This window comes from Lipotes vexillifer, unplaced genomic scaffold, assembly GCF_000442215.2.
Source record: "Lipotes vexillifer unplaced genomic scaffold, Lipotes_vexillifer_v1.1 scaffold511, whole genome shotgun sequence".
NCBI classification, from domain to species: Eukaryota; Metazoa; Chordata; class Mammalia; order Artiodactyla; family Lipotidae; genus Lipotes; species Lipotes vexillifer.
In genome coordinates, this window is record NW_006784934.1 from 1,155,619 (window position 1) to 1,227,707 (window position 72,089).

Below are 72,089 nucleotides of genomic sequence, written 5' to 3' on the forward strand. Positions count from 1 at the left end.
GCAGAATATGGGAGAATGAAGGGAATCAAGAGAGAGACAGAGACAGAAAGCTAGCAGGAAGAGGTTTTAAAAATCAAAGGCTTAGGGCTTCCCTGGTGGCGCAGTGGTTGAGGGTCCACCTGCCGATGCAGGGGACACGGGTTCGTGCCCCGGTCCGGGAGGATCCCACATGCCGCTGAGCGGCTGGGCCCGTGAGCCGTGGCCGCTGGGCCTGCGCGTCCGGAGCCTGTGCTCCGCAACGGGAGAGGCCACAGCAGTGAGAGGCCCGCGTACCACAAAAAAAAAAAATAAAAATAAAAAATCAAGGGCTTAGAGAGGTTGAAGAAGATGAGGACTGGATAGGACCAAGGGTTTAGCAGGTAGGAAGTCCTGAGACCTCTGAGGTAGCAGGGTCAGTGCGATGGTCGGAGTGAAAGCCAGATTGCGCAAGGTGAAGAGGCAGCATGTGGTGAGGAAGCAAAGGAAGCAAAGGAAGTTAGCGTGTGTTCCTTTTAGAAGTATTATGATGAAGGAAAAGAGAAAGTCGGGGTGATAGCTAAAGTGAGAATTTCTTCTTTGATCATTTTTTATTTTAGACGGGTAATTTTTGAGCATTTTTCTAGGCTGGGGAGAAGGATCCAATGGAGAGCGATTGAAGACAGGATGAGAAAAGAGGACTGAGTCAGCTTTCAAGAGGCCTCATCCCCATGGATATTTAGCCTGCAACAGAAGGTGGCAGACTCTGGTGTCTTGATGGGGCCACGGACCTAAACAATGTGATTTCAGTCATAGAGATGGTTAAGCAAAACTCTGTAGAAAGCATTTCCATGTTTTCTTTCTTTTTTTTTTCTTTTATATTTTTTGCGGTACGCGGGCCTCTCACTGTTGTGGCCCCTCCTGTCGCGGAGCACAGGCTCCGGACGCACAGGCTCAGCGGCCATGGCTCACGGGCCCAGCCGCTCCGCAGCATGTGGGATCCTCCCGGACCGGGGCACGAACCCGTGTCCCCTACATCGGCAGGCGGACTCTCAACCACTGCGCCACCAGGGAAGCCCTCCATGTTTTCTTTAAATTAAAATTATAAATCAAAATAGTCATATTTTTAAATTTTGGATTTTAAGGCAATAGGCATTTAAAGTAAAATTTCAAGAAGCGTATATCCAGACACAATTAAGAATTAATTCCACTGACACTTTAGTGCTATTAATATCCCCCTTAATGTAATGTTTTTATTTTTTAATTTGGTAGAATTATTTCTTTGCAATTACCTGGATCATTTCCTTGGGTCAAAATCCTCCTAGGTCAGCCCCAGATTTCAGGTCAGTTTGGCATCAACAGCTGTTTTAAAATTTTTTAAGTCTTAATTTCCCAGTTGCTCATAATTTTTTTCCCCTGCCTCAACAGGAGATGAAAAGACGATGGCCTTGCTGGGTTGATAGACTCAAGAAACAAGTTTCACTTTACCTTCCCAGCTTCCTTCTCAGCTGGGAATGATGCACATTCTACATCTCACTTCCTCCCTTTTTCATATAGCAGAATAAAAAAGATAAATTACCAATTTTTATTATTTATATCAAAATTAAATATGCACATAGTTTAAAGAATTGAATAGTTCTACATTACTAAATAGCAGCCCCCCACTCCACATCCCCCCTTCTCACTCCTCAGAGGAAATCACTTCTAATGCTTTAACTAATCCTTTTTTTTGACTCACCATATCTCTAAATAGCTCCTTCATAATTTAATCAATTGACTTTCTAATGTGGGAAATGGGGATTTAGCTTTCACCCCTTCCATACCACACACACACACACATATTTCCTGGACTTATATAGCTATATCATTATTAGGTTGATACACAGTATTTACATTATTTTGACCAAATAAATACTACTCACACCTGTGTTGTATAATAAATTATAATCATTTTCCTGAAAACATTTTGCTTTCTCTGGAGTTAATAATTGCCTAGATTTCCTATGCATGCCACTAATTTAATCCCTACTGTCCTCCAGTTGTTTAAGTCTCCTCTCAATTCCACCTCTTCCTCTTTCTTGATTCACTCCACTGTTTGGGCGGAGCACATCCTCCAGTAGTTTCCTAAGAAACAGTGCAGGAAAGATAGAACAGCTGCCCTCAGTGCCTGCCCATGTTCTCTTGCTACCTACTAAATCCAGGCATTCTAAATTACCAGCACGATGTCCCTTTGCATGAGGGCTTTTTCTGGCCAGTGAAGGTTTGCTTAGGAAGTATTGGTGAATTAACCCCCTCCTCCCTAGGAGCAGCCCTTAATGAAAATTGGTACATAAATACCCCAGCTTCCTCAGCCCTGAGTGGGGGTAACATTGAGGTATGATTTCTACACTGGCCTCCCAGAGTTCCCCAAAGGAATCAAGTTACAGCTATTCACAGTAACTTGCTGGTTATATTGGTTTCCTTGTTTCACTTCCCTACTGCCCTTCAGGTGTTTGCTGGGATCATCTCCAAAATAAACTACTTTTGCTCTTTATCTTCCATTTCCCATATCTCATCTCTCTGCTTTATTTTCTACCTTCCAAAGCTTCTACTGAGCTTTTTTATTTCTGCAATCATATTTAAATTTCTAAGATCTCGCTTTTGTTCTCTAAATGTTTCTTTAAAAAATAGCCTTCCATTCTTATTTCGTGTGTGCACTGTCCCCTCTTATCTCTCTGAGGATATTAAAATTTTTTTGTTTTCTTGTCCTCTCAGAGATGCTGCTGTTTCCAAATGATCTTTAGGGCATTTCTCTCCAGTGTGTCAGGCTCCTAGAGAACGCTTTCCTATCTCCTGGCTGGATGCCAGGATTGTACAACCTATGTAAGGGAAGAAGGCAGGGGGTCTCTAGGCAATGTTTTCAGTATTTTGTCCTTTCACACAACTGTGCCTGGTCCTCCCTCTGTCTTGCTCTTCCATCAGAAGAAAAAAAACCCCTCTGTTCTTTGGCCACTGCAGGTAAGGGGCCGTCCACCTGACAGCAGCAAGGGGAAAAAGGGGTCTAGGGACCTCGCTGCTTCTTGAACTGAATTTCAACTCAGCCTACTGTTTTAACCACAATTTTTCTCACAAAAGTATCTGGTGTCTCCAATTGCTGGGTACGTGGAGGTTTCTGAAATGTAAAGCAAGGTGCTGTAGCTTTCTCTTCTGCTGGCTTAGAACTCAGCTTTCTCTTGATTCAGGTATCACTCATTTATCTACGTTCCAGCTATTAAAGTCATCCTGCTGTTGTCCCTTTCACATTCTCTTTGTCTTTGTAGGTTTATCCTTTTACCTAAGTTTTTATTGCCTTACATACGCTTAAAGAAACTCTGGAAACACACATGAGAGACTAGTAACAGCGCTTATGTATGAACAGGAAGGAGGTGGGTCCTGGGCCATTGGGAGACATGGATGAGGGAAACATTTTGGTCTGTGCCTTTTTACATTTTTTGGCTTTAGAACCACATGAATGTGTTACTTCATCAAACATTAACTTTTGGTTCCGTTCTAGGAGGGATCAGAACACAGTGCATGAGTTTAACCTGCTGTCTTCAACCAGAAGTCTCAAGTGTTGTTTTTCTAAATAAGCAGCTTTGATGTTGAGACCATAAGAAGCTTCCCAACCAAAAGGCCTTCTAAGCAAAAATATGGGCAAATTTTTTTTTTTTTTTTTTTTTTTTTTCAGTATGTGGGCCTCTCCCCGTTGTGGCCCCTCCCGTTGCGGAGCACAGGCTCCGGACGCGCAGGCTCAGCAGCCATGGCTCACGGGCCCAGCCACTCCGCGGCACGTGGGATCCTCCCGGACCAGGGCACGAACCCACGTCCCCTGCATCGGCAGGCGGATTCTCAACCACCACGCCACCAGGGAAGCCCAAGATGGGCAAATTTGACTCCATAAAAATTAAAGATTTCTGCGAGGCAAAAAAAAAAAAAAAAAAAAAAAAAAAAAAAAAAATTGGGTAAAGTGAGCAAGGTCAGAAGACCAAAAATAAATTGGGAAAAAATATTTGTAACAAATATGAAAAAAAAGATAGTTCCCTTAAAATATGGAGTTCTTACAAAATAATTGAAAACAGATAAAAATCCAATTTAAAAAAACAGGCAAAGGGCATGATTAGAATACATAGGTAAATAAATAGTACATATAAGAAAATGCTTTTTCTTTTTATATATAAGAAAAATACTCAACCTCACTTATGGTTTAAAGAATAAACATTAAGACAATGAGAAATCATTTTTCACCTATCAGAATGGCAACACTGTAAAAATCTAATAACACACATTCATTGGGTGAGAATATGGGGAGACGTGGAGTTTAAAGCATTTTAGCAGGATTAAAAATTGATGCAATCTCCTTGTAGTATAGTTTGGTGCTATCTGTCAAAATTAAAAAGTTATACCCTTTGACCCAGCAACTTCACTGTCAGAAATTTATCCTATGAATATGATTGCACTGAGCATTAAGACATATTTAAGACATATTTTCAGCTTCTATAAAGGGGGGTTGTCTCTGTAACCCATCAGGGCCCATAAAGTGGGGCGTGTCCCAAATACAGAAAGTTTAGATAACGGGTTGTAGCAAAGAAAAGAGGGGTAGGGGAGGAAGAGAGTTTTCCATCAATTTTCACTTTGGTTTGGAGGAAAGTAAGAACTTCTCTCCTGGCTCCCATCTGTCTGTGCTCACTTTCCTAGCTGGGTCTTTGCATGCACCGTATTCAGAACCGTAGGTCTTCAGAGTAGAAAGGTCCCTATAGGTTATTTGGTTTAACAGCCTTGTTTTATCATCGAGAAATCCGAACTCAAGTTAAGTTTGGGCAAATTCAAGTTGCCCAAGATGACTAAATGAGAGTTTTGATGATGTGATTAGGGCCTCCCAGTCTGGGCCTCTACCCTCTGTAGAATCTGTGCATACTCAGGACTTTAGCAAGGGCTCTAATGAAGTATAAAGATGCAGATTTGTTTCTAGCAGAGCCTCTTCTTGAATAGCAGGTGCCACTTATTACAACTATTGTTGAAACATTTGTATAGGACTTCTAAGCTTTATTTTAAAAACAATTTTATCTTTAATTATTAAAATAGTTTATTAAAAACAAGCTAACAATATAGAAGGATTTAAAGTAAATGATAAAATTTCTACCCTCATCTCCACTCTCCTACACCCTAGGAATAATCAATGTTAAAAGTATGGTGGGTATCTCTCAGTTTTTTTTCTGGGTATAAACACATATATTTATATTTATTTATAGATATATGCAACATAAAAAGTCTTTTATAACTTGCTGTCTCACTCTACATATATAATGGACATTGCTGAGACTAAATGAAAGTGGCTGCATGTCAGTAGTTACTGGTGGTTTGGTAAGCCCCTCATAGAAACACAGTGTCTGAGGTGGGGATGTCATGCACCATGGAAGGCTGGTGGTAAGGTGATGTTTTTTGGTCCAGTGGGCCTCACAGTGCCCCTCAAAGTGTAGTTGTCTCATGTAGAAAACCGCCAGCTTCATCTATATTCACAGCTGCTTCAGAGTGTGAAGGGACCTCCATAATCATGTAGTCCAACCTCATTTGTAGGTAAAGAGCTACTTTCCCGAGAGGAGAGGAGGAAAAAGTGGCTCACCCATGAGCACCCAGCCAGGGAGAGTGACAGAATTGAAACTTCTCCAAGATCCTTGCTCATTGTATTGTGTTGTGTTGTTTTCTGAAGCTTTAGGAGGAAGAGGGAAGGCAGTGCTCAGTTTGAAAACATTCAGATGCTCAGACCACACTTGATTTCTCAGACAGCAGAGCTGGTGCTCCATATCTGACTTTGTGCCCATGGTTCTTCCATGATGTTTTACTTTTGCCTGTTGTGTGCATTAAACTACCATTAAGTATCTTCTTTGGGACTTTCAGTCTTGTACTTTTAATTAATTAATTAATAATTTATAATTGAAGCATAGTTGATTTACAATGTTGTGTTAGTTTCTGTTGTACAGCCAAGTGATTCTGTTCTATATATACATTTATAACTGAATATGTATATATTTTCTTTTTCATATTCTTTTCCATTATAATTTGTTACAAGATATTGGATATAGTTCCCTGTGCTATACAGTAGAACCTTGTTGTTTATCTATTTTATATATAGTAGCTTGTATCTGCTAATCCTGAACTCCTAATTTATTCCCCTCCCCCTTTCCCCTTTTGTAACCATAAGTTTGTTTTCTATGTTCATGAGTCTCTTTCTGTTTTGTAAATAAGTTCATTTGTATCATTTTTTAGATTCCACATGTGATATCATATGATATTTGTCTTTCTGCGTCTGACTTACTTCACTTAGTATGATAATCTCTAGGTCCATCTATGTTGCTGCAAATGGCATTATTTCATTCTTTTTTATGGCTGAGTAATATTCCATTGTACATATGTACCACATATTCTTTATCCATTCATCTGTAGATGGAAATTTGGGTTGCTTCCATGTCTTGACTATTGTAAATAGTGCTTCAGTGAACATTGGGGTGCATGCATCTTTTTGAATTAGAGTTTTCATTTTTTCTGGGTATAGGCCCAGGAGTGGGATTGCAGGATCATATGGTAAGTCTATTTTTAGCTTTTTTTTTTTTTTTTTTGGCCATGCTGCACTTTACGTGGGATCTTAGTTCTCTGACCAGGGATAGTACCTGTGCCCCCTGCAATGGAAGCATGGAGCCTTAACCACTGGACTGCCAGGGAAGTCCCTATTTTTAGTTTTTATACTGTTTTCCATAGTGGCTGCACCAATTTACATTCCCACCAACAGTGTAGGAGGGTTCCCTTTTCTCCACACCCTCTCCAGCATTTATTATTTGTAGACTTTTTAATAATGACCATTCTGACCTGTGTGAGGCGGTACCTCATTGTAGTTTTGATTTGCATTTCTCTAATAGTTAGCGGTGTTAAGCATATTTTAATGTGTATTGTATGTCTGTATGCTATCTGTGTGTCTCCTTTGGAGAAATGTCTGTTTAGGTCTTCTGCCCAGTTTTTGATTGGGGTTGTTTGTTTTCTTGTTATTGAGTTGTATGAGCTGTTTGTATATTTTGGAATTTAATCACTTGTCAGTCACATCGTTTGAAAATATTTTCTCCCATTCTGTAGGCTTTTTGTTTTGGTTATGCTTTCTTTTGCAAAAGCTTATGTTTGATTAGGTTCCACTTGTTTATTTTTGCTTTTATTTCTATTTCAGTTTTGTACTTTTCAACCTTCTCATGGCACTTGTACTCCTTACTTCTCAAACACAGCTTTATTATTTGCTCAGGTCTTGGCAGAATATTGAACAAGACATGGGATTATATCAGATGGATGACAAAAGGAGGGGAAAAGGCAAAGAAAGACAACCAAGTTCATACAGATGCCAAATTCATTTGTTTGGGGAATGATTAAATGCTAGATACTGAGGATGAAGGTGGGATACAAATCAGAAATAAGCACATCTCTTGCCCTTGAGGGGCTTACATTCTAGAACAGTTATGTCCAAATTCTTTTCATCATTCCACTCCATCAAAAATATTGAGCATGCACTCCCAATAATTGCATATTTGTTATAAATTATATATGTTATACGGTACTAATCTTTAAATATTGGTAAAGCTTGATTTTCTTAGTATTTTAAAGAATAAATAGAAGCAAGTGTTCACATATTTCCTTCCCACATCTCACTGTATCAACTTAGGCAACTCACTTTGGAGCTCACTGTTCCAAGGGGAAATCAGATGGATACTCAATAATACTGTAACATGAGAGAGTGTGAAGAAGACTCTAATAGCAGGGTAAACAAAGTATTCTTAGAGCATCAAGAAAGCACTGCCAAAGGAAAGGAAAGTTGAGAATATTCGAGGACTTCTGACCTAACCCCCGAGCCCAACTTCCCTGGGCTTGGGCTAGGGATTAGTGCCAGGCTTCATTTCCTAGCTGGTGTCTGTGTAAAGACTGCTTGATAAAAAAGCTGCACGTGAAAGCCTACCTCACCCCTGAAGCATCCATTTCCCAGGACAAGAGCATGTGAAGGCTTAATAAATAACATGTCATTCTGTGATGCTAGGGACAGACAATTCTGACAAGTGGCCCAGAGCCACCTTCAACCATCTACACTCAGCAGTGGAGTGGCAAGTGCTCTGGAGGTGGTGTAAGGAGGCTGAGCTGAATCCTGACTCTCTTACTAACCAGTTGTAAGATTACAGCCCTTTAGCCTCCCTGAGCCTTAATTTCTTCATCCGTAAAAAGGGTACAATAAATGCCTCCTAGGGTATTAACAATTTCTACATTTGTTGGGTTTTTCACTGTGCATAACATGTACCATCCCGTGAAATCTTCATGAAAATATACGAAGTAGGGCTTCCCTGGTGGCGCAGTGGTTGAGAGTCCTCCTGCCGATGCAGGGGACATGGGTTCGTGCCCCTGTCCAGGAGGATCCCACATGCCGTGGAGCAGCTTGTCCCGTGAGCCATGGCTGCTGAGCCTGCGCATCCGGAGCCTGTGCTCCGCAATGGGAGAGGCCACAACAGTGAGAGGCCCGCGTACTGCAAAAAACAAAAACAAAAACAAAAAAAACAACCCAATCCAAAAATGGGCAGAAGACCTACATAGACATTTCTCCAAAGAAGAACACGTGTGGAAACTAAGTTGTGGAGAGAGTAGATAATTTGTCCAAGTTCACACAGCTACAATGTGCAGAGCCTGAGTTCTGAGGCTTGTTGGACTCTAAAGCCCATGCCCTGCCCACTCTGCTCAGCCACTGACCTCACAATGCTGCCTGGAGGGGCAGATGAGTAACATGAACTCTGAAGTACACACAAGGTGCACATAGGGTAAGATTTAGTTCTCGTCCTTAAGTCTAAATTCAAAATACGTTTTTTTGCATAGCCCTGAAGGTCAACAAAATAGAATTTGGTTAGAAAGAAAAGGTGGAGAAAGAGAACTTTAAAATTAACTTCTCTACTTTTGTAAGGACTTTTAGCCCCTTACAACAGTGTATGATAATCTGGAAAAAGCACTAGGTTAGGAACGAAGAGACCAGTTCTGCCCCAGGCTTAGACTCCACCTTTGGGCACATCATTTAAGCTGAGTTTACTCGTCGATTAGGGGTCCTAGTAAATGAGCTCTACAGAGTCGTCTTATTTGATGATACCCAAACTCCAATCTAAAAACACTCTGCAATGTGGACTCTCCCTGCTCTCCGGGGAGAGCACTGGAGAGAGGCCTGAGGACGGGAGGCGCTGGCCAGGTCAGCCAGGGCCTACCCAAACAAGGCCATGGGGGCAACAGAGAGGGTGAGTGGGCACTCTAGCCAGAGCTCTGGTGGGCCGGGCCAGTAATTTTAAGGAAACATTGCAGAGAAAGTTTCTGTTGTGGTTGTTCCCTCTGTTTACTTTGGGCAGTTCTGTCATTTTTTAACTGACCCTTCCCAGATGAGATCGTCAGTTTTCAGCTGAGTAAAGTCAGAGCCTTGAAACTGATGGAGTATTTGAATTCTCTGTGGCTCTGTTGTTAGAGGGAGGCCAGGGCAGCTGACCCCCCTGTCTCACCCCCCGGTTCAGGGAAGTGAAGCCAGGGCTTCAAACTTGCTGACAGTGGCCGGCAGCCTGCAAACCCAAACATCCTCCTCTCCTCTGCCTTGGTGTAGCAATGCGAAGAAAACAAAGCCACAGGCTTTCCAGAGCAGGGGAAGGCTCCAGCCATTCCCTTCCAGCCTTTCCCTCCTGGCTTCAGCTCACAGCCATGTGGGTACAAGGTTATAGTTACAGTTGAAAACTGCTGACATCTACTTTTCAGTCACTACTTTAAAACAAAACAAAACAAAACAAAACCACATACATACACTTTCCTTCATGGCTTAAAATTTCACATAGTTGATTCAAACCCAAAGGTGAATATTTATTTTGTTTTGCTTTTCATATTTTCTTAAGTTTGAACAATATGAATGTGACGGTTTAAGAGTCAAAGAGAAGGAAAGCTCATCTGCTTAGTACTTTTCCTAAACTTTCCAGTTTCTTTTGGCTTCTGAAAACCAAAGAATAGACTCTTTTATGTGCCTAAGATTAGAAACATCTGGCCATCACATTTGAGTAAGGCTGGGCTGAAGTGGGGCAAAGCCAGGTGGAATGGCTTGCCTATTTGAATTATGAAATTCTAAGCACTGATGGCACTAAAAGTCACTAAATTCAACCTCTTCATTTTACAGTTAAGGAAACAGGCCCAGAGAGGTTAGGATTTGCTTAATGTCACACACCTGGTAAGTGCCAGAAGTGAAACCAGACTCAGGAGGTAACTGGGAGAACCTTACCCCCAGCCTACCACTCTGTTCACATACCCATGCATAGGGAGGACTTGATTATTAAAAAAATAAAATGAGGGCTTCCCTGGTGGCACAGTGGTTGAGAGTCTGCCTGCCGATGCAGGGGACACGGGTTCGTGCCCCGGTCCGGGAAGATCCCACATGCCGCAGAGCGGCTGGGCCCGTGAGCCACGACCACTGAGCCTGCACGTCCAGAGCCTGTGCTCCACAACAGGAGAGGCCACAACAGCGAGAGGCCCGCGTACCGCAAAAAAAAAAAAAAAAATAGAATGAAATATTCTTAATCCCTCTATTTGACATACCCAACTATTTCTACTTTTGTATCCACCCAGTTCTTATGCACTGGATATACAGTCTTCCTCAGGAGAAGATAGGAATTTAATGTTCATAGAGCACCTACTATGTGCCAGGTGTTCACTTATAGTTTCTCATTGAATTTTTACAACAGTACACCGAGGGAGGCATTATCATACCTGGTTCACAGAGGGTGAAACCGAGAGGTTACATCCACTTGCCCAAGGTCACACAACTAGAAAGTGGCAGAGTCAGGATCTGAGTCCAGACCTCTCCAATTCTGCAGCTCCCAGACTACACTACTCCCAGGCCACACTGCCACTGCCACCATGCACCATGGTACATGCACCATGTCACCGTTTAGATCTTTATATTTTCCCACTTGCAAAATTACAAACTAGTTTTGATAATTACTACTTTTATGGAAGTATTCACTCATTCAACAACAATTTTTTAGACAGCTACTCTGTTCAAGGCAAGTCAAGACACTGACAATGTGGTAGCGAGCAACATACATAAATCCCTGCTCCCATACAGCACAGGTTCTATGGGAAGAATCGGATAGTAACCCAAATACATAAGTCAGATAAGTGCGATGGGAAAGAATAAAGCAAGAAAGGGAAATAGGAAATGCTGGGAGCTGGGCGTTGGGGGCAGAGAGCAATTTTAAATAGGATGGTCCAGGGAAAGCAAGTCTCACCTATGACATTTGAGCAGAGAGCTGAAGGTGGTGAGGGAACAAGCCAAATGGATTTCTGGGAGAAGAGGGAAGAGTGGGTTCAAAGTCACTGAGTCAGGAGAAGGCCTGGTGTGTTCAGGAAAGAGTAAGGAGGGCTGTATGGTCAGAGTAGGGCATGAAAGAGGAAAAGTAGCATCAGATGAGGTCAGAGAGTAATGGGGGCCAGAGGAGGTAGGGCCTGGGACCAACAAAATGCATCAGCTTTAAATGAGAGGGGAGCCAAAGTTTTTACATAGAGGATTGACATGTTTAAGTTTTTAAAGGGCTCCAATGACTATTGTGTTGAGAGTAGACAAGGGAGTGGGGTGAAAGCAGAAAAATGAGTTGGGAGGTCACTGAAATAATTCAGGTGAGAGATTATGTGACTTGAACCCAGGGTAGTAGAGAATGCAGTGCAAAGTGATGCCATTCAGGGTATATTTTGACCATGGAACTGGTATGATAATCTACCATATTTACATGCCATGATGTCATAAAACATTTATTTTAGAGATTTAGGTTGTCTCAGCTGGTGCTATTATAGATAACATCCTCATTAACATTGCCACTCACAGCTTTTTCATGTTTTATTTCCTTAGGATAAACTATCAGGAGTTGGATTCCTGAGGCAAAGAATGTGATCATCCTGACACCTCTTGTTACATATTGTCATATTCCATAGTGGGCTCCTCCCACGGTACCTTAAAGATCTTTTATTTTAAGTGCTCCAGAATTCCTCTCCCACTCCAGCATCTCCAACCCTCTCTCCCAGTATGGTTTTCTTCTTTTTCTCCCTCCCCTCCCTCTCCTTTTGGGGAACTTATAAAGGGGAAGGGGAACAAAGATGGACAAAGGTTAGGGCTGGCCACAGAGAGCGGTAAGAAAAGACGGGGAGGAATTTCTTCATTTTTTCTTATCTTACAGCCCTAAGAAAGGGCCAGCTGCTTCCCTTAGTTATATGAGAATCTTCTTCTGTAAGAATCAACAACCTAACAATACTGCTTACTTGGAGATCTTTTTTTCTTCTGGGGAGATCAATGGACTTAACAATTTCAATTATCTTTCACAATGTCCCCTGGTGCTAGATCAAACTGCCTCCTCTGAACAAACATTCCTCTCACTAGGGTGGGAAGTTCACCAAACTTTTTGGCTCCCTTATTCCCCTCCTCCATCAGTTTGGTCCCCCTTTCAAAGGACCACCCTGCTTTACACAACTCCAAAGTGTACTTTACTCAATCCTTCTTATCCAATTTCATCTTGAGTATGGAAGAAAATGTTTTAATAATTTAATAAAAGTGGGGACTGAATTTTAGGATCAGTTTGTCAATTTCAGCTGATCCTAAAATTCATATGGAAATGCAAGGAACTCAAAATAGTCAGATGATCTGGAAAAAGAAAAAAGTTGGTGGACTCACACTTCCTGATCTCAAAGCTTACTGAAAAAAACTACAATAATCAAGACAGTGTGGTACTAGAATAAGGACAGACATATAAATCAATGAAACAGAATAAAGAATCTACAAATAAACCCTAACAGTTCAACTGATTTTTTTTTTTTTTTTTTTTTTTTTTGGCAGTACGTGGGCCTCTCACTGCTGTGGCCTCTCCTGTTGCAGAGCACAGGCTCCGGATGCGCAGGCTCCGCGGCCATGGCTCACGGGCCCAGCCGCTTCACAGCATGTGGGATCCCCCCCACCCCCGGCCCGGGGCACGAACCCGTGTCCCCTGCATCGGCAGGCGGACTCTCAACCACTGCGCCTCCAGGAAAGCCCTCAACTGATTTTTGACAAAGAGGCCAAGACAATTCAATAGGGAAAAAATAGTCCTTTCAACAAATAGTGCTGGGACAAGTGAATATCTACGTGCAAAAGAATTATTTTGGACCTCTACCGAACAGCATACACAAAAATTAACTCAAAACGGATCACGGACCTAAATGTAGGAGCTAAAACTATTAGATTTGTAGTAGAAAACATGGGAGGGAGTCTTTGTGACTTTGAGTTAGGCAACAATTTCTTAGATATGACACCAAATGCACAAGCGATAAAAGAGAAGATTGATAAATTGAACTTGATCAAAATTTAAAACTTTTGTGTTTTAAAAGAGGACTGTATGAAGAAAGTGAAAAGACAACCCATAGAATGGGAGAAAATATTTGCAAATCATAAATCTGAGAAGGGACTTGTATCTAGAACTCTTACGATTCAATAATAAAAAGACAAATAATCCAGTTTAAAACTGGGTAATTACAATAGACATTTTCCCAAAGAAAATGCTTATACAAATAGTTAATAAGCACATAGAAAGTCATTCAGGAAATGCAAATGAAAATCACAATGAGATACCTCTTCTCACTCACTAGACTCGCTATAATAAAAAAAAGGCAGACATTAACAAATTTTGGGAGGATGTGGAGAAATTGGAACCCTCATACACTGCTTATGAGAAAGTAAATAGTATGATGCAGCCACTTCAGAAAACAATTTGGCAGTCCCTCTAAATGCTAAAAATAGAGTTACCTTATGACCTAGCAATTCCAATCCTAGGTTTCTATCCAAGAAAAATGAAAACTTATGTCCACACAAAAGCTTGTACATAAATGTTCACAGTAATTTTATTCATATAATAACCAAAAAATGAAAACAACCTAAAAGTTCATCAGCCAATGAATGCATAAACAGAAGGTGACATAACCATACAATAGAATATCATTTGGCAATAAAAAGGAATGAAGTACAGATGCCACATGCTACAATATAGTTGAACCTCGAAAACATTATGTAGGTGAAAGAAGCCAGTCACAAAAGACCATTAATGTGTGGATCTCATTTATGTAAAATGTTTAGAAAAGGCAGATCTATAAAAAGAGAAACTCGATCAGTGGTTGCCTAGAATTAGCGGGAGCAAAAGGGTGAGGAGGGGAGTGAAAATAGTGAGTGACTGTTAACTGGTATAAGGTTTCTTTGGGGGATAATGAAAATGTTCTAAAATTAATTAAGGTGATAGATGTACAACTCTCTCTACTTATATATCAATACTATAAACCACTGAATTGTACACCCTAAACATTTGAACTTTACAGTATATAAATTATATCTGAATATGGCTATTTTTCATTCATTATTGGAAAAAGACACCAGCTTGTTCCGTTCAATGCCCTCAAAAAATTTGTTCATGTAATGCATGAAGGAGCATGCTATGGATTGGCCTGAGGGGTTGCTAGTAATAAAAGCTGGAGGTGGATAGGGGCCAGGGGAAGAGGAGGATGGACTAAGGGATGGAGGAGGGACGATAAGGAATAGGTGAAGAGATGCGCCCAGAAATGAAGGCATAAATCATCTCAAGGTTGGAAAGCCACACGGGAAAGGGAGAGGAAATGTGGGAGTGGAATTTGTAGGATATCTTTACTGCAAACTGTGTAGGAATGGGGGTGGGATGGCTCAAAGCAAAGTTGCAAAGCAAATAATTACGAGGATGAAGACCGATTCGCTGAGTATATAAAGCTGTGTAGAGCTGATGAGAATTGTTCGATAAAAGGAATCATGATTGCTGTGGCCAAATTTGCTTCAAAGCAGAATTATAATGTGATCCTGTAAATAGCCAGAAAAGATAAGAGGTTAACCCTTCCTACAAAAGCTGTGGATTAACATTAGGTAACTTCTAGGAAACTGATCCTTTGTCTAAGCAGAAATTCATGTCTATATTATTTGTACATTCCCTTGCATTTCAAGAAGGGTATTTTTAGTTTCTAAAAATGTTTTCCCTAAATTAGAGCTTTTTGGAGAGATGTTGGATCTGAATGTGTCCACTTTTTAAAATAAGAATTTAAAATAATAGATAATAAGAAACAAAAATAGTGTTATTTAATATTATTATTATTAATAGTATTATTTGGTAACAAAGTATCTAGTAAGACACACACATGCACACACACACAGACACCATCCCCCAAGGTTCAAAGCATGACAAGATACAAATCATACCACTATTTATTAGCCTCTTCCTGTATGTCTTGGCCCTGCCTACTCAAGAGCCCATCTCATCCTCACACCTGTCATATAGGGTAGAAGACACAGAGACAGAACAGCTGTGACCAGGGCTTACTCATCTGTATAGTCACTAGATGATGATAGTTATAATAATCAACATGTTTAAAAGGGCTTTGCGGTGTTCAAGCTACTACTGTGGATTTGATTTTAATTTAACTGTAATCTTCATAGAAACTTCTTTTTTTCCCCAGATGAGAGAATCAAAGTTTAGAATGAAGTAACTTGCTTAAGATCTCTCACCACTTTCTCAAGTATGTGTACTTCCCTAAACCTCTCAATTAAAAAAAAAAATGAAATCCATTATTTTCTCCGTATGTCCTCTAGCCAACCTCTCTTCTTTCATAAGTAAGCTTTTTCGAAAAGTAGCTCACATTCCCTGTCTCCCCCTTTGCACTCATATTGTGAATTTTCCTTGTGTAAGGAATGGAACGTATTAAGGCAGGTCACCGGCTGAAAGATGGCACCTGGGGAGCAGAGTCACCCAGCTCCTGCAGCTTGGATCACACATAATTATTGAACACAACTTGAGGGTTTAACAAGAGGTATGTCCTTGAGCGCTGAAGAAAGTAGGCAACCTCTGGGCAGGCACTCAGTCTTGGGAAGCTTGCAGCATTCCTCTGAGCTTCAAGGAGCTTCCCATTCTATGGCTACCTTTCCCTCTCCTCCTTTCTGAGAGGAAGGGAGGAAAGAAGGAGGCAGGAAAGGAGGGAAGGAGGATAGTTTCAAAACAAAGTCATCTGACTACAATTCCATTCCCTTTTTCCTTGATTAGGATCCCTTCCAACTCACTGCTGTTGGTGTTGCTAAAACAGGCCACATTTTTATCACTTGTAGCTCTGGCCTTGTGAGAGAAGACGGTCCATCTACTCAAGAATTGTTTCCCTCACCTCCTATCAAAGTGCCCATACTCCTCCATTTAAATTTCATTGATGATCTAGATCTTGGAAGATTTTCGGGGTTGAAGAGAAGAAAGAAGCTGAACACGACCGGAGAGGTGAGACTGCTGCAAGGGAAGGGGGGACGCCTCAGGGCACGTTTCACCTGCTTCCCAGTGCTCCCCACACTCGGTCCCTGTCACTTACAAGATAGAAAAGTGTGATGCAGAAAGGTCAATGGGTAACTTAATGGTCTTGGGTACACAGTAAGTTCTCCCTCACCTCTCAGCTGCACTAACCATACTTCCTGTTCTGTTATCTGAAGTGTGAGTCTGGCACTCTGTGAAGACACAAGTGCCCACTTCCAGCCAAGCAAAGCAGACTTTCTTCCAGACCAAGATGGTCACCCCTGGTCTCTGTGCTCTCCCTCTTCAGCTGCAAAAGTGGGGCCCAGCTCTCGCCTCCCAAGATTCTGATGTAATGAGTAATGAGCTGCTGTGAGACTCTGCAATTCCAAGGAGTTCCCAACCTTACCAGTGACTAAAATCTAGACCTAGTTACTACACATTTTTCCATACTTTTCATCCCCTTCCCTATAATTCTGGCTGCTGAAGAATTAATATCTCCTTTGATAGCAAAGGTGACAAGCATAAATAGTCAGGGTAGGCATGGGCTAAATCATAAAGTAGGTGGAATACATCTTTGATGCTCTCACCTCCTTCCCTTCTCCTTTTCCCTCTACTGAAGTCAGGAAAGAGTCTAAAAATAGTCATTTATACCTTAATGTGAATTTAAAGCTCTCTAATTATATCTCATGAGGGCTTCATCTTCAGTTATAAAATAAAAAAGTTTTGGCCACTACTAAAGCAGCCTTTCAGCCAGGTAGCAAAGGTATTTTCAGGGAACATGGGAGCCTACATTTGGGAATCACCCCAGGTAGAGAGCTCCTTTGAATCACTCATATACCAGGGATCTTCCTGCTCACAGAGCTGGACCATGTGGGGAGTTTGAGATAAATGGTCCACAGTCATTCATTTTAGGGACTTTCCCCCAGCCTCTACCTCTCTGGTGGCTTTTCTGTCCTCACCCACCTTCTTAGGCCAGTACCTGGTGACATTCATGATGACCCAGGAAGGCTGGATCACGGGAAATGGAGAACCGGCTGTGCTGATGATTTATTAAGCTCTGTGGCTTCTTACTCCTCCACAAGACTCCTCATCAGAGGGTGCGGCTTGGGTCATGCTGGGCACTCAGCAGCTTTGTGGTGGGTATCGGTTTGTGCTTCCTCCCCCTTGCTTTCGATTCAATGCTTTCCTGTTGCAGTCTGAGCAGTTCTATCTAACCACAGCCCCACAGCAGCTACCGCTGCATGCAAACTGGATCCACTGAGGGGCAAGTGTAGGGTAACCAGAGGGGAAGCGTTGAGAGGTAAGAAAGGAGAGTAGTAGAAACCAACTGGAAATGAACAAAAAATTCCAAAGATAGAATGTCATGATGAATAATAATCAAGAAAACATTCCAGTAATTTAAAAAATATGTTCCAGTTCACATTCAGCTATGGAAAAACTCAATCCTGATCTAAGTTAATTAGTTCAAATACATTTTCATTAGAACACACCCTTGGATGTATTTTTCAGAGAAATAAGAAAAACATCAGATGAGATAAGGTTAATTTGGGTTTTAATTCAAGAACTGATTTTAAAATTAAGTATCCAAATTCAGTTCTGATTGAGGAATAAGATAAATGACAATTTGGGGGTAGAATTCAGACTGGATATGTTTGAGGTCCTATAATAGAGTGTTCCAGGCAAAGGAAAGAGCATTTGTGAAGGCCAAGAAGCAAGAGCAAGTACTGTGTATTTGAAACATTGGAATCCAGTGGGAGTGGAGCACAGACTGATGGCAGGTAGGCAGGCTGCCGATCATGAAGGGCTTATAAGCCATGCTAGGAAGTTTGGACTCTAGCCTAAGGACAGTGGGAAGCAACTAAATGATTTTAAACAAAGGAGGTGAATTTATCAGGATTACATTTATAAAAAGCTTTCTGGTGACTGGTGGAAAACAATCCAAGGGGAGCAAAGCTGGAGGCAGGAAACTAGCAAAGACTTGCAAAAATCCAGAGGTGATCACTTAGGTCAGATGGGGATGAGGGTAAGTGGGTAGATCCAAACAGATTTTACTGGACTTGGTTATTGATTGAATATGGAGGGTGAGCAAAAGAGTCATCGAGGATGAATCCTACGTTTCTGGCTAGAGTATCTGGATGGATGTTGTGGCATATATTTGGATAAGGAACATTAGAAGAGGAGTAGTTTGAAGGAGTGAGTTAATATGGTTTTAGGAGTTTCCAACTGGACAGATTCTAGAAGGCAGTTGATACATAAGTCTGGAGTTCAGTGGAAGTAGAGATTTGGAAGTCATTGGCATATAGATCTCAACTAAAGCCATGGAAGGGGATGTGACTTCTCAGAGAATGTGTAGAAGAAAGAGAGGCTGACATAAGATGGGGTCCTAAGGAACACCAACACTTAAAAGTTCCTAAAGAAAGAGGAGCTTGCAAAGGATACTGAAGATCCATGACTAAGGTAGGAAAATAACAGTGTGTGGAAACCAAAGGAAGATGGTGGGTCCATCAAGAAGGTCAAGAGCATCAGATGCTGTGCAGTCAAGTAAGATAGAGACTGATGTATCCACTGACTGGATTTAGTAATATGGGGGGGGGCATTACTGTCCTTAGTGAAAGCCCCTTCAACCCTTCAACACAGTGGGAGCCAATGCTGGATTAGACTGGGTTGAAAAGTGAGGGTGAAATGAAGAATTAGAAACAACAGGGTAGACAGCTCATTCAGAGAGGCACACATACTACTCCCTCTACCTCAAAAGCCCTCCCACACTGTTCCTACTTGGTAAAATCTTGCTCATTCCAAGGATATGGCCGAAGTGAAGGGGATTTATAAACAAAAATCTGAGATATATTTTTTTTCCAGAGGCAAATTCAGCCAGGGCTGGGAGTCAGGAAGTGAGTGACTTATTCTGTGATCACCAGACAAGAACTTTCAACCAATAAAGAAGAGGCATGTGCACTCCCTGGTGCCAGTGTGGGGGGTGCTGGTCTACCGTAAGCCCAGAATGTGATGCAATTCTTAGGAACAGGAAGAGGTTTAGCTGGAATGGAAAGAGGACTCTGACTTGGGGAAGGCAACAGAGGGGGCAGAGTGAGAAACAGAGGAATTTTTTCAAAGTGTAGAGCCAGAAATGAACCGACAAAAGCAGAATTAATTGAAAAACTGTCACTGAAAGCCTTTCTACCCCATCTCTGATTGTAGTAAAGCAGACAGAAAAAGCATCAGTTTCTGAATTGGCTCTTCTATCATTCATTAGGAAAGAGAAAACACCCACCCCTTGGGACTCTCTTAACATATGAGGCATCTCTCTGAACTTTCCTCTTTAAGCGGGAGAGCAGCTAGTCTGCTTACAGATGAGAAAATTTATCTGTAAAATGGGGAGCGTGGCTATCAACCTCACATGAAAACAAGTACGGGACTACCTTATATGCTATTAAGAACAGTTCGAAAAAAAAAAAAGATCAGTTCAAATGTTAGCTGCTGATGTTCTTAGAAGGTACAAAAGCAGAAGGATATTTTAAAACAAATTTAAATAATAAAAAATAAGAAAGATAGATACAGATGATACAGATAACATTTGCTCCAAATGACAGACACACTCTATAACAGACATTTAGACACCAGTGGAAATCATTCTTTGGACTTTTAGCCAGGCACCTTAAATGGAAAGAATCAGGCCTAAGAATCAGGCCTAAACATCTTACTTTCATCTTATTAAAAACATTTTTGTTTAAAAACCGGTGCAATGTGAGATCTAAAAATCTGGGGTTAAATGGAAAAACTGGCTGGAGGCCGGGGGTGGGGGGTGGGTTCTGGCTACACAGGTCAAATCATTAAAATGAGATTAAAGAAACAGCCCCGATTATTTTCTTCAGAGGTTACAGAAAAGGAAAATATTATTTGAAATGAGTGAATGTTTGTTGTGGTGTTTATAGTATCGGGATTTGCCTCATCTGTCACCTAAAGACCATCATTGTTTAAGGGCTGTTGTTCTCTTTACAGTACAGTTGTTTTCCTCTCAAGGAAACACTGCTTTACTTTGAGGAAGTGGCAGACTCCTCATATTGGAGGTTTGCTGCCCTCTTCTGGAAACACCAAGTCATGGCCTGAGAAATGGACTGTGCTAAAGGATCCTAAATACTGCAGTACAGCCAGACTGCAGTATCAAGAATAAAATAATTATGGAACCGGGTTGTTAGTTTTCAGAGGAACAGGCAGGGCTGCACTCATAACGAATGTTTTCCTTGATCAGTTAGAATAATAATAATAGTAATACAGTGCAGTATTTACAGGTCACTTCACAGTTCATAAAAACCTCAGAACTATTATTGCATTTTTACCTCCTTTTATACTCAAATAGTTCATGTGAAGTAGGCAGAGCAGATACCATTCCCATTTTTTCAACCATGGGAAATTTAGGTACATAGTGCCTAAATAACTTAGCCAAAGTCTTACAGCTGCAGAGTGTGAGATGATCTAGAAGCCAAGTCTCCTCACTCCCAACTCAGTATTTTCTACCCTTTCATATCCACAGACCACTGCTGCATGTGATGTCAGTAATTTGTCTCTGTTGCAGTTCATGTAAATCTCTATCCTTCTTCAGCAATGTCCATTTTACACTACAGTATTCACCTAATTGATGAAAATAAATATGTATATGATTCTAGCAAGGCTATGGTTATTGTACCAAAAACAATAACAACAACAAAAAAACCCCAAATGTATCTACATAAATACCACAAGCAAGTGGATGGGCTAAAGCAGAAATTCTTAAACTTTTGCTTGGAAGTTCTTTACAGTCTTTTTATTTTTAAAGAATCTTTAGCAAGCAGTGTTTTGTACTGTTAACTCCCAGCTCTACTACTAGGGAAAATCGAGTTTGAGAAAGATGGAAGAAAAAGCAGAGTGTAAAAATGAAAAAAAAAAAATCAAGAAAAACCAATTTGAAAGTCAAATTACTTTTATTCTAAAGTTCTAGGTGTGCAAATTAACACACTCTGAACATTTATGCAAATAGCCAAATAAAAGACATACAAATGATAAGCTCTTCCGTCCTCACTACCTCCCCCTGTGTACCCAGTTCAACATACCTCATTGCCTACCTACACTATTTGCAAGGGAATCCTTGAGAGAAGTCTGGCAGGTGCAAACTGCCATCGGTTGGTCAAAACTAAGTCTTAAACCAGTTTCTTATCTTTAGCATGGTAAAATATGTCTTACTTTGTATGGCATATGGGTCAAGGTATTTATAGCTGAACTGGAGTCACTTTTTCAGATGACAAATTGGTAAGGAGTTAAGTGACATGAAAAGCTCATTTAATATTATCCACACAACATACAAGCAACCATAGGCTCTGTAGTCAACTGGAAACATTTCCAGACTGAGATCTGCCAGTCTGACTTTTGTGCTTTCTCTTCAAGTCTAATTTGACTCCATGCCTTACTCTTTACCCTTTTACCTTTCAACTGTTTCTGTCCTAAAGAACCAATTTCATTTGCTATATTATCTTTCTTCCTCTTCCCCAATGTGTTTATATATATATAGACAGAATCTTCCTGTTGGTCCTCTTTTTTGTTCTGACTTCTTTTTAATGTGCCTCTCTCCTTTCCAATTCCCTTATTAGGCCTATACCATTTTACCCCACTTTGTTTTCCCCTTCCATTCAAATTATGTGCATATCCATGACTTAAAGCACAGCCCAGTTCCAGAAAACTTGTGCATAAATTTTTGTAATCCAATGTACTCATTCGGCAATTATTTGCTGAGTACCTCCAACATGTCACTGTACTGAGTGCCAAGCACTCAAAAGACATGAATATCAATTTGTCTCTACCTTAGGGACTTCACATGGTATACAGCCAAGGAGACAAACGAGTACACGTCAACCACTATTTTAAATTGGTAGGTTCTATGCTGGAAATATGAACACGTTGCTTTGGGAGGATGAAACCACAACTTCTCCCAGGTTGATAAGAAAGAGGATGTGAGAACGTTAGAAAGGCTTTACAAGGAGGTGTTAGAGCTGGGTCTTTGAGAGATGAGCAGAACTTTAGTAGGTTGAAAGTGAAAAGGAAAGGGGTAAAGTACACACACACAAAAATTCTGGAGAGAAGGTCCCAATGAGCCAAGGCACAAGGTAAAGTGGTAATCTGACTGATTAGAGAAAGCTAGAGAATTTGGTGTGGATGAAACAAAACAGGTGGTGGGGAGTGGCAGATGAGTCTGAAAAGATACGAGGTCACACTGTGGAAGGCAGACTGGAGTATGTGACCTTTTATTCTATAGGAAATGGGGGTGCGACTGGCTCTTTATGAAAGTTTTTGGTATTAACATTGTAGTAGTACTGGGTTGAAAGAGGGACGTGTATAAGGAAAGTAGTAAGAAGACTACTGCAAGAGTCCAACTTAAAGTTAATGAGAGCTTGAATCTAAGACCAAAAAGAAAGGAAGTGATGAATGAGAAATATCTTGGCCGTTAAGAAAAACAAGTTTTGGTTAACAGTTGAGAGATGGAAGGAGAAAACAGAGGAGTCAAATGCAATTCATGACTTGTAGCTCAGGTAAAGGGGTTGCAGGTGATGTCTGAAAATTAGAACTACATTAGGAAGCACAGGTGAGGTTTTAACTTTGAAGGTAATGGAATGAAGGTAATAAGATGTTTTAGGTGCACTTAAGTTTTATGGGATACTCACAGATATCCAATAAGCAGTAAAAAATTGGACCTAGATCTCAAGTTTAAGGATAGACAGGTATATTTGGAGCTATCAGTAATACAAGTGATAGTTGAAGCCCTAAATATAGAAGACAAACTAGAGGAGCTTCTTCTTGAATTCTTGCAGTGTTTGAAATATTTTAAATATTCCTTAAAGCAGGGGCATATCTGCATTGACTAATAAGAGAACACAGTATATTATGAAATCAATTAAAGATAAGATAAATTAAGATCTAAAAATAACGAGTAAGTATAACAGTTAATTTTAAAGCTCTTGCTTACAGAAGTAAAGTTGTAGTAAAATATTAACTGCTAAGTAAAAGCAGCATCTAGGGAAATGAAGTAAAATGGAGAGGAATAGAATAGGAGGAAAAAGTAGGGGGAAAAGAGAAGAGAATGGGCAAAAGGACATAAGAAAAAAAGGGGAGATTTATTTTAAAAAATCACTTTGCTAAACCTTAAGTGAATCAGATGTAGAAAAATGTTGAATTAACACTGAGATCAAATGTAAAAGTAAAGGAACAAATAAAATAAATTTATTACAGGAGATTAGCTCAAGATGGAGGAGTAGAAGGACGTGAGCTCACCCCCTTCTTAAAAAACACCAAAACCAAAACTAACTGCTGAACAACCATTGATAAAAAACGCTGGAACCTACCAAAAAAGGATACCCTACATCCAAAGACAAAAAGGAGGCCACAGCAAGATGGTAGGAGGGATGCAATCATGATAAACTCAAATCCCACACCTGCCGGGTGGGTGACCTACAAACTGGAAAACAATTATACCACAGAAGTTATCCCACAGGAGTGAAAGTTCTGAGCCCCACGTCAGGCTGCCCAGACTGGGAGTCCAGCAATGGGAGGAAGAGTCCCCAGAGAATCTAGCTTTGAAGGCAAGTGGGATTTGATCACAGGACTTCCACAGGACTGGGGGAAACAGAGACTCCACTCTCAGAGGGTGTGCACCAGGACCCAGGGGAAAAAAACAGTGACCCCATAAAAGACTGAACCAGACTTACCTGCTAGTACTGAAGGGTCTCCTGAGGAGGTGGGGGCAGCTGGGGCTCATTGTGGGGACAAGGACACTGCCAGCAGCAATTCTGGCAAGTACCCATTGGCATGAGCCCTCCTTGAGGCCATCATTAGCCCCACCAAACAGCCTGTAGGCTCCAGTGCTGGGTTGCCTCAGGCCAGACAACGAACAGGGTGGGAGCACAGCCCCATCCGTGAGTGGAAAAGCGGATTAAGGTTTTACTGAGCACAGCCCTGCCCACCAGAGGGACAAGATCCACCTCCACCCACGACCAGGCCCTCCCATCGCGAAGCTTGCACAAGACTCTTAGACAACCTCATCCACCAGCCTCACCCACTTCTGCAGACAGCAGAAGTGAGAACTACAATCCTGCAGCCTGTGGAATGGAATCCACAATCACAGAAAATTAAACAAAATGAAATGGCAAAGGTATATGTCCCAGATGAAGAAACAAGATAAAACCCCAGAAAGACTAAGTGAAGTGGAGATAGGCAAACTTCCAGAAAAATAATTCAGAATAATGATAGTGAAGATGATCCAGGATCTCGAAAAAGAATGGAGGCAAGGATTGAGAAGATGCAAGAAATGTTTAACAAAGACCTAGAAGAACTAAAGAACAAACAAACAGAGATGAACAGTATAAAAACTGCAATGAAAAATATACTAGAAGGAATCAATAGCAGAATAACTGAGGCAGAAGAACGAATAAGTGACCTGGAAGACAGAATGGTGGAATTCACTGCCACAGAACAGAATAAAGAAAAAAGAATAAAAAGAAATTAAGACAATCTAAGAGACATCTGGTACAACATCAACCATACCAACATTCACATTATAGGGGTCCCAGAAGGAGAAGAGAGAGCGAAAGGACCTGAGAAAATATCTGAAGAGGTAATTGCTGAAAACTTCCCTAACATGGGAAACAAAATAGTCACCCAAGTCCAGGAAGTGCAGAGTCCCAAGCAGGATAAAGCCAAGGAGGAACATGCTGAGACACATAGTAATCAAACTGACAAAAATTAAAGACAAAGAAAAACTATTAAAAGCAACAAGGGATAGGGAGGGTGGGAGGGAGATGCAAGAGGGAGGGGACATGGGGATATATGTATGCATATACCTGATTCACTCTTTTATACAGCTAACACAACACTGTAAAGCAATTATACTCCAATAAAGATGTTAAAAAACAAACAAAATAAAAAGCAAACAAACAAACATTAAGCAACAAGGGAAAAATGACAACATACAAGGGAACTCCCATAAGAATATCTGCTAATTTTTCAGCAGAAACTCTGCAGGCCAAAAGGGAGTGGCACGATATATTTAAAGTGATGAAAGGGAAGAACCTACAACCAAGAATACTCTACCCAGCAAGGCTCTCATTCAGACTTGACAGAGAAATCAAAAGCTTCACAGAAAAGCAAAAGCTAAGAGAGTTCAGCACCACCAGACCAGCTTTGCAACAACTGCTAAGGGAAACTTCTCTAGACGGGAAAGACACCAGCAACTGAAAACAACCTTGTACATATATAGACTGCTATATCAAAACCTATGGGATCAGCAAACCCAAAAACACGATACACACACACACACACACACACACACACACACACACGCACACACACGCACACACGAACAAAAAAAAAATGGAAAAAGAAAAGAAAAGGCAACTCAAACACAACACTAAACATGGTCATCAAATCCCAGGAGAAGAGAACAAGACAGGAAGGGAAGAAAAAAGACCTATAAAAACAAACCCAAAACAATTAAGAAAATGGCAATAGGAACTTGCATATCGATAATTACCTTAAATGTAAATGAATTAAATGCTCCAAGCAAAAGACACAGACTGGCTGAATGGATACAAAAACAAGACCAGTATATACGCTGTCTACTAGAGACCCACTTCAGACCTCAGGACACATACAGACTGAAAGTGAGGGGATGGAAAAATGTATTCCATGCAAATGTAGATCCAAAGAAAGCTGGAGTAGCAATACTCATATCAGACAAAATAGACTTCAAAATAAAGACTGTTATAAGAGACAAAGAAGGACACTACATAATGATCAAGGGATCAACCCAAGAAGAAGATATAACAATTATAAATACATATGCACCCAACATAGGAGCACCTCGATATATAAGGCAAATGCCAACAGCCACAGCAGGGGAAATCAAAAGTAACGCAATAATAGTGGGGGAGTTTAACACTCCACTTACACCAATGGATAGACCATATAGACAGAAAATTAATAATGAAATACAAGCCTTAAATGACACATTAGACCAGAGGGACATAACTGATATTTACAGAGCATTCCATCCAAAAGCAGCAAAATACACATTCTTCTCATGTGTACGTGGAACATCCTCCAGGATTGACCACATGCTGGGCCACAAAGTGAGACTCAGTAAATTTAAGAAAATTGAAATCATATCAGGCATCTTTTCCTACCACAACGCTATGAGATTAGAAATAAACTACAAGAAAAAAAAATTGTAAAAAACACAAACACGTGGAGGCTAAACAATATGCTACTAAACAACCAATGGATCACTGAAGAAATCAAAGAGGAAATCAAAAAATACCTAGAGACAAATGAAAATGAAAGCATAATGATCCAAAATGTATGGGATGCAGCAAAAGCAATTCTAAGAGGGAAGTTTATAGCAATACAATCTTACCTTAGGAAACAAAAATCTCAAATAAACAACCTAACCTTACACCAAAAGCAACTAGAGAAATAAGAACAAGCAAAACCTAAAGTTAGTAGGAGGAAAGAAAATCATAAAGACCAGAGCAGAAATAAATGAAATAGAGATGAAGAAAACAATAGCAAAGATCAATGAAACTAAAAGCTGGTTCTCTGAGAAGAATAACAAAATTTATAAACCTTTAGCCAGACTCATCAAGAAAAAAAAGGGAGAGGACTCAAATCAATAAAATTAGAAATGAAAAAGGAGAAGTTACTACTGACACCACAGAAATACAAAGGATCATAAGAGACTACTACAAGCAACTGTATGCCAATAAAATGGACAACCTGGAAGAAATGGACAAATTCTTAGAAAGGTACAATCTCCCAAGACTGAACCAGGAAGAAATAGAAAATATGAACAGACCAATCACAAGTAATGAAATTGAAACTGTGATTTAAAAACTCCAAGAAACAAAAGTCCAGGACCAGGTGGCTTCACAGGTGAATTGTATCAAACATTTAGAGAAGAGTTAACACCTATCCTTCTGAAACAGTTCCAAAAATTGCAGAGGAAGGAAACCTCCCAAACTCATTCTATGAGGCCACCATCACCCTGATACCAAAACCAGACAGACACCACAAAAAATAAAATTACAGGCCAATATCACTGATGAACATAGATGCAAAAATCCTCAACAAAATACTAGCAATCCGAATCCAACAATACAGTAAAAGGATCATACACCATGATCAAGTGGGATGTATCCCAGGGATGCAAGGATTTTTCAATATCTGCAAATCAATCACTGTGATACACCACATCAACAAATTGAAGAATAAAAACAATATGATCATCTCAATAGATGCAGAAAAAGCTTTTGACAAAATTCAACACCCATTTATGATAAAAACTCTCCAAAAAGTGGGTATAGAGGGAACATACCTCAACATAATAAAGGCCATATACAACAAACCTACAGCTAACATCATACTCAATGGTGAAAGGCTACAAGCATTTCCTCCAAGATCAGGAACAAGACAAGGATGTCTACTCTCAACACTTTTATTCAACATAGTTTTAGAAGTCCTAGCTACAGCAATCAGAGAAGAAAAAGAAATAAAAGGAATCCCAAATGGAAAAGAAGTTAAACTCACTGTTTTCAGATGACATGATACTATACATAGAAAATCCTAAAGGTGCAACCAGAAAACTACTAGAGCTCATCAATGAATTTGGTAAAGTTGCAGGTTACAAAATTAACAAACAGAAATTTGTTGCATTCTTATACATTAACAACAAAAGACCAGAAAGAGAAATTCAAGAAATAATGCCATTTATCATCACATCAAAAAGAATAAAATATCTAGGAATAAACCTACCTAAGGAGGTAAAAGACCTGTACTCCAAAAACTATAAAATGCTGCTGATGAAAGAAATCGAAGATGACACAAACAGATGCAAAGATATACCATGTTCTTGGATTGGAAGAATCAATATTGTCAAAATGACCATACTACCCAAGGCAATCTACAGATTCAATGCAATCCCTATCAAATTACCAATGGCATTTTTCAGAGAACTAGAACAAAAAAATCTTAAAATCTGTATGGAGACACAAGAGAACCCGAATAGCCAAAGCAATATTGAGAAAGAAAAGCGAACCTGGAGGAATCAGGCACCCTGACTTCAGACTACACTACAAAGCGATAGTCATAAAAACAGTATGATACTTGCTCTAAAACAGAAATATAGATCAATGGAACAGGATAGAGAGCCCAGAAATAAACCCACACACCTGTGGTCAATTAATCTATGACAAAGGAGGCAAGGATATGCAATGAAGGAAAGACAGTCTCTTCAATAAATGGTGCTGAGAAAAATGGACGGCTACATGTAAAAAAATGAAATCAGAACATTCTCTAACACCATACACAAATATAAATTCAAAATGGATTAAAAACCTAAATGTAAGACTGGACACTATAAAACTCCTGGAGGAAAACATAGGCAGAAGAACACTCTCTGACATAAATTGCAGCAATATCTTTTTCGATCTGTCTCCCAGAGTAATGGAAATAAAAACAAAAGTAAACAAATGGGACCTAATTAAACTCAAAATCTTTTGCACAGCAAAGGAAACCATAAACAAAACGAAGAGACAACCCACAGAATGGGAGAAAATATTTGCAAATGAAGCAACCAACAAGGGATTAGTCTCCAAAATTTACAAACAGCTCATGAGGCTTAATATCATCAAAACAAACAACCCAATCAAAAATGGGCAGAAGGGCTTCCCTGGTGGCACAGTGGTTAAGAATCCGCCTGCCAATGCAGGGGACATGGGTTCGAGCCCTGGTTCGGGAAGACCCCACATACCATGGAGCAACTAAACCCGTGCACCACAACTACTGAGCCTGTGCTCTAGAGCCCGCAAGCCACAACTACTGAAGCCTGTGCGCCTAGAGCCTGGGCTCTGCAACAAGAGAAGCCACCGCAATGAGAAGCCTACACACTGCCATGAAGAGTAGCCCCTGTTCTCTACAACTAGAGAAAGCCTGCACGCAACAACAAAGACCCAATGCAGCCAAAAATAATTAATTAAAAAAAAAAAATGGGCAGAAGACCTAAATAGACATTTCTCCGAAGAAGACATACAGATGGCCAAGAGGCACATGAAAAGATGTTCAACATCACTAATTATTAGAGAAATGCAAATCAAAACTACAATGAGATATCACCTCACACTAGTCAGAATGGCTATTATCAAAAAATCCACAAAAAATAAATGCTGGAGGGGGTGTGGAGAGAAGAGAACCCTCCTACACTGTTGGCGGGAATGTAAATTGGTGCAGCCACTATGGAGAACAGTATGGAGGTTCCTTAAGAAACTAAAAATAGAGCTACCATATGATCCTGCATTCCCACTCTTGGGCATATACCCAGAGAAAAACATGGTCTGAAAGGATACATGCGCCCCAATGTTCATTGCAGCACTGTTCACAATAGCCAAGACATGGAAGCAACCTAAATGTCCATCAACAGAAGAATGGATAAAGAAGATGTGGTACATATATACAATGGAATATTACTCAGCTATTAAAAAGAATGAAATAATGCCATTTGCAGCAACATGGATGGACCTAGAGATTGTCATACTGAGTGAAGTAAGTCAGAGAAAGAGAAATATCGTATGATATCACTTATATGCAGAATATTTAAAAAATGATAAAAGGAACTTATTTACAAAACAGAAACAGATTCACAGACTTAGAGAACATGGTTACTAGGGGAGAAGGGTGTGTGTGGGGGGAGGGATAGTTAGGGAGTTTGGGATTGCCATGCACACACTGTTATGTTTAAAATGGATGACCAATGGGGACCTACTGTATAGCACATGGAACTCTGCTCAATATTCTGTAACTACCTAATTGGTAAAAGAATTTGAAAAAGAATAGATACATGTATATGTATAACCAAATCACTTTGTTGTACACCTGAAACTAACACAACATTGTTAATCAAATGTACTCCAATAGAAAATAAAGTTTTTAAAAAATGTGTTACAAACCAAGGAGAAAAGGCAAACAAGAACCTGAGAGCAAAAAATATTAAAAAATAAAGGGAGAAATGACAGATAAGTAAATGAAAAAGAGATGGAAATAATAAAATGAAATTATATTTTTAAAAAGCCAACCTTTTCCAAAAAAAAGACAAAAACAAATAACTTGACAGGACAAAGTGAAATAGTGCTTAGGACAAACACTTCTACATCATAATTTAGGAATAAACAGTATATGTAGTGGTTGGGTGTCTAGCAGTCCTGGATTTGAACCCAAGTACTTCAACTTGCTATGTGACCTTGGGCAAGCTGGGAAAACGGTTATGAGGACTGTAATAATACATGTAAAATGACTAACACATATGCTCAGAAGGTTATGCTATAGAAGGTTAGTCCAGTTTTGATTAGTATACGGAAGTCAAATTTCCAAAAATTTTTCTAATCTAAGACATGGATTCAATTACAGCACTTGAAATAAACTTTATTAGAATGGAGTAATTAAATTGCTCAAGATAGTTTTATACTGTTGGGTCAACCCTGTCTGTAATGATTAATAGGATGTGAGACTCAATTTGCCCCTTCTACCTCAAACTATGTCACACATGCTACAAATTTTTCTTTAGGACTTTTAAAAAGTACAAGCTATTTATTTGGTCCAATTAGTTAATGTGCATTTACAGTAGTAACATCTTTACAACCACTGCTCTTTGCCTTTTTGCTGAGCTAAAAAGACAACCAGGTGGGGCTCAGTCAGTTCTGCTAAATACACTAACTAAAAGCCTTAATTGTGTGTCCACCAACATTCAAGCCCTTAGGTCATGAAAACTCCCAATAAGATGGGAATTTAAATTGACATGTTTTCTCATACATGTATTATTAAATACTATGTATGAAGAAATGATTATCCATTTGCCTTCTTAACTTGCTTTTGCAAGACTTCCTACTGATAAAAGTAGAAATAAAAAATTTAAGATCCTTGATTTTGATTTTGAGGAACTGGACCAAATATTTTTTTTCTGTAGAACAAGATCCAAAAATATTTGATAAAATTTTTTTTTTTTTTTTTTTTTTTTTTTAATTTCTGCGGTACGTGGGCCTCTCACTGTTGTGGCCTCTTCCGTTGCGGAGCACAGGCTCCGGACGCACAGGCTCCAGACGCACAGGCTCAGCGGCCATGGCTCACGGGCCCAGCCGCTCCGCGGCATGTGGGATCTTCCCGGACCGGGGCATGAACCCGTGTCCCCTGCATCGGCAGGCGGACTCTCAACCACTGCGCCACCAGGGAAGCCCTTGATAGAATTTTTTTGCGCAATTTTTTAAGAATGAATCTCATCCACAAAGTTAGCTCAAACTGTAGAATTTTTCTAGTTCACCTCAGCTGTACAGTTTTCAAGGTTTCTGGATTCTTTCCTTTGAGTTCCACATCCTCTATATTTGGAGTTCTTAGCTGGGGGATCATGGACCACCAGGTCATGAACAGGCTTTATAGAGTTCTTGAAAACCCTGACATAGTATGGGATACTTGGTATACATGTACACATGAACATTGTTCTGGGGTTCACCAGATTTTCAAAGGTTTTCCAAAAAGCTTAAGAACCAGTTAGACATTTAAATGAAGAGATGTACATACAATGTCCCAAATATTGCTATGTTAACACTTGTGAGATTTCTTAATTAAAACATGTTATGAAGTTCAGCGCCATAACCAAAAAAGCTACTTCTAAAGAGTAGTTCAATGTCTTTACCTCCTAGTGGTTCACACAATCCTCAACCCACTGCAATCTGACTTGTGTCTCTACTGCGCTGGAATTACTCTGCTTGTATGATTACGCTCCTAATTGTTAAATTCAAAATACATTTTGTGGTACTTGTTTGACTTGACCTCTTGGTGGTATAGTATGGTGGAGATAAGCACAGACTCTGGAGTCAAACTGTCTAGGTTCAAATCTTAGCTCTGTCACTTGCTAGCTCTGTATCTTTGGATAAATTACTCAACTCTTCTGTGCCTCAGTGCAGTAAAGTTTCTTCATTCACATGGTGTGAACAGTATTTACTTCAAAATGTCAACATGAGAATTAAAATAAGCTCCTAACAAAGAAAGCATTGTGTAAATATTTCAGTATGTGGGATTATTCCTTTCTTGAAAATAACTTGAAACCTCTCTATGTCTCATTCTACTCTGATGGCTCCTTAGTTTCATCTTCCTACTTTCAGGCTTATTCCTCTCTAACATATCTTTTATAGCATGGCCAGAATGATCATTTGAAGTTATAAATCTGATGCCATCTCTTGCCACTGATGTTAGTATAATCTGAATGACTTGCATGACAGTGTACCGTCTACTTCTTCCTCAAGTCTCAGTTGCCTACACTTACCCTATGAGTTAAATTGAACCAAGCTATATGATCCCCCAAATGGGCCTCACTCTTTTAACTCATGACTCTTCACAAGCCATTGACTCTGTCTGGGAAATCCCACTCTCCTTCTCTTACCACACCCCTTCCCACAGTAAATTAGGTGTCCTTTTTTATGTGCCCCCGATAACCCGGAACAGTATTTATCACATTCTATTTTAGATACCTGTTTGGTTGCTGGTTCATTTCAGCTAGTCAGATCTTCCCACTTCCTCCAATAAAGAACAGAAGCAGGAGTCATATTATGACAGTCCTGTTCTTTCATTTTCTACCATCATAATCTTAAACTACTTTCTTATCCCTTTGTTTATCATCCCCCACCCCAACTCATTTTTTAATTAACCCACTGAGTTTAGGTAGAAGTGTATCTGTAGAAGAAGATGTGCACGTAAATTAACTAGATAACAAAACTTCACACTAAAGGGAACATTCTAGAAGTATTTATTTCATTGCTGACTACTTGGTTGCAGCATGCAACTCTCAACGAGCTGCCACTCTCCACTCCTACAGAAGTACCAAATGCTATGGTACCACTACTTAGGTTTTCAGCCTTTCAAAGGCTTTTATTACCAAAATCATTACTTAGGATAAGCCTTTTAGGGACTTCAAAGCACTTATTCGCTATAAAAAGTAACTTCTTATTTCATGCACAAAACTCCAATTGGCAGACATAGGTCCAAAATGGAAGGAAAAAAATGTTATTCTAGTTCTGTAAATTATCAGGAATAAAATAAGCATTTCTCCTTGCCTTGTTTTAAAGAAATAGAATTTTTTTCTCTATCAGGAATCAGAACAGTAGGTTTGATGATCCTGAGTTATAAAATTGCTTACTGGTTAAAGTTCTTTCCAAAGATTTTAAGAAGAAGGCTCATTTTCCTGTACAATTTAAAGAAATGTTTGCAGTATGTGTAGTAATTATAGGTTATATTGTAGACCCTTGTGACAATATTTAAAAGGCCTATTCTCCCCATTAAAAAAAATTCTACCTCAGAAGGTAAAAGGAAATTCCCATTATCCCTGAGCAAAAAAGGGAAAAATCATAGGTACTTTTGTTAATAGAAGCTACTGTAAATGAGTTACCTATTTCTGGAACATTCTCAGAGAATTACATAACTGAAACAGATACAAGGTGCTCTCAGATTTTCTCAGACAAATGTGTTTAGTAGTTTAAGTAGTTGCTCTGAAAAATTTCAATTTAATTAACTACGCAACTGAATATTTTCAATTTTGAAATTTGAGGATATCCTGAGAGGGACATGAAACTATTGGACACAGAGGAATTTTAAAAATGTTAGCAAATTGTGGCAGGAGGAAGAGTGGGGAAAATCGTAGTGGAGAAAAAGTGAGAAAAGGGCAGGACAAAGCTGTAGTCATGAGCCGGCCTCTCTTTGTCACTAAGTCAGGGGCCTCTGGCTATCAGTATGCTACATTCACTCTTATATTAATATAAACCAGATGCGGAAAAATTAAATTAAGAATGTCCCAAACAAAACATTTAAGTCTTTTAAGGAGTAAATGACAGAAAACATTTTAGCTTCTTAATCACGGAGTGCTATAATTTCAAGGCATCAATATAATTCATTTAACCCTAAAGCAATTGTGCAATAAGCAAAACATCATAAATGGAAAACAACCAAGGTTAACTTCCTATAGGGGCCAGTAGACAGGATCTCTTGCAGCACAGCAATTAACCTTCACATACTGGAGTCTTGTTTAAAAGGCCATCAACAACTCAGATTCCTGAAAAATCACAAGTGTCACCAACAAACGGAATGTTGATTAAACAGAGTCCAAAAACTTTCTGAAGGGCTGCCTTCTCTGAAGGGATTTCAGACTGTTGCTAGCACAGGTTGGTTAAGCCAAATCTCACTGACGGCTCCATTAGAGATGAGAATGCCCAGTCAGTGCTGTTTTAAAAATGTAAAACACTGGGAGGGAAAAAAACAAATAAAACAATCTACTGTTCCCTAACATATATGGCTTAGCACCCAGAGAAAGCCTCTGCCCCCAAAAGACACTTTCTACATAGGGCTAAGCTTCATTAAATGAGGCGTAATCTCTCATTTTCAGGACATGTCTTTCCTTGCAAGGTCTTTAGAGGCAGAAGTTCCACTTGGATTCTAATACGCATCTCTGTGAGCTCAGCTTCCTGTAAACATACACCTGCTGGGTCCTAGGTTCTTCCTTGCCAGTGACTGGATTCACTACTTCACAGCCACCAGAATCTCACATACACTATTAACATGATGAAAAACACAGCTACTGCTGCAAGTTTGGCGTAAGTGGAACGCATGTTCAAGTACTTCGCATCCTGGCGGTATTTCTTGGACAGACTGGACAAATTGTTAGCCTTCGAATCCAATGCTGTCAAAAAGGAAAAAAGGATAACATCAATTAGTCCCTTAAAGTATTTTATCAAATGTATTAAGACATAAAAATAACCAAAATGAGTGGCACTACTTCAAACCATGAAGCTTAAATTATCATTTTTATTTTAAGGGTAAGGTTGCATACACTGATTAACTCGTGATCCTGAAGCACTGTAAAATCTACAATGCATTTTAAAATTATCAGATCAATTTATGTTCAAATTCTTGAGGCTGTATGCAGGCTGTGGCCTCAGACCCTGGTTCAAATCTCAGCTGTACCAGTCACGTGGTATTGGGCAACTCAGCCTCTCTAAGACTCAGCTTCTTTTGTCCATAAAAATAGGGATTATATAGTAACAATAAACATATCATAGGATGCCTGTAAAGTGAGCACAATGCCTACATACAGTAAACACTTGGCAAATGTTAGCTGACCATAACTATCTTCATAATCTCTTTATGGTCTAAATCATATTTGCTCATAGTTTGACAAATGATAATCCAGGTAAGATAAAAGATGCAGGTAACCAGAAAATTCAAAGAACCAGACACTGAGTATTAAGCTATATCTCAGTGGTGACTGCTACCAAATTTCTAAGACTTTCCACATAGTAAAGACTATTATTATGAAGATAAAGCTATCAGAAATTATATTTTAACAGATATAGGAAAGCTGTATTATAATGAAAATACAATCAGAGGTGCTAGAAAACCACCAATATCTACTAAATTAAGCTTTTTAGAATCTTAGGCAAAGTTTTTCTTTTTTCCTATAAGGACATTTGTAATGTCAGTATCTTCTTTTAATTGTTAACTGAGCACTTAGAGAAATAGTTAGATATACACAAGCTAGATTGGGCTCAAAATATATGGCATATATATATATATATATATATTTTTTTTTTTTTTTTTCGATATGTGGGCCCCTCACTGTCGTGGCCTTTCCCGTTGCCGGACGCACAAGCTCAGCGCCCATGGCTCACGGGCCCAGCCGCTCCGCGGCATGTGGGATCCTCCCGGACCGGGGCACGAACCCGTATCCCCTGCATCGGCAGGCGGACTCTCAACCACTGTGCCACCAGGGAGGCCCAATATATGGCATATTTTTAATAATAAAAACAAACTCTCAGTGTGGCATAAATAAATTCTAATAAAACTTTTTACTTCTTTAAAATTTTGAAAAACTATATTGCAATCTGAATTTATTTGTTCTTCCTTGGAGAATGCTTTTGAAATATTCAGAGTTGCTTAATAGAGACTGGTTTTGATTGAGAAATGTGGCATTACTTAATGACACAGGCATGCCAGCCATTTCCAAATTAGAACTTGTCCTGTAAGAAAAGCACCTAGTGCAAAAAAACAGTTAAGGGATGAGAAATAGCCATGACAATGCTGCAAGGAATCTTTCCAGCCAGTCTACTAGAATGTACAATCCACTGGACAGAGGTTTTTAACTACTACTGTGTTTATTACTATATTCCCAGTGCCTAGAATGTGATCTGGCATACAGTCAGTGAAAAATACAGTGAAAAATCAATCAATAAATATTTGCTACATGAATCTAAATCTGCTGAGAATAACTGGGCAAAGAAATAAATATTAGGTCATATGAAATAATTAATAGTTAAGAGAATTCCTTTACACTGGAACATTTGGAAACACATAGTATCATAAAGACAAAGTTATTGCTTGGAGAAGTCATTTAGCAAATATTCATGTTATGGGCACCATGAGAAGTGCTAGAGGATACAATTATGATCAAAACACACATGATCTCTATATTTGTGGAATTTACAGTCTAATAGGGTGACATCTTTGGATAAAAAATAAAACCTATGGCTTAAAAGAAACAGGTATATTTAGGCAGTAAAAAAGGCATAATTTGATCTTGTTAAAAGAACCCACAGGAACTATTCTTGGGTCATAAATGCAAAGTTGATTAGCTCTAAAACTTAGAAGGAGAAAAAGGTGTAAAAGATGGACTCTTATTATACAGAAGCTTAAAGAGGAAGAGAACATTTTTTGAGGTGGCCTACTCTTGCCACTGTCTTCATATATGCTCTGTTCAGCATATGCTTTTTCTTCCTCTTAAAATACCACTCTTCACTCCTTCCTGATCTATCAAAACTCAAGAAATCTTTCCTGTTCATTTATCTACTTCCTTCTACATTTTTATAGCTCTTATTGTCTATAGATCTATATATAATGATTTAAAACTGTCACTCACTGAAGATGGACAAGGACTCCAAAAGCCAACAAATTCTGCCAGGTACTAGCAGTGTAACTTTTATAGTAAGCTACTTTTCTGAGTCTTTGCTTCTTTATCTGTGAAACCGGTTTGATATCAGCCACTTCACATGGGATTACTCTAAAGAATAACTAAGATATATGTAAAGTCCCCCTACCATATTGCCTAGCACAATGTAAGTGTTCAACTGATGTTTGTTCCCTTATACTATCTATAAATTACTCTGTGACAATCTTTCTTATCTTCCCAATCACATGAAATTATTTAAGGGTAGAACTGTACTTCTTTTTTAATCAGCATATCAGCTTTGTAGCAATCAGCAAAGCACTAGAAGAAAATCTGTTACACTTTTGATAAATTGACCAGTATATAAAATTTGGATTTAAGAAAAATTCCTGTGCTGGTTTACTTTATCCCAAGTAGAACCTGTAAGTCTGTAATGATGAAAATTTACACAGACTCACTCATCCAAAATTTGATGTTTAAAGAGTTTGAAGCTATATGCTGGGACAACTGCTGACTACAAACATAAAGGTTAAAATCTGCAATTCATAATAAAGGAAAACCCATTATTCATGAATATGTAACAAGGCTGAATTCAAAAAATACACATTAAGGAAACTACTTGTGATGATTACTGTGAAAGAAATAAAAGAAGTATATGAAATAGATATGAAACACATAAATACTACTTTTAAAAAGTACATGCTCTATATGACAAACCCACAGCCAACATTGTCCTCAATGGTGAAAAACTGAAAGCATTTCCACTAAGATCAGGAACAAGACAAGGTTGCCCACTCTCACCACTCTTATTCAACATAGTTTTGGAAGTTTTAGCCACAGCAATCAGAAAAGAAAAGGAAATAAAAGGAATCCAAATCGGAAAAGAAGAAGTAAAGCTGTCACTGTTTGCAGATGACATGATACTATACATAGAGAATCCTAAAGATGCTACCAGAAAACTACTAGAGCTAATCAATGAATTTGGTAAAGTAGCAGGATACAAAATTAATGCACAGAAATCTCTGGCATTCCTATATACTAATGATGAAAAATCTGAAAGTGAAATCAAGAAAACACTCCCATTTACCACTGCAACAAAAAGAATAAAATATCTAGGAATAAACCTACCTAAGGAGACAAAAGACCTGTACGCAGAAAATTATAAGACACTGATGAAAGAAATTAAAGATGATACAAATAGATGGAGAGATATACCATGTTCTTGGATTGGAAGAATCAACATTGTGAAAATGACTCTACTACCCAAAGCAATCTACAGATTCAATGCAATCCCTAACAAAGTACCACTGGCATTTTTCACAGAACTAGAACAAAAAATTTCACAATTTGTATGGAAACACAAAAGACCCCAAATAGCCAAAGCAATCTTGAGAAAGAAAAACGGAGCTGGAGGAATCAGGCTCCCTGACTTCAGAGTATACTACAAAGCTACAGTAATCGAGACAGTATGGTACTGGCATAAAAACAGCAATATAAATCAATGGAACAGGACAGAAAGCCCAGAGATAAACCCACGCACATATGGTCACCTTATCTTTGATAAAGGAGGCAGGAATGTACAGTGGAGAAGGGACAGACTCTTCAATAAGTGGTGCTGGGAAAACTGGACAGGTACATGCAAAAGTATGAGATTAGAACACTCCCTAACACCATACACAAAAATAAGCTCAAAATGGATTAAAGACCTAGATGTAAGGCCAGTAACTATCAAACTCTTAGAGGAAAACACAGGCAGAACACTCTATGACATAAATCACTGCAAGAGCCTTTCTGACCCACCTCCTAGAGACATGGAAATAAAAACAAAAATAAACAAATGGGATCTAATGAAACTTAAAAGCTTTTGCACAGCAAAGGAAACCATAAACAAGACCAAAAGACAACCCTCAGAATGGGAGAAAATATTTGCAAATGAAGCAACTGACAAAGGATTAATCTCCAAAATTTACAAGCAGCTCATGCAGCTCAATAACGAAAAAACAAACAATCCAATCCAAAAATGGGAAGAAGACCTAAATAGACATTTCTCCAAAGAAGATATACAGACTGCCAACAAACACATGAGAGAATGCTCAACATCATTAATCATTAGAGAGAATGCTCAACATCATTAATCATTAGAGAAATGCAAATCAAAACTACAATGAGATATCATCTCACACCAGTCAGAATGGCCATCATCAAAAAATCTAGAAACAATAAATGCTGGAGAGGGTATGGAGAAAAGGGAACACTCTTGCACTGCTGGTGGGAATGTGAATTGGTACAGCCGCTATGGAGAACAGTGTGGAGGTTCCTTAATAACTACAAATAGAACTGCCATATGACCCAGCAATCCCACTACTGGGCATATACCCTGAGAAAACCATAATTCCAAAAGAGTCATGTACCAAAATGTTCATTGCAGCACTATTGACAATAGCCAGGAGGTGGAAACAACCTAAGTGTCCATCATCGGATGAATGGATAAAGAAGATGTGGCACATATATACAATGGAATATTACTCAGCCATAAAAAGAAACGAAATTGAGTTATTTGTAGTGAGGTGGATGGACCTAGAGTCTCTTATACAGAGTGAAGTAAGTCAGAAAGAGAAAGACAAATACCTCATGCTAACACATATATATGGAATCTAAGAAAAAAAAATGTCATGAAGAACCTAGGGGTAAGATGGGAATAAAGACACAGACTTACTAGAGAACAGACCTGAGGATATGGGGAGGGGGAAGGGTAAGCTGTGACAAAGGCATGGACATATATACACTACCAAACGTAAAATAGATAGCTAGTGGGACGCAGCCTCATAGCACAGGGAGATCAGCTCGGTGCTTTGTGACCGCCTAGAGGAGTGGGATAGGGAGGGTGGGAGGGAGGGAGACACAAGAGGGAAGAGATATGGGGACATATATATATGTATAACTGATTCACTTTGTTATAAAGCAGAAACTAACACACCATTGTAAAGCAATTATACTCCAATAAAGATGTAAAGAAAAAAAGTATACGCTCACATTAAACATTTAGGTAACATTTAAGCATTAAGTAAACATATATATTTTTAGGTAAATTAGTACACACACATATATATAACACATTATGTGTTAAAAAACATTACATATGTAAGTGCTTTAAGAATTGGAAGGACAAAAGAGATTAATGCATTGTGGGATATAAGGATCAGGTAAGGCTTTTTTGAAGAGGCAGTTCTTATCTAGATCCTAAAGAAGGTTCAGGATGATGAGGACACTGACCTGGCTGAGGCAGAATGTTTGTGAACTAGGGAGAATGAGAGACGTTTGCAATCTCCTTATCTTCCATTATAGAGAACACAGTGCCTTGCACATTACAAGTACTCAATTAATAATGATTGAATGAATGAAAAGTAAGTTGAGAGGAGACTAGACCTTATCTTGTAGTCACAGGTTTTAAAAGTTTTTCAGTAGAGGAATGCCTTGATGAAAATGGCATTTTATAACATTTGATCTGGCAGCAGTAAAGTCTCTCAAAGTGGCTACTCAGCAAACTATTGCAATAAATCTTTAACAATTTCCTCTCATTCCTCTTTTCATTTCCCTTAAGTGTTTCTGTAAATATTGATTTAATTTTGTAAATATCTTGGAAACAGTAATTGCTTCTGATATGGAATGAGACTACATTGTTCCAACTCAATAGAAACTAACCACACTAGGAAGAAACATATATATTGGAAGCTTGCAATGTAATCCATTTTTGAAAGATGAATTCTTAACAGTACTAGATAGAATCTGACAGCATAAAAGGTACTCCCAAATAAGCTATCCTTGCTTATGGAATAAGAGCCACTTATTCATAAGACTCATACTGCTTTTAGAGACCTGAGAGTGCTTCTCCCCGTTGTAGCACTTCTTCAATATTGGCCACCATGATCCTCTGCACATCTTGCAATTCAGTGTTGATGGAGCCTAGGTTTCTCCGAGCACGACTGTCAATGTAAAGCTTCTTGGTTTTCTGAATGTAGGTATCTAGAATGATGAAGAAAAGTGACTGTTAACAACTTCTTTCGTGTCCATCAAAGAAGTAGGAAAGAGTAAATTCTGAGTTTCGTCCTGGATCTGCAACTGTTCGTGATTAACCAAGCTTTTGAATGAGTACCAATGGGACAGGCGTTTCCCAAAATACTACTACAAAACTGCATGGTCATTCATTTTTGCCAATGTCTATATAACGCAAAACTATGAAAAGTATGATTATTAAAGATTATATTTTCAACTTTTAGAAAAAATCTTAAGATGTGTGTGCTTGATACCCTTCATTTGCCTCTAGATCTCCTCTCCAACCTTCTGGGCCTGCTTTCTGCCTGCAGGAAGCTGACCTGCATGGATTACATCAATGGGCTCCTTGCCCGGTTAGGTTCAGCCAATGGGGGAGCCCCAAGAGTATGGAAGAAGGGGAGTGGATAGTGATATCAAAGTATTTATTCCTCTAGCTCCTCCCTGAGAAGTCATCTTGGGCTGGCAGTATACCTCCACCAAAAGTTACTGCTCCTCGCAAATGGGCCTTTTCCATAAATTTTCTCCTTCCTAGTTCCAGAAACTGCTTTCTCTTATCCATTCAGGCTTAGGGATGATAACAATTACCATGCTACTGGTCTCAGATTACTGTACCTTACAGTTCATCTATAACCCATTCATATCTCTGTATATAAATCCTTTAAGCTAATTTGAGTATACCAACTATTTCCTGTGTGACCTTGATACAGCAGTCTTATTTTTTTATTGGGTTTACTGAACCGCTATTGTCTACAAAAATAAAATTTGCAAAACCAGACATTATAAAAATTAGCACTTGGGGAGTTTATAGTTTTGAAACACTGGAATGCTTTGCTAGATTTCTTTTTTTTTTTTTTTTTTTTTTAGGAGTTTATTAATTAATTTATTTATTTTTGCAGTGTTGGGTCTTCGTTTCTGTGCGAGGGCTTTCTCTAGTTGTGGCAAGCGGGGGCCACTCTTCATCGCTGTGCGCGGGCCGTCTCACTACGCGGCCTCTCGTGTTGTGGAGCACAGGCTCCATACGCGCAGGCTCAGTAGTTGTGGCGCACGGGCTCACCTGTTCTGCAGCATGTGGGATCTTCCCAGACCAGAGCTCGAACCCGTGTTCCCTGCATTAGCAGGCAGATTCTCAACCACTGCGCCACCAGGGAAGCCCCTGCTAGATTTCTTTATTTCTAAAAAGCAACAGGACCCATTTATCTAGCAAACTCAAAACACTTCAGAAATTCAGAGATAGTAAAACCAATTTTTTTTTTTAACTAAAAATGTGAGTGATGTAGTCTAATCATACTTGTTCTCACTTCCTCTACTTAAAGGCCATTTCCTTTGATCTCTTGCCATCAGATACTTTACCAGATCTGACCAGTAATGAGTCTTTCTATAATTCTTATACAAATATGGACACCCATGCTCACTACTTCTGCATGTAGTAAATGTTATGCCCCAATACCATATATCCTCTAGTACTTAAATTAGAGGATCTCGTTCACCATTCCTTCTGATTTCCAAATTCTGATTTCCATAAAATGAGTCTCACTGTGAGTATGTGAGTGTGTGTGTGGCTGGGGAGGTGAGGAGGTTGGGTTGGGGGAAAAAAGAACTCAGTTATTACATGTCAATCTAGATCTTTAGACACAGTTTTTTACCCAAATGAAGAATCAAACTAAATAACAAAAAAGAGCAAAGGGCAACAAGTTCTATGAGGAAAAAATCAAAAGACCAGAGACAATTACTTATGAGAAGGAAGCCTCATTCATTCAAAAGGACAAAAGACATGGACTAGGAGGGAGAATCCAAAACTTCAGTAGGTAAGCATAAAAATTTAAAAAGTATCAAAATTATATCAATAGCTTCTGCATATCGACTACTCCCTTGATAGAGAGGTGATGCGCAAAAACTTACCGAACTCAATAAAGGAATAGGGTCTAGACACAGTTGGCACCTTCTTCCCATGCTGTTCATCAAACTCTGAATGTAAATCTTCTAGGTAGGCAAAAGCCAACTTTTTAGGGAAGGCAGCTTCACACAGAACCAAATAACACACCCCCTGTTCAATAATGTAGCTGCAGAGACAAAAAAAAGCAAGAAAAAGTTGTTTGTAGATTAACAACACCTCCAACAATCTGAAATAGACTCTCAGTGCCATACAAACCTTTTTTTTTTTTTTTTTTTTTTTGGCCATGCCACACAGCTTGTGTGATCTTAGTTCCCCATCCAGGGATTGAACCTGGGCCCTTGGCAGTGAAAGTGTGGAGTCTTAACCACTGGACCACCAGGGAATTCCCTATACAAACTTTTTAAAATATTCTAGCCCAAGCCCTTTGAGGCTAATTAATCAGAAAGTCAATTTCAAACCAAAAATCACTGGAATCAGACAGCAAACATCTTCCCATTATTAGAAGTATATTCCAAAAGGAGTATTTAGACATATTTATTCATTACATAATTCTTCAACTAAAATATCTTAATACATAAGACTTTTTCTTGAAAACTCGGAGTTGTGACTCCATCTATCCTTTGATTATGTGTGGTAAACAAGTATATACGCATTTAAATTTCTTCCAGCTGTAAGAAAAATAGTGGAATTGGAAACTTTTGTGGATAGTTAAAAGTTGGAAGTTAATGTCACAATATTTACTGGGTACAGAAAATAATCTCAGGACTAATAATATTCCCGAATTTCCAGGATAGGAGAACTCTGTATTGACTGCAAATTGTTCAATAACAGAACTGACTCCTCTTGTGAGACTGAGCTCCCTGGCAGTCTGGAAGAGGCTATATGACTACATGTATGAGACAGTTTTGGAAAGAGGTTAGGCTACTCAGTGGTATTCAAACTTTTTAGCCATAGTACTCTTTATTTCAGCAAAAATTATATCCAGAAGACTAATATGTACAGCAAATAAAATGAGAAGTTCTTTAGCTTAAGTAGGAGTTTAAGGGCCCAAAGCATTACACATACCCCCACCCCTGTCCTTTCTATGTCCTTCCTAAGGCATCCTATGACTCCACAGAGCATAGTTTATAGTCTATTATATTATATGATCTCTCATGCCCCTTAAAATAATAATAATAACAACAATAATAACAATAACAATAATACTGCTGTCCTATTTCTTGCTTGGGCACCTAAATTAACCAGTCTCCTTGCCTTCAGTCTAGACCATCTTCTAAACCACTAGCTTTATTCCTAAAAAGTAAATATGATATTGCTTAAAAACTCTAGAGGTTCCCTACTACCTATAAAATAAAATCATACACCTTGGTATAGTATTCGGAGCCCTCCAAAACAAGTGTAGGCTGCTTTCCATCATATATCCTGCTAACACACCGAACAACATGTTGTTCTCCAATAAGCTAGGTTCTTTCACATGCTCGTGGACTTCTGCTTATATTGTTTTTTTCTAACTATAATATTCTTTTATGTACCTGGAGAAACCTTGTTCACTTTCATATGCTCAATTTTACTATAATTTTTTCTGTGAAATTTCTCTGTATTCTCCCTCCCTCTTTCCCCTTTCCTGAAACTTACTCTCTATAAATGGGAATTTATTGCTTCCTTCTCTCTACTCTACAGCACTTCTTGTCCTAAGGTATTACAGTATAGTTGTTTGTGTATGTGTCTCTCTCTGCTAAGAAGAGGATAAGGTAAAACATTACAGACAAGACTTAATACACTGTCTGACAAAGAATAAATCTTTAATAAACAGTTCTTGGATGGAAATAAAGGAAGAGATGAGATTATAAAGAACCAAGCAGAAGAAAATCTCTTTTCAATTCCATGAGATCTTTCCTACATCTTTTTTGTTCCTAACCCATGGTAGAGATAAAAATACTATATAATGAAGTACCTCTAATATTTTTTGATGTTGAAATACCTTACCAAATGTAATATTCACTACTTTCTTAACCAATAGGCCAGGGTTTTGTTTTGGTTTTGATTCTTTATACTTGTTTGCTTGTTCTTGATGAGTAAAGGGTTTGTTTGTTTGAGTTAAACAGAGCAGGTTCTTCCCAGGTCTATATTATCTTAGTATCTGCGTTCCTAACATAGTAAGGATTATTTAGCTTATTCTTTTTTATTTTCACCTGATCTTCTTGCCCTCTCTTTTCTTGTTTAATCCTTCCTGTTTTATCAACTTCAAACTTGACATGTATTAAACATTTAATACCAATTATTTGTAGATAATTTGAAATCCAATAAAGTTGCTTTGATCCCTCTCTCAGCTGTATACACTGTCTATAACCACTGATTAGATGCCCTTAAATTATCTTTTATAATTTTCTTTTTTCTAAATAAAAACTAACACTTATTGACTATTCTCTATGTGCCAGACAAGATGTTAAGTGATATACATGGATTCTCTCATAATCCTCACAAAACTATGATTCCCTATTTTATAGAGGAAACTGAGGCCCAGAGAAGTACATGTGAGTTGCTCAAGGTTACATTGTCAGTAAATGTTTGAGCAAGGGTACTAACCTACATGTGTCTGGCTCCAAGAAGCTCCCAAAGCAAAAGTTACCTATTACTGCATGATATGTATAGCATTTACTAGACACAGGATAACAGGTTGAATTATTGTATGGAAATTGAATAAATAAACCAAGATTTCAGTTTTGCAGAATTAGAGCCAGGAAAGTTGCTTCCATGGAGCAACTATATTTTTAAAGTTACCTTTACTTTTAAAAAAGTTCCCATTCTTATCAGGTGTTACTTGTATTTACTGTATTTCATATTTAAATAATCACAAAGAAATCAGGACTATACTCACTGAAAAGTCATGGCACCAGCTTCCAAGGTGCATCTGGTAGGGGACTGTTCATTCAACTTTCGAAAGAGTTGCTTAGCCTGACTCTGGTACTGTTGAAGGTCCCGGCCAGACTGAAAGAAGACACCTTCATTTAAGAATTTTCCACCAAAAAAGCAGTACCAATTTGTGAGAAGCATCATATTTTGAGGACATTATGTGAATACAGTCCTTCATTTACAGGTCAGTAAGATTTATTTTAACAAAATAAAAGTGGCCTATTTTAGAGAAAAAAGGAGGACCAAATCCCGAGTTTTTCAACAAAGTCACAATAGTTATTTGCTAAAAAGCAAAATTGTACTCCTTAAGGCACTCTTTCAATCCAGTGTTCTTTCCACTATTAGGTCAGTGCCCTCCTCCTAACCCATTTCACTTGCACAGTTACTGGCACAGAACTGTACAACATGTTCCATACTCGGGAAAGGCCTGGGAACAACAAACTGAATGAATCATCTCATTTTTGTGCTGAAATATCAAGCAAAATCTTCCATAAAGTGTTACAGTATTGAGCATTTAAGCAAAACTGTGTGCACCCATGACTGCAACTTATTATGAACACTATAACTGCAATTAGGTAAAAATGAATAAGAGCAAGGACAAAGATTGGAAAGTCCAATATCCTTTACTAAATAAATCTATTTGGTTCCTGAGTTTGGATAGCAAAAGGCTGGGTAGCAAGGGGTATGTTCATACAAAAATGAAAATAATAACATTTGGATGATAGAGTTACAGGCAATATTTTCCTAAACAATTTCTAAATGATTTTACAATATTTTTTAAAGAGAGGAAGAAGTCTACTGGGGGAAACAGCAATGTCATTTCAAAAGGAGAAAGTCATACCTCAATAACCTACTAGATTCAAAATGGAAAAGAAGTGCATGAAGAATGGGAAGCAAATATACATTATTTATTCATCCACAGACTGCGGGAAACAAACAAATAACTTTTGCCATGTGATGGGAAGGAATTATTTTATTTTGTATTATTTAGTTTGAATTGAAAGATCTAACACTGTCTCTCCTTGGTAGATGTTTAATAACTAAATGTTTAAATAGAAAAGTGTTTACACAGGGTTCTCCTAGGGATTGGACCTACGGTATAACTATGAGAAAGTACAAAGTGAAACTTAAAATTCCAGATGGTGAACCACTGAGCTGAGAGTAAAATCAGTCAAGAAAGCAATGATAAAATCGTGTAACTGGCAGATAAACAAATGTACAAGTATAGGATTCTAAGCTATATTTAAAATAGTGAACTGGAGGTGCAAATCAAAACCACAATGAGATATCACCTCACTCCTGTTAGAATGGCTATTATCAAAAAGACAAGAAATAACAAGTGTTGGTGAGGATGTGGAGAAAAGGGAACCCTTGTGAACTGTTGGTGGGAATGTAAATGGGTGCAGCCACAATGGAAAACAGTATGGAGGTTCCTCAAAAAGTTAAAAATAGAACTACAACATGATCCAGCAATTCCACTTCTGGGTATTTATCTGAAGAAAACGAAACACTAATTTAAAAAGATATATGCATCCTATGCTCACTGCAGCATTATTTACAATAGCCAAGATATGGAAATAATCTAAGTGTTCATCAACAGACAAATGGATAAAGAAGATGTGGTATATATACACAATGAAATACTATTCAGCCATTAAAACAGACTGGAATCCTGCTCAAAAAACAAGCTCATAGATAGAGAATGGACTGGTGACTGCCAGAGGGGAGGTAGGTGGGGGAGTGGGCGAAATAGGTAAAGGGAATCAAAAAGCACAAACTTCCAGTTATAAAATAAGTCATGAGGATATAATGTACAGCATGGTGACTATAGTTAATACTGTATTGCATTATTTGAAAGTTGTTAAGACAGTAAAACTTAAATGTCCTCATCACAAGAAGAAAAAAGAATAAAAATTTTCATAACTATTTTTTCATGATGGAGGGTAACTAGACTTATTGTGGTGATCATTTCACAGTGTCTACAAATATTGAATCACTATGTTGTACATCTGAAACTAATATAATGTTATATGTCAATTATAACTCAAAATAAGATAAAATAAAAAAATTAAATGGTGAACTGGAAATTTCAATATAAATAAGGAAGTAAATAAGCATGAGGTGAAACAGGGGAGTTAGGCAGAGACCACTAGAAGTATCGATTTGTAGTTTAACACTGTTTTTATGGCAACGATTTGTTATAAGGCTGTTCACTTGAGAAATACTCCTACATTAACATGTATATGTATATTGTTATATATTAACAATACTTTGTAATAATTAACATTATAATGTATATTAACATTATCGTATTAAAGAGTATTGCTAATCTATATATTGTTTTTCTCATGACTGGCCAGCCAGCTGGGGAGAGTGAATACCATCACATGCTTTGAACTAGTGCACAATATCCTATGTTCCTAAATTTGAGTGGTACTTGTCAATCTGTTGGCTTCACCAATGTTGTTATGTGGCATTCCGACCCCTGAGAATATATCTGATATATATTCTCAGATATATTCTCATATATGACCCCACAATAGTAGATTAAAGGGATGCAAACAAAGTTGGAGATGCTTCTGAAGTGCCAAGAAATAATACCAACACAGATCAATGATTTTCAACCTTGGCTTCACACAAGAATCACCTAGAATTCTTTCTTTCTTTCTTTTTTTTTTTGCGGTACGCAGGCCTCTCACTGTTGTGGGCTCTCCCGTTGCGGAGCACAGGCTCCGGACGTGCAGGCTCAGCAGCCATGGCTCACGGGCCCAACCGCTCCGCGGCATGTGGGATCTTCCCGGACCGGGGCGCGAACCCGTGTCTCCTGCATCGGCAGGCGGACTCTCGACCACTGCGCCACCAGGGAAGCCCACCTAGAATTCTTAAAAAAAATTACTCCTGCCCAACCTCCACCCCCAAATCAATTAAATCAGTGTCTCAGAGGTATTCATAAAATAACCACAACCATAAATGTTAATTATAAGTTTTTTGACAGCTAAAGGCAGGTGAGCACCTTAAAGGAACTAGTTAAATAAATACATGGCAAATAAAAAGAATGAAATTCTACCATTTGCAACAACATGGATGAACCTAAAGGGTATTATGCTTAGTGAAATAAGTCAGAGAAAGACAAATACTGTATGTTATCACTTATAGGTGGAATCTAAAAAATAAAACAAATGAATAAATATAACAAATTAGAAACAGACTCGCAGATATAGAGAACAAACTAGCTGCTACCAGTAAGGAGAGGGGAGGGAAGAGGGGCAAGACAGCAGTAGGGGGAGATTAAGAGGTACAAACTACTATGTATAAAATAAAAAAGCTACATGGATATATTGTGCGGCACAGGGAATATAGCCAATATTTTATAACAACTTTAAAATGAAGTATAATCTATAAAAATATTGAATCACTATATTCTAAGTGTGAAACTAATATAATATAGTAAACCAACTACACTTCAATTAAAAAAAAAGAAATGGCAAAAAACTGTCAGTGAAATGAAGATTAGCACAAATCCTTTGACTTTATAAAAGGCACTGTAAATATTACTGCAATCTGAGAGAAAGAGACTAACAACTGTACGAACTACAAGAAACTACGGCCAAAAGCATGCTACAATTTCAGGAATTTACAATGAACAAAGCAGTGACCGCTGATGTATAACACTGGGGACATATCTACATAGGAATTACAGCACGCCAACCAACATTTTACAATGCTGGTTCAGTTGGCATTACCATTCCTGGCAGCACGATGCTGGCACAATCTTTCTGGTAGTTATTTTGACAATATGTATTAGAAATTTAAAAATTTTGCATAATATTTTATCCAACAATTCCACATCTTCTAACACAACATTGTAAAGCAATTATACTCCAATTAAAATGTTAAAAAAATAACATATGGTATATATTTATATAATGGAATACTACAGAGCTATTAAAATGATGCTGTGTAATATTTAATGATATGAAAAGATATTCATTATACACTAAGTGAAAAAAATTAGGTGGAACAGTATTACAGTATTACCGATTATTTGATTTTAAACACACACGCAAAGATTAAGGTTAGACATCAAGTGGATATAATTTAAGTAGGGATTACTTAATTTTACCACTACTTTTAATGGTAAAAAAAAAAATCACCATTAACTTTTTGGTCCTTTTGTTTGTACATATTTACTGAATTTTCTACAATAATCAGAAATTAATTTTATAATGGGAAAATTATTCATTCATCCATTCCTATTTACTGTGTATTTGCACCCACAATATTAGGACTTGGGGCCAATAAGGGGAGGGGCTAGGATTTGAACCCAGGCAGTCTAGTTCTGAAGCCCCTGCTCCTAAGCACGCTATATCACCTGTATAATTAAAATTGCTTCAGTAATGGTAGATCCACCTTCTAGGTGATATCTTACTATTTAATATTAAATCTAATTCATAGGAAATGCTCAAGAAACCATATGGCAGCTCTGATCTAGATCTCACATAACAACATAATCATGGCTTTACAGATAAACCCTAGGTTGACTTTTAAGATTACAGTCACAAAGGGCTCACAGTCAGCCAGTCTATCTAAAAATAGTTAGATTAGATGTCCTAATTCTGTTTTCTACTTCATCTAGAACAGACTTGATGAAACTTATATACAGTATAATGAAGACAGCTGTTAGCAATCCAATAATGAAGTAGATGTGAATGTCTACACAAATTCTGAAACTAATTTGAGATCATCAGTATATTTAGGATGTGGTTCTGTATACAAAATGCAGGAGGTACAGGATAGTAAATTGCCACACAACCACAATCCTTTTTATTGCTGTCACCTATGACTGCTGAACAAGTAGTTGTATCAAATGCTATCTTTTGCCTTTATAAGAATGTTTAGCTAAGCTCTTATCATTTGTAAATTCCTGTTGAACTCTATTGATCAAAGGCCAGGGGCACCAAGAACCAACCATTTTCTTCTAACAGCAATAACAGTAAGGTGATTAATCAACCCTCAATGATTGGGCGAGTGCACCAGTTTAACGGTACAAAAGACTATCTGCTTCTTGGGAGTTCCCTGCCCTGTACTCAGTTATATCTAACACCTGAAGAGAACACGTTCATTTTGAGGTAGAACAGAAAGGTAGATAAAGAAATTGCAAACATCTAAAAAGGAGAAACACATCAGAAAGGAAGAAATAGATAGAATATCAGACTAAGTTCATCTGTCTACCTGTCTTAGGCCTACATTTCTAGTTATAGCACAGAGGAAACAGTGCATAAGATACTCTGTATCTTTTTTTTTTTTAACGCTCTATTGTATTATTTGAATAATTGTTCATCTCCAGTGAGAAGACAGTTTGTACAAGGACTAGCATCTAGTAACCACCTAAGATATGGTATCTGTTATTAATGTAAATAATTGAAAGAATACATTGAATTATTTGGCCCGGACAATTAGGGTACTTAACTATAAAACTATTTGATCAAGATATCCATTTCTTAAAAAGTTATTTCCAGACTCCTAAGAAGTAAATACATTACTAAAATGTCTTAGAACAAGTGAAGCAGTTAGGTACTAAGCCTGTAGTGTAGAATCAAACAGATATTGATTAAAAAGAACAAACTAGTGGTTACCAGTGGGGAGAGGGAAGGGAAGAGGGGCATGCTAGGGGTAGGGGATTAAGAGGTACAAACTACTATGTATAAAATAAATAAGCTACAAGGATATATTAAACAGCACAGGGAATATAGCCAATATTTTATAGTAATTATAAACGTGTATAACTATAAAGGAGTATAACCTTTAATAATTGTGAATCACTATGTTGTACATCTCAAACTTATATAATATTGTGAATCAACTGCATCTTAATTAAAAAGAAATTTTTTTAAAACCAAAACACTGGTTCTCAACCAGGGGTGATTTTGCCCCTCCTCCCCGCAGGTGACCACATGCAGCAATGTCAGGAAATATTTTTGGTTGTCACAACTAGACGGAGGGTGGTGGTAGTGCTATTGGCATATAAGGTGCAGAGGCCAAGGATGCTGCTAGACATCCTACAATGCACAGGACAGTTTTCCCACAACAAAGAATTATCCATTCCAAAATGTCAACAGTGCCGAAGTTAAAAAACCCTGATGAAAGAACTATCAAATCACTATGTTATGTCCCTGGAACTAACATAGTGGTTGTAGGTTAACAGGGAAGGAAGGAAGGGAAAAAAAGGAGGCAGGGAGGAACCCTGGTGAAAAATTCTGTTGTGCTACTTATTAGCTGTGCGACTTTAAGCAAGAGACCTATGCTCTCTTAGCCTCAGAGATTCCTTATCTATAAATGGGGATAATAATAGTACCTATCCTAATAGTTGGTATGAAGATTGAATGAAATCATGCATTTAAAAGGCTTAACACAATGGTTGGTATGTAGTAGGCACTCTATAAATGTTCTGTATACTATTATAATAGTAAAAATAAGTCAGAGATTCATATTTTTGCAGATATTAAACGTTTTGGAAAGACGTTATCATTCAAAGTCAAAATTCCTAAAAGAAATCACTATGGAATTACAATCACAAAAATATTTTTGTGTAAAATATCTTTCCTTGTCAATTAAACAAAGCAACCCATCTTGGTAAACTGATACCTAATTTGGAATTAAGAAACACACAGTAATAAATCAACTAATTTTTTCAATAAAGTATGAAGGCAGAGAATAAGAGCCTACTGATATATGGACTTTCAAATCCAATTTATATTCTTTGCCCACACTGGAATTCAAAACAATAGTTGGAAAACTGACCAGATTTCTGTGCCTTTGGGAAAACTACTTAATCAAACTACATATCCTTCAAGGAAAATTTCCCCCACACCATCCCCCGTTTCAAATCATGTTCCTGCATTCATTTTAACAATTTCACTCCTTCTGCACAGTCCTGGAAAATGTTTAACATTGGACAAGAGAAAAATATTTCACAATTGAAAATTCAGGGTATGCTATATTTTTCAAATTTTATCTCAACTTAGACTTTGTCTTGTGGAATAAATAGAAAATATTTCACTTAGCATGACCTGCTAAGCAACTTAGCAACTTCACAATTTGTATCATTACTCTCCTAGAAATGAAAGTAAACATATTTCCAAATCAAACCTAAAAAGGCATATAACCAAATAGAAGCTTTCTTAATTAAGAGACACTACTGTTGGCTTAGATGTCATTTCTTCTGGGAACACTTTCCTGAGGTCCAAAAATCAATTTAGATACCTTTTCCATGTTCAACCACAAAAACTTCTTCCTATTCCATAGAAGTTATACTACATTATAATTGTTAGTTATCTGGTTTCTCCACTAAACTGTAAGCTCCATGAAAGTAGGGACTATGTTCCCCAAACCCCTGCATTAACACCACGCTTGGCACATCTGATGTGTTTAATGAGGTTTTTTTTTAATGAATATATGAATGAAAAGTTCAAAAAAATGTGCAAAATATTCATCTTTTTTTAGGCCTTGAGTTTGTTTTTTTTTTAATTACATTACTTGGGTTGTATGAGAAAGTAAGATAAAGTTGAACACTTTAAATAAATTATATAAATTTCATTCTCAGCCTCCTTTCTTCAGGAACTTCCTGACCTTGCTCCAGGAACTTGTCTCACACCAGAAATTTGCCTTGTGATTTTAAGGCACAAAGCCTCTTCCTCTCAAGCTATCTAGAGGTTTTGTTTTGTTTTTGTAATCAACGCAATACATTTTTGAGCACCTACTAGCACAAGGCTGCTATTGTAAAAGCTATGGGAAACACATAGATGACTAAGATTTCTCATTTGCCTGCTAGGAAACTTTGAAAGACAAAGGCAAAATTGTAAAATAAAGGTACAAAGCATTACAGGAATATAACACAAGGGTTATAATTTCAACAACAGAAATTTAGTAAGGCTTATTGGAGGTGGGAATTGGGCATAACTTTGAAAGAAGGTACTGTACTGAACTTCAAACAGGTGCATACATGTGGCAATAATACCTCATCTGCTTTCACTAGATGTCAGTAAACTAGGTCAAGGATCAGGTGCTACGAAAAGAGGACTTAGCAGCTGATTTTTCCCAGGACCTGTCAGTCAGCCTTATTAACAGCAAAAAAAAATAAATTAAAAAAAAAAAAGAAATCTTGAATTTTAACAAAGTCCCTAAAGAATTACAGAACACTGGATAATCACAGTCAGCCAAACCTATCCCTTCTCCAGAGAGTTTTTCTAAAAAGAAACAGGTAACACAAAAATCTACCTCCGCCTTCAGGCAAGATTTATTCTAACAGAGATTTATTCTAACAAGACTTATTCTCCACTGCCCAAAGAGGAAAAGCACTTCAGAGGGGTCAGAAACGCCTGGGAGGCCATAAGGGTCTCCCGCGTCCTAAGGAGGAATCCCGTGCTGAGAGCACAGCGCTCTGACAGGAACTTGGGGTCCCGGGGATCTAGCAGCTCACCTGTTCGTCCTCCTGCATCGAGGCGGCCAACGGGAGCCCGTCCGCCACTCGGGCGATCATCGTGAGCAACACCATCTTCACAGGCTACGGAAACTCAACACTGGCCCGGACGGCCGTACGTGCGTCTTGACTTGCTCCGCCGTCAAGTTATACCTCTACCTCAGTTCCCAAAGACCCAGCTGCTCGCGTCTCCGATTCCCGCTGAGGTGGCCGGAAACAAGCTCCAGAGCTCTCCACTACCGGTCCTCAGAATTGGCTTCCCACCGAGAACCACAGCTACCGCACACAAGTTCCGCCGTCTCTCCTTCCACCTTCCGAAACTTGCAAGGCTCCGCTCACTTTTCTGGATTTCCAGCTTCGAATAAGCCTTGACGCGTGAGAGGGCATGGCACACAAACTGAAATAGAATTTTCTAGTTTCTGATGCTTTAAGCTTGGGGAGAGGGCTGGGAATGAGGGTGGGAATTAATGGGTACTTAGATGAAGGGTATATGAAAAAACTGACAAGCTATATACTGATATTTTCATATTTTATTTTTTATATTGTATATCCTGTACAAAATATTTTCTGTATTTGTATATTTCTAGACAGAGATTTTTGTCTGTGTGTGTGAGTGTGCATGTTGTTTGGGGGTTTTTTGCTTGTTTATGCTGTATCCCCAGGTCCTTGAACAGTTTCTGGTAAAAAAAATATTAATTGCATGTGTGAATAAAGGACCAAGTTACAGGACCTCAGAAATCACCTAGCTCAGTCACCCTTCCAAAAGCTGGGATCTATGGTGATAGGTAGCAGGACAGCCTTGCAAAACTTCAAGTAACTGCATTCACTCCCTATCAGAGCAACCTCTAGACAATTCCACTTGAGGAAGTGTTATCATCTCTTTTTTCTTTGGTGTCCCTATCTCTAAAATGAGAATATTATCTGCCTCTCAGGATATTTGTGATTATTTAGCAAGAAAGTGTAGGTGCACACATTTTGTAAACTAAAAAAGAAGTTATATAAATGTTGTATTTTATTATTTATACTAGTAACTACACCTTATTAAGCACTAATTGGTGTTTGCATTAATAGAAACACTGCTAAGTGCTTTATGGATACTAGTTATTTAACCAAACAACTCAGCAATGTTATTTAATATTAGGTCCCCACTTTCAGTTGGAGAAAAAGCCTCAGAGAGTAATTTTTCTAAGGTGACACAGCTAGTAAATGGGAACAGGATTTGAGCTGAGGCTGAACTCCAAAACCTATGCTCTTAATCCTGATATGACTCTGTCTTAACATTTAACTATAGGTTAAAGAGCTCATGCTTTTGTTACCTTTTCTACAACTCTACAGGTACTAGGAGAAAACTAGTATTATTTCTGGAGAGGATTTTGGGAGGAAGACCTAATGATTGACTCCATACAAAAGATGAAGGACTGGGATACAGACAAGACAAAAAAACTGATGGTGCTATTTACAGAGACAGTGAGAAAGTGAAACAGAAAGCAATCCTTGTGTATATGGGAGCCTAAGCTGGTAAAATCATATCTTACATTTAGAATAGCTCACAGATGTAACCTGATCTAACTTCCCTTCCAACCAGTCAACAAGGACATGTCTTCTACCACTGTCTCAAATTATGGTCACTCAGCCTCTGCTGCAACAATTCCAGTAATGAGAAATTAATAATACAAGTATTTTAACTAAGGGTACGGCTATGTGGATGACAGAAGCAGAGAGAGAATGCACGGAGAAGCAAATTTGGAGCAAGAATCCCAGCCTCTTTCCAGTTCCTGAATCTAGGCTCTTCCCAAGGCCCATTGTTTGCCTGAAACCTGACAACAGCACTGTGAAATGGGTCAAATTCAAGAATCTTGGAGCTTGTAAACGTTGTACTGGGGGGGAAAAAAGGTAAACAGAAATTTGAATATCAGAGCTAACAGCAAATTCTTACAACTTATCAAAGAAATCGAGTAAAGCACATATATCTAAATCAAATTAAGCAGATAAAACAGAATGAGACTTTGCATTAAAGCAGAGTCAGAAGATTAGAGATTTTACAAGTGAGATCAAAAGAAGCAATAGTTAGAGGCTTGTGTCCATTTATTTTTAAACAAATCTTGAGTGCCTAATTAAATGCCAGACACTGAGCTAGGTGACGAAGATGAATAAATAAGTCCCAGCAACCTGTGGCCCGTAACGATCCCCAGACCAAACACTGTCGCTTCAGAGAAGAGGTCTACAAGTAAACAGCAGCTTCTGTTTGAATTACATAATTGCAAAAATGAAAAAAAAGCATTTCTTAGGAGGTGACGCTCTTGGCAGACAAAAAAATAGCCACTATATCTGGGCTGCTCTCCAGACATATGCGCTAGTACGGCTGACCGGTTATTTAAAAATTGAAACGCTTTCTTTCAGATTAGTAAAAAGCACCTTCTCTAAGCTGCCTCTCTTCAGACCGCACCTCCTACCAAACAGCGCCAAAGCTCTTCGGGTTCCGCCTCAGCAATTCATTCAACTTAGCTTCTGATTGGTCGGTTTCCATGCCAGTCAGTTTCAAAAACTTCCGCCTTCCAGGTGGCCATTGGCTACCTCCAGGAACACCAGAACCGCTCCGCCTTCCACCGTGGCGTCCGCCCTTCCGCCTCGCGTAGAACGCGCTTCTCCACGTAGGTCCTGAAGTGGTTTGGAAGCAGCGACCCAGGTGCACGTAGTGATCCTGTCAGTGCTGGTGATTATTTTAAATTATCATACCTGACTGAACCTTCTTACAGTGAGAGCTCCGTGAAAGCAGAAATGTATCTTGTTCAGTCTTCAGTTCGTTCACAGACTTGGTCCAGACATTAAAGTGAAAGTAAAGATTTGGGGGAGGAAGGAGGAAAAACGAACAAAGTGCATATTGTAAGTAATGTGAAAGCCCCTATTTAAAGTAATTACTACCTTAGAGACCCACTTCAAATATCGAGGCTTAGCAAAACTTCTCCCTGCCTTCTAAAAGCTACCTCATGAAACTGTCTTTCATCGTGTTTGTCCAGTTTCCCTACTTTGTCAGGAAAGCCAGGCAGAGACCAGGCCCATCCCTTGGAGTTTGAGAAGGTGGGGTTGTGAGGATAGTTGGAGTAGTTTTGATAGCATCTAAAATATTTTATTGAATTTAAAAGAAAATTTTAACATGTTTCTTTCTTACCCTGATAGCCTCTAAATCCTTTCAGAGCAGAAACAGTAGTCATTTGTTATTCCCCAGAGTCTAGTATCCTGTTCCTGGAACCTAGCAAATGCTCAATTAATGTTTATTGAAAAAATGACTGAATGAATGGCATGCGCATGGATTGAGACAATACTTCATTAGTTGTACAGCATATGTGTACAGCATAATTCACAGTTGATACTGTACTAAATTGTACTAGGATAAAAAAGGTAAAACTTAACACTTATCAAAGAAACTGAGTAAAACACATATCTAAATCAACTTAAGCTGCTGAAACAGAATGATACTTTCCATTAAAGCAGAGTCACAAGGTTGCAGAGATTTTAGAAGTGGGATCCAAGGAAGCAATAGTTAGAGGCTTGTGTCCATTTTTTTTTTTTTTTTTTTTTTTTTTTTTTTTTTTTAAGATTTTTTTTCTTTTGTGGTATGCGGGCCTCTCACTGTTGTGGCCTCTCCGTTGCGGAGCACAGGCTCCGGACGCGCAGGTTCCGTGGCCATGGCTCACGGGCCCAGCCACTTCAAGGCATGTGGGATCTTCCCGGTCCAGGGCACGAACCCGTGTCTCCTGCATCGGCAGGCGGACTCTCAACCACTGCGCCACCAGGGAAGCCCCTCCATTTATTTTTAAACAATTCTTGAGTGCCTAATTATATGCCAGACACTGAGCTAGGTGACGAAGATGAATAAATAACAGTCCCAGCAACCTGTGGCCCGTATCCACCTCCAGACTGAACACTGTCGCTTAAGAGGTCTGCAAGAAAAGTGGTCTATACCAAGTGAAGACATATCCATCACCATTCTCTACATTCATCCAGTTAGTTATTCAACAAATATTTATTGTTCAATTGGCTAGGAATAGCAGGCACTGGGTTATACAAAGGTGAACAAAAGGAACGTTGTTTGCTGGTAGAGGTTACATTTTTCTAACAGAGACCTGGTTCTGTCTCCCATTATTCCCCGACCCACCTTCACCTCCATTGCTTTCCCACCACTCAGTCTGGAATAATAAAAGCCTTGGGTAGTTCCTTCTTTCCCCCCGCCCCCCGAGTCCCCTCAGACCTGCAGCCCTATTCCCTTTCTGTGGAATCCAAGTGGCTTGAGTTGTTCCTAGCAGCCATGACAATTTCCTGATTGTAGCTGCCGCTGTCTCAACAACTTCAAGTGTTGTTTAGCTTCCTCCTCTTATAGTCCTTCAGCTCCTGCTGCTTTACTCTCTTCTACCCATACTGCTGTTTCAGAAACGAGTGAACAACTTTCTTTCTGAGTGATTTTCTTTACAATCTTAAGGGTCAGATCTTTCAGTTATTACTAATCTTTGTTATCCTTCCTTATTAAAAAAAAATTACTAGCCTGACTTACTTGGCTCTACGTGCCATAAAACCTAATCCAATATGACATTAAATGTGACTAAATGGGGAACAACCTAACTTACTGCCGTTTCTTCTATGTGGTAAATTCTGTCCTTTCCAAAGACACAATTTTTGTTAATCTGTCTCTTGTGGTCATCCTCCCCCAGCTCCCTAGCCCATCCTTTCACTCCATCACTATCTGATATGGGACCTTTTTCCCCCTACTTTGTTAGGGAGTATGATCCTCTGGTTCTGGGAATCTGACAATCAGACCCAAAGGTCTATGTGCCATTTCTCGAAGGAGGCTTACCTCCTTTGGAGCCCTTAGGCAGATGATAACCAAAATCCCAGAAGCAATTCCTTTTTTTAAAATCTGCTATTTATGCAACCTGTTGCTTTTTGAGGACATGACAATGGCAGCTTTGGGTTGGGGTTTTGGGGGATCAAGACAACAATCCTTTTCTTCCTCTTATAAGTTGATATCAAATTGGGAAATAGACATAGGAACCAAACAGAGAAATAATAATACTACTTTTACTACTGATCAAACTAAGTGGGGAGCATGGATTTAGATCTGTGATGACTCAAAGGCCTTACTAATATTTTACCCCAGAATTAGGCAGACTTACCCATCTAGCTTAGAAACAGCAGGGCTTTGCTAAAGAGGCAGTCAGACTCTTTACCACACAGAGAGAGCAAACTAGAATGTACCTGCACTGAGGCCAGCATCTTCTCAAAAATACTCACCTATTACTGGATACAGCCCTACACAGAGAAGGACCTAGGCCCTACCAGGGGACAGAAGTGATCTTAGCACCTTTGTTTCCCTCTAGTTTAATGGCTGGAGGTCATAGACTTCCAGCTGTTCTCTCTCTGCTAGCCTTTAGCTGGGAAGAGGTTGTATTACAATATACATTTTGTGGAGGATTTGAATTTTTTGAATTTTGTATATGATACATGCCTTTTTTATTAGTCTCCTCATTCTGACTGTGTGTTGTATGTACCCCAGTTTATGAAAAAGTTCTTGCTCCAAAAATAAAATTGTTCGATTTTTATATTACTCTGGGGATAGGAAGTGTATTTTTGTTGGTATCCATCATTTTTTTACCACAAATGGCAAAACTTCAGCTTAAATTACTACAATTGAGTTTGGGTTTTTAACAAGTTTTATGTTGCTATTTGATTTTTTTTAATATGCTCTATGAAAAAAGATGATAAATACTTCTTAGAAAACCTAAAAATACCCATAGGACAGAAGCCTCAGTTGAACCTCTAAAGTGCTTCAACACTCTGGGAAGCAGGTATTATGTATATTGGATGATATTTGAGTGCTGCCAGAGCTCTTATAAAATTTGTATAAATTTTAAACCACTTTTTTTGAAGAGTGAACAAAAACAACTCAAGAAGGTAGTTTACATCCTTGTTAGACTGGATACAAATACCATTTACTACATCTATGTAAATGCACCAGAGGCATTTTGTGTGTGTGTGTGTGTTTTTTTAAGTTGGTCTTTGTAACTGTTGAAATTTGTCTCACATGGAATTTTCTGGAGGTTTTGTTTTAGGGGAGGAGATGCTGGTGGGGACAGAATTTTTTCCTGAAAATACATGGATCAAACTACAAATGAAAGAGGGCATATTACTACTGCCCATGGAAATAAAAAGGATTATAAGGGAACACTATGAGCAATTGTATGCCAACAAATTAGATAAACTAGATGAAAAGGACACATTCCAAGAAAGACACAAGCCACCTAAACTGATTCAAGAAGAAATAGGAAACCTGAATATGCCTATAACCAGAGATTAAATGAGTAGTAGTAGTCATAGTAGCAGTAATAGTAGTAGTAGTAAAACTTCCCACAGGGAAGAATTCAGGTCCAGAAGCCTTAACTTGTGAATTATAGTAAATGTTTAAAGAACACTAATCCTTTGCAAACTCTTCCCCCTACCAAAAAAAAAAAAAAAAAAAAAAAAAAAAAAAAAAAAAAAAAAAAAAAAACAAAAAAAAAAAAGAAAAACAAAAATAGAAGAGAGAACACCTCCCAAGTCATTTTATGAGGCCACTATTACTCTGATACCAAAACCAAAGACTTCACCAGAAATGAAAATGACAGACCGATATGACTTACACAAAGATAAGCAGCAAAGTAGTAGTAAACAATTCCCAGCAGCATATAAAAAGGATTATACATAATGGCCAAGTGAGATTTATCCCAGGAACACAAGGTTGGTTCAACATATGAAAATCAATAAATGTAATGTACCATACTAATATAATAAAGGACAAAACCCACATCATCTCAAAAGCAGAAAAGCATTTGAGAAAATCTTACACTTTTTCCTCTTAAAAACAATCAACAAACTAGGAATAGAAGAGGTTTTCCTCAACCTGATAAATTACATCTATGAGAAACCCACAGCTAACATACTTAAAATGAAGGACTGGGGACTTCCCTGGTGGCTCAGTGGTTAAGAATCTGCCTGCCAGTGCAGGGGACACAGGTTTGAGCCCTGGTCCGGGAAGATCCCACATGCTGTGGAGCAACTAAGCCCATGCCCACAACTAGTGAGCCTGTGCTCTAGAGCCTGTGAGCCACAACTACTGAGCCCGTGTGCTGCAACTACTGAAGCCTGCGTGCCTAGAGCCCGTGCTTTGCAATAAGAGAAGCCACCACAATGAGAAGCCTGCACATGGCAACGAAGAGTATTCCCCGCTCACTGCAACTAGAGAAAGCCTGCATCAGCAACAAAGACCCAACGCAGCCAAAAATAAATAAATAAATAAAATTATATTTAAAAAATTTAAAAAGTGGGAGATGGAGAGCCTTTTTCTCTAAGATTGGGAACAAGACAAAAATGTCCACTGTCCCCAATTCTCCTCAACATTATATTTGAAGTTCTAGCTTGGGAAGTTGGGCAAGAAAAAGACATAAAGCCAACAAAATTGGAAAGGAAAACTCTAAATCTTTGCAAATGGCTTGATCTTGTATATAGAAAATTCGAAGGAACCCACACAAAAATTTATAATTAATTAGTGAATTTATCAAAGTTGTAGGATACAAAATCAATATGCAAAATCAGTTGTATTTCTGTGCACTAGAAATGAAGAATCCAAAAATAAGAATTCAATTCCATTTATAACAGCATCAAAATAAATGAAATATTTAGGTAAATCTAACAAAAGAAAGATTTATGCACTGAAAACTACAAAACATTGTTGAAAGAAATGAAAGAAAACATCCCGTGTGCCTGGATCAGAAGATTTAATAGGGTTAAGATGACAATAATCCACAAACTGAACTACATATTCATTGCAATCCCTATCAAATCCCAGCTGGCTTTTTTTTTTTTTTTTGGTAGAAATTGCAAGCTTATCCTAGAATTTATATAGAAATGCAAAGGACCCAGAATAATAAAAGCAATCTTGAAAAAGAATAGCAAAGTTAAAGAATTCACACTTCCCAATTTTAAAAATTACTTCAAGCAACAGTAATCAAGACACTATGATACTAGAATAAGTATGATACTAGACATATAAATCAATGGAACATAATTGAGAGTCCAGAATAAATTTATACAACTATGGTCAACTGATTTTTAAAAAAAATTTTTAACATCTTTAAATCAGCTATACATATACATATATCATACACATATCTTAAATGTATATTTATACATATACATTTAAATCAGCTATACATATACATATATCACCATATCTCTTCCCTCTTGCGTCTCCCTCCCTCCCACCCTCCCTATCCCACCCATCCAGGTGGTCACAAAGCACCGAGCTGATCTCCCTGTGCGGCTGCTTCCCACTAGCTATCGATTTTACATTTGATAGTGTATATATGTCCATGCCACTCTCTCACTTTGTCACAGCTTACCCTTCCCCCTCCCCATGTCCTCAAGTCCATTCTCTAGTAGGTCTGCGTCTTTATTCCTATCCTGCCCCTAGGTTCTTCATAACCATTTTTTTTAATATTCCGTACATGTGAGTTAGCATATGGTATTTGTTTTTCTCTTTCTGACTTACTTCACTCTGTATGACACACTTTAGGTCCATTCACCTCACTACAAATAACTCAATTTCGTTTCTTTTCATGGCTGAGTAATATTCCCTTGTATATATGTGGCACATCTTCTTTATCCATTCATCTGTTGATGGGCACTTAGGTTGCTTCCATGTCCTGGCTATTGTAAATAGAGCTGCAGTGAACATTGTGGTACATGACTCTTTTTGAATTATGGTTTTCTCAGGGTATTTGCCCAGTAGTGGGATTGCTGGGTCGTATAGCAGTTCTATTTGTAGTTTTTTAAGGAACCTCCATACTGTTCTTCATAGTGGCTATATCAATTTACATTCCCACCAACAGTGCAAGAGGGTTCCCTTTTCTCCACACCCTCTCCAGCATTTATTGTTTGTAGATTTTTTGATGATGGCCATTCTGACTGGTGTGAACTGGTTTTCTCAGGGTATATGCCTAGTAGTGGGATTGCTGGGTCATATGGTAGTTCTATTTGTAGTTTTTTAAGGAACCTCCATACTGTTCTCCATAGTGGCTGAACCAATTCACATTCCCACCAGCAGTGCAAGAGTGTTCCCTTTTCTCCACACAGCACAAGCCCATGTCCCCCGCATCGGCAGGCGGACTCTCAACCACTGTGCCACCAGGGAAGCCCCCTCATTGTAGTTTTGATTTACATTTCTCTAATGATTAGTGATGTTGAGCATCCTTTCATGTGTTTGTTGGCAATCTGTATGTCTTCTTTGGAGAAATATCTATTTAGGTCTTCTGCCCATTTTTGGATTTGGTTGTTTGCTTTTTTGATATTGAGCTGCATGAGCTGTTTGTAAATTTTGGAGATTAATCCTTTGTCAGTTGCTTCATTTGCAAATATTTTCTCCCATTCTGAGGGTTGTCTTTTGTCTTGTTTATGGTTTCCTTTGCTGTGCAAAAGCTTTGAAGTTTCATTAGGTCCCATTTGTTTATTTTTGTTTTTATCTCCATTTCTCTAGGAGGTCAAAAAGGATCTTGCTGTGATTTATGCCATAGAGTGTTCTGCCTAGGTTTTCCTCTAAGAGTTTTATAGTGTCTGGGCTTACATTTAGGTCTTTAATCTATTTTGAGTTTATTTTTATGTATGGTGTTAGGGAGTGTTCTCATTTCATTCTTTTACATGTAGCTGTCCAGTTTTCCCAGCACCACTTATTGAAGAGGCTGTCCCTTCTCCACTGTACATTCCTGTCTCCTTTATCAAAGATAAGGTGACCATATGTGCATGGGTTTATCTCTGGGCTTTCTATCCTGTTCCATTGATCTATCTTTCTGTTTTTGTGCCAGTACCATACTGTCTTGATTACTGTAGCTTTGTAGTATAGTCTGAAGTCAGGGAGCCAGGAGCCTGATTCCTCCAGCTCTGTTTTTCTTTCTCAAGATTGCTTTGGCTATTCGGAGTCTTTTGTGTTTCCATACAAATTGTGAAATTTTTTTGTTCTAGTTCTGTGAAAAATGCTAGTGGTAGTTTTATAGGGATTGCATTGAATCTGTAGATTGCTTTGGGTAGTAGAGTCATTTTCACAATGTTGATTCTTCCAATCCAAGAACTTGGTATATCTCTCCATCTATTTGTATCATCCTTAATTTCTTTCATCAGTGTCTTATAGTTTTCTGCATACAGGTCTTTTGTCTCCTTAGGTAGGTTTATTCCTAGGTATTTTATTCTTTTTGTTGCATTGGTAAATGGGAGTGTTTCCCTAATTTCTCTTTCAGATATTTCATCATTAGTGTATAGGAATGCAAGAGATTTCTGTGCATTAATTTTGTATCCTGCTACTTTATCAAATTTATTGATTAGCTCTAGTAGTTTTATGGTAGCATCTTTAGAATTCTCTGTGTATAGTATCATGTCATCAGCAATCAACTGATTTTTAACAAGGGTGCCAAGATAATTCAATGAGGAGAAGAATAATCTCCTCAACAAATAATGTTGATATAACTGAATATTCACATGTAAAAGGAAGAAGATGGACCACCTACCTCACACCATATATGAAAATTATCTCAAAATTGATCATCAACCTAGATGTATGACCTAAACTATGTATCTCTTTGGATAAAATATAAGAGTGAATCTATGACCTTAGATTTAGCAATAATTTCTTAAGTATGACCTCAAAAGCACAGCTGGGGAAAAAAAATAAGATAAATTGGACTTCACCAAAAGTAGAAACTGGTTTGCTTCAAAGGACATAATCAAGAAATTGAAAAGACAAACTCCAACATGTGAGAAAAGATTTGCTAATCATATGTCAGGTAAGGGAATTGTGTGTGTGTGTGTAATGTAAAATCATGCAGCCACTTTTGAAAACAGTTTGGCAGTTCCTTGAAAAGTTAAACATAGAGTTACCATATGACCAGCAATTCCACTCCCAGGTATCCACCAAAAAGAGCTGAAAACATATGTCCACTCAAAAGTGTGTACATGGGGGCTTCCCTGGTGGTGCAGTGGTTGAGAGTCTGCCTGCCGATGCAGGGGACACAGGTTCGTGCCCCAGTCCGGGAAGATCCCACGTGCCGTGGAGTGGCTAGGCCCGTGAGCCATGGCCACTGAGCGTGCACGTCTGGAGCCTGTGCTCCGCAACAAGAGAGGCCACAACAGTGCGAGGCCCGCGTACTGCAAAAAAAAAAAAAAAAAAGTGTGTACATGAACCTTCATGGCAGCATTTTTCATAATAGTTAAGAAATGCAAACAATCTGAAAGTGTATCAACTGGATAAACAAAATGTGGCATTTCCATACAATATGATATATTTTCAGCAATAAAAATGAATGGAATCCTATGACATGGTACCTTGAAAATTTTATGCTAAGTGAAAAAAGCCAGATGTGAAAGACTATATATTGTATGATTCTATTTATATGAAATGTCCAGGATAAGCACATCTATAAAGACAGAAAGTAGATTAGTGGTTGCCAGGGGCTGGGAGGAGGGAGAGCAGTTGATAGGAATGGAAATGGTGAGTGATAATGGCTATGGAGTTTCTTTGGGGGGGGTGATAAAAATGTTCTGAAATTAGATAGCAGTGATGGTTGCACAATTCTGGGGATATACTAAAAAAACAACAGCTGTGAAATAAAAAAGAACTAAATAAATGGAGAGATATCTCATGTTCATGGATAGGAAGACTCAATATTGTCAAGATGCCATTTCTTCCCAACTTGATCTACAAACTCAATACAATCCCAATCAAAATATCAGCAAGTTATTTTGTAGATATCCACAAACTGATTCTAAAGTTTATATGCAGAGGCAAAAGACCCAGAATAGCCAACACAACATTAGAGGGGAAGAACAAAGTCACAGGATGACATTACCTTAGTAATCAAGACAGTGTAACATTGGTGAAAGAATAGATGAATACATCAATGGAACAGGATAGAGAGCCCAGAAATAGACCAACAAAATATAGTCAACTGACTTTTTACAAAGGAGCAAAGACAAATCATGGAGGAAGGATAGTGTTTTCAACAAAAGGTGCTAGAATAACTGGACATACACATGCAAAATAACGAATCTAGATATAGGCCTTATACCTTTCACAAAAATTAACTCAAAATGGATCACAGGCCTAGATGCAAATGCAAAATTATAAAACTAGAAGATCACATAAGAGAAAATCTAGACGACCTTAGCTTTGGCAATGATTTTTTTTTTTTTTTTTTTGCAGTACGCGGGCCTCTCACTGCTGTGGCCTCTCCCGTTGCGGAGCACAGGCTCCGGATGCGCAGGCTTAGCGGCCATGGCTCACAGGCCCAGTCACTCCTCAGCATGTGGGATTTTCCCGGACCGGGGCACGAACCCATGTCCCCTGCATCGGCAGGCGGACTCTCATCCACTGCACCACCAGGGAAGCCGTGCATTTAATTTTAATTAAAAAACTTCTGCTGGGTGAAAACACTGTCAAGAGAATGAGAAGACAAACTACAAACTGGGAGAAAGTATTTGCAAAGTACATATCTGATTAAAGATTGTTATCCAAAATATTCAAAGAACACTTAGAATTCAACAATCTTAAAAAACTATTAAAAATAAGAAGAAGATCTGGCCAGCACAAAAGAAGATATACAGATGGCAAATAAGCATATAAAAAAGATACTCAGCATCATATATCATTAGACAATTGCAAAATATAACAAAAATGAGATACAACTACACACCTACTAGAATGGCCATCTGCAAGCTGGAGATCCAGGAAAGCCAGTGGTATAGTCCAGTCCAAGTCTTGAAGGTCTGAGAGCTGGAGTACTAATGGTGTATATTTCAGCTCAAGCAGTTAGGCAGAGGGAGAGGATTCAGCCACCTTCTGCCTTTTTGTTCTATTCAAGCTTCCTATTGAGGCCACAGGGTGCCCAGATATCTGTTTAAACATTTTATCTGGGTGTGTCCCTGAGGGTCTTTCGAAAGAGATTACATTTGAATTGGCAAACTGAGTAAAGTAGATTGGTCTCCTCAATGTGGGTGGGCATCATATTGATTTACTACACTTTGTTTATCCATTCGTCCATTGATGGACACTTGGGTTGCTTCCACTTTTTGGCTATTGTGAATAATGCTGCTATGAACATGGGTGCAAAATATCTCTTTGAGACCCTGCTTTCAGTTCTTTTGGGTACTATATACCTAGAGGTGGGATTGCTGGATATGGTAATTTTATTTTTAATTTTTTGAGGAACCACCTTACTGTTTTCCATCATGGCTGCACCATTTTACATTCCTACTAACAGTACAGAAGTGTTCTGATTTCTCCGCCTCTTTGCCAACATGATATTTTCTGGGTTGTTTTTGATAGTAGCCATCCTAATGGGTGTGATTTTATGGGCTTTTTTTTTTTAATCTCTGTCATTTTAGGGTTTTTAAAAATATACTTGATATCAAATATTGAAGTCTTGTTTTAAAACAAATTTATTACTAAAGCAAGCAAATAAAAAACTAAAACAAGTTCATTATTATTAAAACTTAAAGAAAAAATCATGATTCAGATAAATCACTCCTTCCTGGAGGAATGATAAGTGAAAGGGATGAGAAAGACTAAGGAGCATTCCCCTAAAAAGAGTCTAAATGGAAGTTTCTCTATTATGGAAAGATGGGCACTGTGGCAAAAGAACTCCTCCTAATATTATCTAGCTTTTTGTTCTCTTAGCCGTTTCGGCTTTGCCATTAAGCCAAACCAGAGGTTGGCTTTCTTCCTTGGGGAGGAGATATCAGTCTATTAGGACAAGTTCTCCCCCACCTTCATGTGGCCCCACTCTGAAAACCACAGGAGGATAGTTAAATTTTATGCTAAGAAAACTCTGAAATGGGTCAAGCTAGTCCATATTAACTTAATTCCAAAGCCTTACCGTAAGCAAGGCCAAAAAATATAATTCCTACTATTTCCTATTCCATTTGCTAGGTTAAACTACTGACCTGTTAGGTTGTCTAATCTAATACACTAAAAATTATGTAATAAAATAAAATGTCCAGAGAAAGATACTAAAATTGTACATTATCAGAAGATACTTCAAATTTGGATATTAACCATTTTCATTATCAAATTTCCAGGAAAGAAATAAAGTTGGCAGATTAAATCTCCATCCCTTGTAAATTAAACCCCATAGAAAATCCAGACTCCTTTACTAAGTTCACAGAAATTAAAATGCAAAAATCATTATTCTCCAATTACTTATGCTACTCAGTCTCTGCTAGCAGTGTTCTTAGACAGGTGCCTGGGTAGAATCAGAGTTGTTTCATCAGGTATAGCTTGAGCTGTTTTCACTGGAAATTTTATTTAGTATCCTAAATTTGAATTGATTCAGTCAAAATTTCTCATGTCTCTTACTTTCAAACAATCCAAAATGTAATAGGATACTTAATACTAAATTATTGAATTATTAAAAATATTAAATTAATATTAATTTAATCAAGCCAAAACATTAAAATAAAAACATCAACTCCAAGGCCATAGAGCTACCCAAACAAATGGTGTTATCAGAACACAGTGTAGTACTTGGTGAGATATGTCAGAACCACATAGCTGTTTCTAAACATCATAGCAGAATCTCAGTGTCAAGAGTAGAGAAAGAAGAGAAAATCTTTACAGAGTTAGCTTCTCTGGCTTACTAATTGTTTTATGACAGTTATCTGCTTTATGCCAGTTATCTATGATTTGTAAACATAGTCTCATTGACAGAAATGTTTCCCATGAAGAGGTTAATTATGGTATTGTGTTTAAAATGTGGCAGGTAGAGGTGGAACTCAGCTACATAAATTCTTACCTCTTTCAGGGAAGGACACTTGAGATCTTCCTGCCTTGCTATAAAATTTAGAAAGTTACAGGTTGGCAGTCTCATTTTCAGGTTACTAACTATGGTATTGTTGACGAAAAAAATTGATCAGCAGTCGATCTAAGAAAGAAATGGAGAATTTTACTTGAGCCAACCTGAGGATTATAAGCTGGGAAACAGTCTTTCAGAAAGCTCTGAGGTAGGTCAAAGCACAGTTACACACGTTTTTGAGACAATGGGGTACATGTCAAATGATGTATTATTGACAGTTTACACAATCAGATCTACAGGTGCAAAGTGAGTTGTGGGTCATGGGTCATCGCAGCCCCTTACAAGATTAAGAAGGAAGGTTATCTTCTAAGGAATTGTGACCCTTTATAGTTTAAGAAGGAATGTAACTTCCTAAGGAGGTCTGGTTAATGCAGATGCACAACACACACTAAGGGGGAGGGTGGAGGCCCAAACAGGCAGAGAAAAATTTTATGTTTAAATTTTTCTTGTCTTGCCATAAAATATGAATTTTATTTCATCAGTCTAATGAGCTTATTGGTTTTGATTTTACATGAGCATAATCAAAATTGATTAATTTTCATTTCCCCTTTGAGCCCCCTTTTCTTGTGGCACCCAAAGGCTGATTTGAATATGGGCTCTGTTTAGTGACATAATTTCCTATACTCTCTTGTGCGTGTTCATTTTCAGCCCTTGCACAATGACTCCTGCCACTGTATAAATGCTATGGAATTGACTAGGTCTATGAAAACTGCCTCTTGGTCAAGATTTCCCCTTGGTTTTTTTTTTTTTTTTTGCGGTACAAGGGCCTCTCACTGTTGTGGCCTCTCCCGTTGCGGAGCACAGGCTCTGGACGCGCAGGCTCAGTGGCCATGGCTCACGGGCCTAGCTGCTCCGCGGCATGTGGGATCTTCCTGGACCGGGGCACGAACCCGTGTCCCCGGCATCGGCAGGCAGACTCTCAACCACTGCGCCACCAGGGAAGCCCTCCCCTTTGTTTTAATTGGAGAATTCTCTTTAGCAAATTTCAGAATTTTAGAAACTGCTTCTAATATTCTGAGGGATATTGGTCATTTATTCTATGTGGGGTTTGCGGAACTTCTGGAATCTGAGAAGTCAATGTCTTCTACCAGTTTTAGAAAATTCTTTGTCTTTATCTACTGGAACATTTCTTCTAGCCCTTACTCTTTCTCTTCTTTTTCAAGGACTGTAATTTCACATATATTATACTTTTTTTTTACTGTATTCCACGTGTCGTTGATGCTGTGCTCTTTTTTTTTTCTTTTTTTCTGTCCCTCATTTTGGAATCACCTATTGACCTATCTTCCACTTCACCAATTCTGACTTCTGCTGCATTCAGACTGCTGTTACACACACCCAATGGGTTCTTATTTCCATTTATTGTATTTTTCATATTTAGAATGTCCATCTGATTTTTTATAGATGCCAACTCTATATTGAAGTAAATTATCCATCTTATCATCTTTGCCCATCTTTTCCTCTATTTTCTTAAACCTACTAGTCATAGTTAATTTAAAGTCCTGTTAGCTCTAATATCTGGGTATGTTTCTGTTAACTTTTAGTGTTTAGTCATTTGAATTTCATTTTTACCATGCCTTATAATTTTATATTGGATCCTATACATTGTGGATGAAAAAATTGTAGAGGCTCTGGATAATGTTATCTAACTTCCGAAGAGTTAAGTTTTGTTCTGGTAGGCAGAAGGAATACTAGTGGATCACTTTGATCCTATAAAGACTGGGTCTTAAGCTTTGTTAGATCTATTCTGTTTCATTACTGTACTACCCTTGCTCTACGGGTATGGCCTTTTTAGGGGTCTCAACTGAAAGCTCTGGCTGTCTTTCTACCTTGGAGAAGCTTGAAGTCCAAATTGTATTGGATGCTGAAATCTCTACTTAGCTCATTACCCTCCAAACTGCTGTTTCCTGGTATGCTTTATGGTATCTTGCTTTGCGTATGCTGCGTTTAGAAACTGGCCACTATCTTGAGGGGAATTTGTACCGAGATTATTGAGCTACTATTTCTCTGCCATTCTTCCCCTCCCTGGGAGTCCTTCAAGTCTCAGCCACTTTGGCAGCTCTGAACTTTGACATTTGAGTCTTCAGCCCAGTAATACTGCATCTTTTATTTGGCCTTTATTCTCTAGCACCTGATTTGGAAAATTCCCTCAGGAGAAAAATCCCAGGGTGAATATGGAGTTCATTTCATGTGCTTCTCTTCTCAAGGATCATAGATTCAAGTCCTGTCTGCTTAGGTTACTCGTCAGTGCCTTCAAAGAGTTGTTTTTATATTTTTCTATATTTATATATATAATACTTACATATTTATAAATATTTATATATTCTATTCTGTCCCACCACCCCCCACCCAAGGCGGGGAAGAGTCAGTCTGATACATGCCCCTCCATCTGAACTGGAACTGGAAGTTTCAGCACTTCTTAGCTTTTGAGTTT

General features: G+C 38.5%; 1 protein-coding gene across 1 annotated transcript; it reads right to left on the minus strand.

Annotated features, from left to right (window-relative positions):
- Positions 1-34,274: 34,274 nt before the first annotated feature.
- Positions 34,275-54,946, minus strand: SEC22B (SEC22 homolog B, vesicle trafficking protein). The gene is made up of 5 exons (XM_007457125.1): positions 54,738-54,946; positions 46,224-46,333; positions 43,351-43,511; positions 41,275-41,421; positions 34,275-35,139 (listed from the first exon to the last, which is right to left on the minus strand). The coding sequence occupies exons 1-5, from the start codon at positions 54,810-54,812 to the stop codon at positions 34,985-34,987; spliced, it is 648 nt and encodes a 215-aa protein (XP_007457187.1). The 5' UTR covers positions 54,813-54,946; the 3' UTR covers positions 34,275-34,984.
- Positions 54,947-72,089: the final 17,143 nt, after the last annotated feature.

Bases quoted from the DNA above. Each gene is read 5' to 3' on its own strand.
- SEC22B (XM_007457125.1), bottom strand. From the start codon at position 54,812: ATGGTGTTGCTCACGATGATCGCCCGAGTGGCGGACGGGCTCCCGTTG. The intron at 41,422-43,350 runs GTAAGTTTTTGC...TCATCATTCTAG, and splicing joins CTATTCCTTTATTGAGTTCG to ATACCTACATTCAGAAAACC. The intron at 35,140-41,274 runs GTCTCTAAAAGC...CCTTTTTGACAG, and splicing joins ACGGGGAGAAGCACTCTCAG to CATTGGATTCGAAGGCTAAC.